This window comes from Otolemur garnettii, unplaced genomic scaffold (genome assembly GCF_000181295.1).
Source record: "Otolemur garnettii isolate 467f Iridium unplaced genomic scaffold, OtoGar3 scaffold00045, whole genome shotgun sequence".
NCBI classification, from domain to species: Eukaryota; Metazoa; Chordata; class Mammalia; order Primates; family Galagidae; genus Otolemur; species Otolemur garnettii.
In genome coordinates this window covers 11,067,659-11,139,747 of record NW_003852440.1, presented here as the reverse complement: position 1 = coordinate 11,139,747, position 72,089 = coordinate 11,067,659, and the positions used below count along the sequence as shown (strand labels likewise).

The window sequence follows — 72,089 nt, the reverse complement described above, 5'->3', positions numbered from 1 at the left end:
GGAAGAGACCAAGGGAACAGCTGGAGTACTGAGATATGGGCAAAAGGGGTTGCATCCCTTATTGCAGAGGAAAATCCTCTGTGGTGGTGATGAACGGGAAAAGCCTCTCTCCCACCAATTCCTCAGAGGAGATTAACACCAGTGGTGTTTTACTCCACAGTGAACTAGCAGAGCTTAACACCTCCCTAGGAATCTGTGTGTATGACTTCAGATAGTAGATTTCCCCATACAAGGTTCAAGTTTCAAATGTCCCAAACCTTTTAAATTCTCAAGGTTAATAATAACAATAGCAGCTGATATGCTCACTCAGAGAAACTGCTGGTGTCTTTGTTCATTCCCTCAGCCTACCACCTGGGCAGATAGGTTTCAATAAAAGCTGTGTGGAACAAAGACTGGAAGCCACTCACTAGAGCCCACAAATAGGTGGTTGTCCCCTGAGCTCCTACCTTTGCAAATTCTGTTCTGTGTCTCGTATTTCTTTCTTTATCATCATTCCTAAATTTATATTTCTTCAGTCAATAGTGTCCGTTCCACAGGTCCTAGTGAACTCTCCCCTGGGGTGGGACCCTAACATTTGGTGCCCAGTGTGGGACCTGACACTTGGAGCCCACTGACAGTTTTATATTTTAAGGACCATTTGGACAGGATGAATAGATGTTAACTATTGAACTCTTCTCATATAGGGTGTTTCCCTTGACCAGTATGAAGTGTCCATCTTTGTCTTTCATTATTTTGGTTGGTTTGAATCCCACTGTGTCTGCATACAAGAATGCAACTCCAACTTTTTTCTGCTTTCCATTTGCCTAGAACACCATTGACCATCCCTTCACCCTGAGTCTTGTTTTATCTTTTGAGGTAAGGTGAGTTTCTTATAGGCAAAATATATCTGGTCTGACTTTTTGTATCCAGTCAGCCAGCCTATTCCTCTTTAAAGGAGAGTTTGAACTATTCACATTAATTGAGAGAACTGATAGATGTGGCAGAGTTTTGCTCATCTTGTTTTTCAGAAGTTCTGGGTTTAATTTTATGCCTCTCACCATTGTGGAAGCTAGGCTTTGTTCTTTAATTTCTGAATAGGCTTACTTTGGTGGTGTACCTTCCTGTTGCTTTTTATGAAGAATGAGTCTGAGTATTTTCTGTAGAGTTGGTCAAGTCATGGACAATTTCCTCTGCATGTGCATGTCAGTGAAGTATTTGATTTCTCCATCACAAATGATACTCAGTTTTGCAGATTATAGGATCCTGGGCTGGAAATTTTTTTTTAGAAGGTTGAAGGTTGATGACCATCCTTTTCTGTCTTGGAAATTTTCAGCTGAGAAATCTGCAGTCATCATTATACTTTTCCATTTGTAAATAATACTTTTATTACTCCTGGCTGCTTATACAAGTTTCTCCTTAATATTAACATTGGAAAAATTAATTACAATGTGTCTAGGAGATGCTTTGTTTGGATTGAGTCCTGCTGGGGTTCTGAAACTATCTACTATCTGAATTTCTGTGTCTCTTGCAATACTTGGGAAATTCTCTGTACAATGTCTTGGAGTAGAGAATTTGTCCCTTTGGGACCATCTTCTTCTTCGTCAGGTATCCCTATAATTCAGATGTTTGATTTTTGTGGAATCATCCCATAACTCTCTCAGGGAATGTTCTTTTTCTTCATTTTTCTGCCTCTTTGAATGCTTGGGATATTTCAAAAGTTTTATCTTCTTTATCTGAGATTCCTTCTTCTCATTGGTCAACTCTATTTCTGAAGTACTCTACTGTATTTTGAAGTTCCTCAAATACCTTTTTCCATTCCTTAACCGCTGCTATATCTTTCCTCATTATGTCTGCATCCTTGGTGACTTTGTCTTTAAATACATTAATTTCTTGAGACAAATTCTGAACTGTTTTTTGGTTCTCTGTTTCCATATTTTCCTCCATCTTATTTGCCATCCATATACTAAATTCTATTTCTGAAATTTCAGCAGTTTCTCTGTGGATAGACTTCTCTGTTACATTTTCTGTGATGTCCTCAGCAAGCAGCAAACGATGCCTGATTTTGATGTTGCCAGAGTTCTTCAGCTGATTCCTCCTCATTAGTATTTTTAGCTTCTTCCTCTTTTCCTTTTTCTTCATATGACAATTATACTTGTTTAGTTGAATTAACAGGTTGTCCTGATGAGTCCACTCCTCACTGTTACAGTGCCACCACTGCACTAACAAAGGCAGAGAAGTGGTCAGTCTACAGCCCCAGACAATGTCTCCAGGGGGACAAGTATCATGAGGCAGTAGTGGCCCTGCGTTCTGCCAGCTCTGGCTCCACCCACCAAATCAAGCTCAAGAGGCTGTCCAGACTACAACTCTGGCTCAGAGTTTAGGAGAGATGCTTATGGGCTGGGCAACATCCAGCCAATCAAGCACTGAGGGCTGCAGCTCTGTATACAGCATAGGCCGTGAGCTAAGTCGAAGTTGCTCAGGCACTGGATACCTCCAGGATGCTGACTGAAATAGAGTGTATGTCTAAAATTCAGATATGCGTCACTCAGGCACCAGGCACAACCCACCCACTTGAGCTCAGAGCGCCTCCACCCAGTGGAGAGTGCTAATCCAAAGTTCAGTCCAAAGTTGCTTAAACCTCAGCCCCGCTCACCTAAATGGGCTCAGGGAGACCCACCTGGTGGAGGCCAGAGATCTAAAGTTCAGTTCAAAGATGCTTAAACTTTGGCCCTGCCCGCCCAATTCAGCTTAGAGAGTCCTGCCTGGTGGAGGCCAGAGGTCCAAAGTTCAGTTCAAAGATGCTTAAACTTTGGCCCTGCCCACCCAATTGAGCTCAGAGAGACTTGCCTGGTGGAGGACAGAAGTTCAAAGTTCAGCCCAAAGTGAGTTAGACACCTGCCTGACCATCCAATCAAGCTAACAGAGCCATGCCTGGTGAAGGGGGTAGGTCCAAACTTCAGTCACAAGTCCAAGTCATTTAAGCACTGGCCCCACCCACACAGTGGAGCTCAACTGCCTGAGAATTCCTGAGGAGGTGGAGATGAGTAGTTTACCCTCTCCCTACAAAAGCTTGGACTATTGCACTACCGTTCTTACACTGCAGTTTGGCAGCTGGCAGACTTCTCCAGCTTCCCAGTGATCTCCTCAAACACTCTGGACAATACAGAGTGTAGTCCCTCCAGCAACTAGGATGGGGGAAGGGTGATCTGAGTGCTCAGGATTGCAGGAAAATATTTGGTCTTTTGTGCCAGACAGAATGGGGCCCAATGCCAGTGGTGGGACCTCAATAATGAAGGAGTACTAGGACTTAGCAATTGCTCTCCTGTGGGATAAGGTCATGAGATTTTTGAACCCAGTTTGCTAGCTGTCTGGTTGCCCACCACGGAGCTCCTGATTGCAGAAAGGGATCTCCCTTCCCCTGGAAACTGGTCTCATACCTGTTGTTTTTCTTCCACTTTCTTGTTTCTGCCACTTGGTTCAACTTAGGTGATGTGTCCCTCATGCAGCCCTCTCAGCGTAGAGCTCCTCTCATTTGGTTTCCATCTACTTCAGTTCAATCTCTCTCTCTTTGGGCATGAACATCTGGCTAAAGCTGCTTCTAGTTAGCCATCTTCCCACAGTTCCCTGATTCTTCTTTTTTATTGAGTTTGCTCCTGAAGCTTTCTATTGAATTTTTCAATTTGGTCATTGTATTCTTCAGCTCTCATTTTTTTATAGCATCTATCTCTTTGTTGAAATTTTCATTTTCCTCATGTATTATATTCTTCATCCAGAGATTCCTAATTGGTGGGTGCTGTATATGAGCTTGCTGAAGGAGTCAATTCTTGGATGGGTTACCCTAGTTTTGGGGTCAAGATGTAGATAGACCTGGCTCCTAAATTCATGAAAGTATGTATGAATCCTGGGTCTAAGAATGAGGGCCTGAATCCTAGGTCCATGAGGGTTTATCTAGTGCTAGAGTCTACTGAGGTATGCATGATACCTGAATCTTTGAGGAAAGTTTTGAAACCTGGATCAGTGGGGGAAAGCCTATAGGGCCAGCCTGAGGCCTATGTCTGTGAGAGTTGACCTGGATCTAGGTAAGTCCCTGAACCTGAATCTAGGGGGCTAGCCTGGTGCTGAGAAGGCCTAAAGCCTAATTTTTCAGGGGTTGTCCTGGTGCTGGGGCTACTCTAGAGCCTGAGTCTATAGGGCCAGACCTGGAACTTGGATCCAGAGTTGCCAGCCTCTTTCCAAGGTTCACTAAGGCAATCCTAATGCTGGGGTTCACAGTGAAGTTGGATGGAGGTTCACTTCATTCTTCTTCCACAATACAGAGGGTTATCTTTGTGCTTCATGGTCTTGAGGAAAAGGTGTGATGTGAAACTGTACTTCCTACCTTCTTGAATGTGCCCTTTCTTATTTTTGTGCTCCTTCCTGGTGCTGTAATCTTTCACCTGGATTCCCTTGATTTTGTGAAGATATTTTCATGCATGGGTGGTTTTTCAAATTGATGTTGCTCTAAAGGGACATGTGCTAGAAATTTCTATTCTACCATTTGTTCATGTCATTCACCATATATTTTCAAATAAACTTGGTTTCTGAGAAGATTTATTTTATTTATTTATTTTTATTTATTTTGATATTTTTTATTTTTTGAGACAGAGTTTCACCATGGCATCCTCAGGAGTGCTTTGGTGTCACAGCTCACAGCAACCTCAAACTCCTAAACTCAAGCGATTCTTTTCTCAGCCTCCCAAGTAACTGGGACCATAGGTGCCCACCACATGCCTAGCCATTTTTTTGTTGCAGTTGACATTATTGTTTAGCTGGCCCAGACCAGGTTTGAACCTGCCACCCTCAGTGTATGTGGCTGGTGCTGTAACCACTGTGCTACAGGCACCAAGTCTCAGAGCAGATTGAGATCTATAAAATTTGCAAAATTAGTACAGAGAATTCCTATAAAAAAAAATATATATTTTGCAATATATAAATTTGCAAAATTAGTACAGAGAATTCCTATAAAAAAAAATATATATATATATATATTTTTGGCAGTTTTCTGCTGGGGCTGGGTTTGAACCTGCCACCTCTGGCATATGGGGGCGGCGCCCTACTCTTTTGAGCCATAGGCACTGCCTGAATTCCTGTATATTCTACACACAGCTTCATCTTTTATTAACATTATATACTAGTATGGTTCTTTCATTACAATTAATAAAAAATGCTGATAAATTATTATAATAAGTAAAGTTTTAACTTTATTCAGTCCTGTTTCTTTTTAATTTTTATTTTTAATTATTATGAGTACATAACAGTTGCATACATTTATACTAATGTCCTGTGTCCTCCTGTATTCCAAGACCTCATCCACTATGCCACAATACATTTCATCATTGTATTTCCTTAGCTTCCTCTCAGTTGTGATAGTTTCTCAGACTTTCTTGTTTTTGATGACCTTGAAAATTTTGAATACTATTGGTCAGATAATTGTAAAGTGTTTATCTAATTTTCTCATGAATAAACTTAGGTTATGCAAATTTTCTTTTTCTTTGATCCTACAGACTCTACTTATTTCTAAATGCTTAGAAATGCATACTTAGGTCAGCACCTTTACTCCATCCTATTCAGTGTGGTTGTTTTAAATGTTTGCAGTAGAGTTAGATTATTTTATTATATTCTGCATTCCACGCTGAGATCACCAAATTCCTAATAGATTCTCTAACTTTTGCATGTACTAATGTTTGACCTATGAATTTTCAAAAATACATTATTTTATAAATCAACCATTATAGTGTCAAACAGAATAGTTTTATCAGCATTAAAACCATGTTCACTCATTTGCTATGTGAACTTATTTAACCCTTTACCCCCTGGAATAGTTGCAATGATTGTCTCATTTACAAGTCATGTAAATGAAATCATAGAAGGCCTTTCAGACTGGCCTTTTTCATTTAGCAATATACATTTAAGATTTGTTCATCTTATTGTATGAACTAATAGTTCATTCTTTTTTCCTGTTTAAGAGTATGACATTGTATGATTGCCACAGTCTATTTCTCCATTCAACTGTTGAAGGATGTCTTAGTTGCTTCCAGCTACTATGAATGAAACCTCTGGTAGCACATTTTGTGTGTTAGTTTTGTGTGGACATACATTTTCAAATAAACTTCATAAATACCTAAAAGCACAATTGCTAGATCATATAGAAAGACAATATGAAGCTGTATTATGAGTCACCAAACTGTTCTCCAAAGAGATCACACCACACTGTATTCCTAAAGGCAATGAGCAAGGATGTTTGTTGCTCTGCACCCTCACCAAAAACTGGTATTGCCAGGTTTTGGATTTTAATCATTCTAATAAGTTTTGTATTATTTCATTATTGTTTTTGTTTGCCTTTCTCAAAAGACAAATGATGCTGAGTATCATTTCACATGCTTATTTGCAATATGTACATACTCTTTGGTGTGAGTATCTGTTCATATCCTTTTCCAAATTTTAATTCAGTTATTTCTTTATTATTGAGATTAAAGAATGTCCTGCATATTCTGAATACAAGTCCTGTATAAACCATGTGTTTTTCAAATATTCTCTCCCAGTGTGCAGTTTGCCTATCCATTCTCTTAACAATGTTTTTCACAAGGCAAATGTTTTCTATTTTAATAAGTCTAACAACTATTTTTATTTTCTTTTATGAATTGTATTTTCTAAAACACAAGGTCACCTTGATTTTCTATTATGTTTTCTTCTAGAATTTTTATAGTTTTGAATTTCATGTTTTTGTCTATCATTCTTTTTGAGATGATTCTTATGAATAGTGTGATGTATCTGTCTAGGTACATTATTTAACATATGGAGATTTGATGGTTAAAGCATTATTTGTTGAAAATGCTATCCTTTCTTCCTTGAATTGTCTTTGTGCCCATGTCTCTCCATGTATTTTTAATCACAGATGTGGAACTATTCTAAGATCTCTTGATGCAAGAATAATAGATTTAGACCAGTTTCATTATTAAGGAAGCAATTATTTTTCTCAGCAATGGTCTAAGCAAAAAGAGCAAAACTATAACCAGCTTCCAGATGTTCTATTTTTTTATTGTGTTATATTCACTATCTCTTCTCAGGAACTTTTTTTTTTTTTTTTACTGGCTGGCACTAAGGAACTGAAGGGAAAATGTTGAGCAAAATAACTCAAATTCTGCACATAACTCATTGTCTTTAATGAAAAACAAAAGATTAATAAGCGATTGCCAAACAATACAAATACAGGCAAGTAGAACCACAGAGTATAGGTATTCCAGTCAAGTAACCAGGGAGGGTTTCGTAAAAGGATAGCCAAGTACATACATACTATCTACTGTATTGATCCAGAGTAATCCAGATGAACACTAGAAATGGAAGAGGTAGGGGTAAAAATGTTATTCAGGAAGAGAAAACATTCTCTGTTCTCACAAAGCACAGTTCTTTACCAGATAAGAAAAAGGAACATAGAATTTAATGTGTCAGTGGCATGAGATGAAGCTAACAAGGTAGGTGGGAGCTTGATCATGAATGACACTGAAAGAGTGGTAATATCTGATTTGTAGTTCTGGAAGATCCTTATTACAGCAGAGTGAAAAAGATGAGGAGGAGAGCAAGAGCAAAGATAGAGAATCATGTTCAAAAGTTATGTGGTAAACGGTAAGAGATTATTGTAACCTGGTGTTGATGATAAGAGTTGGAATTCAAATAGCAATAGCAGGATAAACCTACAGGACTTGTTGACTAACTGCAAATGGGGAAAGAATTTTAAAAAAAAAGGAAGATGACTCAAATAGTCTCAATTGCGGAATTATTTACAATGTAATGCCTTTTCTGAGTTAGCAGACAGCAAAGTAAGTACAGATTTGAGCAGAAGTTTCCAAGATAAGTCCTGGGTATTTCAAGTTTGGTGTGCCTGTCAGATATTAAAGTGAATATTTTCAGTAGTCAGATGGTCCTAGATCTCAGGGAACAAATTTTAGGTTAAAGATATAGACCTAGGACTTATTAATGATGTAACTGAAATTGAAATGGCTGAGATTGTTAAAGCTTGGGCAAAGAATGAAAAAGAAGTAGCATGGGACAGAGTTCCTAATACCAGCACTGAGTAGAGGCAGGAAAAGAGGGCATAGCAAAAATGGTACCAAGGGCAACTGAAGAAATATGAGGTCAATAATCAGGAGAATGCACTGTTCAGAAATCAAGGGAAAAGGCAATTTGAGAATTTGAAGTGACCATCAAAGTTAAATTATGTTGACAGGTCAAATTAGATAGGGCATGAAAAAAAGTCCACTGGTTTTAATTTGCAAAGAATTTCTTAGTCACTTTGGTGAAACTGTTTTTGGTAAATTTTTTTCTCAATACAGATTATACTGGATAAAGTACTGAGTGAAAATGGATTTTTTTGTTGTTGTTATTGAGACAGAGTCTCACTATCTCATCCTTGTTAGACCGTCGTGGCATCACAGTTCACAGCCACCTCAAACTCTTAGGCTCTACCAGTTCTGTTTCCTCAGCCTCCCCAGTAGCTGGGACTACAGGCACCTGCCACAAGGCCCAGCTATTTTTTTGTTGCAGTTGTAATTGCTGTTTAGCTGGCCCAGGCCAGGTTTGAACCCACCACCCTTGGTGTATGTGGCTGGTGCCTTAACCACTGTGCTATTAGTGCCGAGCTGATTTCTGGTGATTTCTGTATGTGCAATAGAGATTGGGCTGAAATGACTAAGTTGGTTGCACTGAAACTGACTGAACTTTATAGAAGTTGTCATGGATAAGATGCATCACAAGTGAGAGAGAACATCTCAGTCTAACTTTGGCCCTGAGGACAGTCTTTAGGAACGATGTCATACCAACAGAGAGAACCAGAGATCAGAGAAGCTGAAAGTAGCCCCAAGGATGTGCATTGCCACCATGAGGCCTCGCTCACCATCACCCTGGTCCTGTGTCCTTTGCTTTCTCCTGATCTGTGGTCTGGAATGTGGATGTGGCCATACTGAACCATCAGAACAAGAACCCCTCTCTGCCTCCCTGAGACTTCAAAGAATAGAATGACAGGTGACCCCTGAATCACTGAGCACCAAATATTGTTTACATGACAGATAAAGTTCAATTTTGCTTAAAGTATTATTGCATAGAGGAGTTAGCACTCTACTAGTAAACCTATTTTATCCAAATAATTAGCTTCAAGCATGCAAGTAAGTCTATTTGGTGACAAAAAGTTGGATGTGCTTTTCCCTTAAAAGCCTCTATTTGGTAGTTGGGATGGCAATAAAGAGGATTGTATATTATGAAACTGAGCTTATAAGGATGAAGTTTTGAGGAAGCTGGAAAAGGTTTGAATTAAGTAACTCAGAGAATACAGAGGGTATTGAGTAAGAAAATAATAGATATATAACTATTACTATGAAAATAATAATCACAAGCACCATGGAGGGCCCATTTGTAGCTTCTGGGTCAAGGAACAGAATATGACTAGTGCCCTTGAGCCTATCCCTCCCCCTATTGCAACATTGATGCCTAGCACTACACACAAGTCAGTTCTGCCTGCTCTTAACATTGTACTGAAGCATCTGTTTGCCTGTCTGCCTCATACTCAATATGTTTATGAAGTTTGTTGTCTATAGCTATATTTTTACATTTTTCTTTAATGTTTGATATTCCATTGTATGGATATACCACAATTTCTTTACTTAATCTACAATAGATAGACATCAGGTTTTATTTCCAGTTAAAAGCTATTAAAGGTAATTATTGTAAATTATTAAAGATAATATTGTGACAGTCTTACACTAGTTTCTTAATATACATATACACAAATTCCTATTGCATACATACCTAGAAATGGAATTAGAGTGTATAGTGCATCTTATACCTAATAGATATGCTAAGCTGTGTTCCAAAGTGCTAGAACTAATTTGGTAGTATTCCCACAGATTGCCTGAACTTTCCTGTATTGCTGCATTCCCAGGCCAACATTGAAAATAATAATCTCTTAATGGGATTAACTGATAACTCCTGTGGTTTACATTTATGTCTAAGCTGCTAGTAAAGATTAAATGTCTTTTTGTGTATTTATTTACATTTTAGATATTCTCTTTTATGAAGTGAATATAAAATCTTTTACTGTGTTTAAAAAATAGTATGCCTTTTCTGATTGACGTACAGACTTTTAAAAAATATTCTGGATAGGAACTTTTTGTGGTTATGAATCCCAATTCTCTCTTCCACTCTGTCTTTCATTTTCCCTCAATTAATGGTGTCTTCTGGTGAACTCCTTAGTTTTAATAGCATACAGTTATCTTTTGCTTTATAGGTAGTGTTTTTTGTACACTATTTAAGAAATTTTTCTTTATACCAAAATCAAGAGAAGTTTATTCTGTATTATCCTGTAGGAACATTAATGTTTTGATGTGCTCATTTAGATCATAGTCAACCTGGATTTTACCTTCTGAATGGAGTAAGTCAGGGATTATATTTTCCTTTGTTTCCATGTCGACATCCAACGGACCAACTATCGTTTATAGAAAAGACTTTCCTTTGTCCATTTACCTCAGATCTCCCTTTTGTCACATGTAAAACTCCATGTGTACATAGAGGGATTTCAAGATTCTCTCTTTAAAACTTTCCATTTGTCTAACCTCATGCTAATATAACAATCTCTTATCAATTTTTTATATTATCTTTATATCTAGTAGACCAAGTCTTCATAGCTGCTATACTCTGAATGTCTGTGCTCCCTGCCCCTGAATTTATATTCTGGAGTCTAATCCCCAACATGAAAGTATTTGTAGGTGGGGTGTTTGGAGGAAGATTACATTGCAAAGGTGGACACCCCATGAATGTGATTGGTGTCCACATAAAACAGATCTGGGGGGAGTTCCCTCACCCTTTCCTGCATGTGAAGACAGTGAGGAGATGGCTGTCCTTGAGCCAGAACATGCACCCTGAGCAGACACTGATCTACCAACTCTGTAATCTTGGATTTTCCAGCCTCCATAACTATGGGAAATAAATATCTGTTGTATATAAGCCATAACACTGTGGTCTTCTGTTGTAACAGCTTAAATGAACCAAGACAATATCTCTTCTTCTTAAAAGAATTTCATTATTCTTTATTCTCAAAAATTTATAAAATAAATTTATAAAATTTATAAAAATTTATTCTCAAAATTTATAAAAATTTATTCTCAAAAATTTATAAAATAAATAAAAATTCTAAAATAAATTTTAGAATTGCTCACCATCACCACAAACAACCTCATGATATTTTGATTGGATTGCCTAAATACATATACTCATCAATCTTACAGTCAGTGAAAATGGGAATATCTTCATTTTGTTTAGATATTCTTTTATTTTTTCCAAAATGTTAATAATTTTATATGGAGAGATCCTATACCTCCTTCTTTAAATTTATTCATGGGTATTTCATAATTTTATTTTCTTGTAAATTATATTTTCAAAATATTTTAATAGTCAACTTTTGTCTCTAGGATATGATACAATTGATTTGATATATTGACCTCATGTCCAATAATTTTTCAAAATTTATTTATAAATTCTGACAATTTAGGATTAAATTTTGGGTTTTCTACATAGATAATTATATCAACTATAAATATTGAAAGTTTTCTTTTAACCTTTTTTATTTTTATAATATTGTAATTCATTAGCTAGTATCTCCATTATCATGTTGAATGGTAGGAAAAGTTGTAAGTATCTTTGTCTAAGCCTCAAACTTAGAGACATACAAGGGCCATCAAGAAAGTAACCAGCCATGTATGTCTGTATTGTTCATAGTACACGGCTAGATACTTTCTGGACAGCCCTCATAACATCAACATTTTGCTGTTAAATGCGACTTTTGAATTTGGTATTTAATTGATGTTTTTTATGATATTAAGGAAGTTCTCTTATAGCCCTGTAGGTGAAGAAATTTTCTATAATAACCATAAATGGATATTTAATTTTGTTACATTTTTATTAATTTCCCAAAGTGGTTCACAAAATGAGATTCATGATTTAATGTGCTAGATTTAGAAGTTAAAAATGACTCTAAGAGTTTACTTGGCTCAGTGACTGAAACTTGGGCTTAAAGATGGCCCACATTCAAGGAAGTCACAATGATGAACTTCCATAGTTTGATGTGAAGGAGGATGTTCAAAAATTCAGGAAGATAAGAATATTGTATATATTTATCACAGGATATACTCAGTTGATACCCCATTTTCTGAAACATTAATGAGCATTATATTTGATCAACAGAAACATGATTTTTGGCTGTTACAAAAAATAAAGTCCTCTCGCCAAATTTCTAAGTCACACATAAGACCTCCATACTTGACAGAGTCATACCAAAGCTCTTTCCCCACCATAACTGAAGTAGAAAGTGGATAAATCAAATATAGAACCCTGAACTATTGTCATGAATACAGTTTCAAGGTGCTAGTGTATTTATCATTCAGTCATATTGTCTTGAACTAATTCCAGTTTATCTCTCATATTGAATTCTTCATTCCTCCTATACCAACAGATACCTAATACACTCGATCTCCCCCCCAAAGAACACTTGATTAGAGGAGTGTTTGGTCCACTTGAAAAAGTTCCCTGACACACCAATCCCTGGGGATCTGAAATACCACCATAATTCACCAGATAGGAGATTTGTGGGTAGTAGGTCATAAATGGAGTCTTGGCCTATGGACCATCCCTGTGGTTATTTTCCTTGCTTCTGTATGAATGTTAACATACACATCCTCATAAATGTGTGGCTTCCTTATTTTGGTTATTTGACATAAGGAATGAGGACAAGACTGCTTGAAGTGATAGCATGCTGAATTTAAGTTTGAGAAGGAAGAAAATTAAGAAAGGGATAAAATTACATACATGTAGAAATGTCAGAAGAAAAACATAAATGGATTTTGTCAAATAGTAGACCAACTAATGTGCTAAACTAGTTGATTACAAAGTAAGAGAATGGAAAGTTTCAGATATTTGGGTAAGATATTTGGGTAAGAGTGTCTAAATTTATTATTTAGTATTTCTAGGAAAGATTTGTGATGAGACAATGGAAGTGTGTAGGAATGAGGAATGAATATTTATATAAAATCATATGTCTGAAATGTCAAAATTTTACAGCATCAGGCAACTGATGGTTGAGGTAACTAAAAGATAAGGGCAGGTTGGAGATTAAGAGATAAAATAACAAATCCTTGATAAATTAAGTCTGTAAATACATAAAAAGAAAGTTATGTTCCAAGTTGAATGGCATGAGTTTTAAATGAACATTTTGAAATTCAAGGTAGAGAAATCAGGTTGGAAAGTTCTGGTCTTGAGTTATTTTAAGGGTGAGACAGAAGTAATCTTCACTGGTGAAGACAGTTCTTGGGGATGTGGTGCCATCTGGATACCCTCTCCACTTAATATTTCTCTCACTGTACATACACACACATGCACACCCTCTACTCTCACATGGAGTAGCAAACACAGCTTTCATAATTAATAATCAAGCCCTCCAAATATAGAAGAAATCCCAGGAAATTCTGAAGATCTCTTTTATTTTTTTCTTTTCTCCTTCTTAAATTGCAATGCAGTTTTCCAATATATAGTTCCCAGTACTCATATTTCCTTAAATCTAAAGCATCATTGCTCCCCCTTAGCAATTACCAAGACTAACTGGTGATTCAGCCCAGCCATCAGGACTGCTCCCACAAGGCTTCAGTTCTTTCCAAAGAGACCATGAGCTGGCTCTGACAGTCTGAATTTAGAAGACTCTTAGGTTGAAAATTTTCTTTCACCCAACCTCAAATAACCTCACAACTAAATTCTGACCTTTTACAGCAGTGTTAAGTGACTTCTCATCTTGTACCTTCCTAGTTTCCCAGGCATGATCGTTAAAATGATATTGGATCTAAGGGCCTCACAGTCCCCTTTAACTAGGGTGGTTTATCATTTATCATCCATAGAGGGCTGCTTTTGAAACCAAAAGTGTATGTTCCTAATAATCATGGTGGGACCGTTGACATGAACTAGGATCATTTCAATGGGGTCACCAATTTTTAACCAACCTAGGATTTCCAAGATACTCCCTTCAGTCTCAGGATTCCAAGAGTTCAGAGAGTTCAGGGAAGGTCTGTGAAGACTAGAAGACTAGGACCCTTTATCTAAGTCTGAGCCTTTCCTACTATGGCCTGACTAGCTCCAACTAGGTTTATTAGCATACAGAATCACTTAGTAGCCATTTTATGACATACTTCAGGATGGGTGGAAATTCCACTCCATATATACTGGAACTATACCAAAGCCTTTTTCCCAAAGTAACTCTGCTGGAATATGGCTAAATCAAATACAGAACTCACTCCAGACGGTTGCCTTAGCCCTCTTCACAGGCACATCTCATAAATACTGTCTCAAGAGTAATTTTTATTTAGTCCATCTGTTTTGACCTAATTCCAGTTTTTTTCTTCTTCAAATATTAGTTCTTGTTTCCAGAACCAACAGAGAACAATTACCACAGTTTGCCTCAGGAGAAGCTCAGAATATTCCCATACATTCCTCCTAAAAAGATTGTCGTTAAGGTTTCACGAGACTTCCCTTTTCATGCTGTCTGATTTTACAAAACCTCGGTTTGATGAGTCAAAGATAGGGTGGATGAAAATAAAGATAAGTTACCTTTTGTTGACTGCTTACTGTATACATGACACTGTAATGAAGCATTTGTATTCTTTACCTCACTGTGTCTGCACAAAGTACGAAACAGGAACTGTACAGGGACAATAGGGAACTCTAGCAAAAGTGAGTAGTTTGTCTTGAACATATAGACAACAAATTCAGAGAGGAAACTTGAACCCATGTCACTCATACTCAGAAATCACTTTTAACTAGGAAACATATACTTAAAAGTACAAAGCGAGTTAAATGTTTACATGTTGCTTCATTTCTTGAAATATTTTCTAAAACATTATTGTAAGTTATCATGTACTTTCATTCAAACTGTAAATATAGTCATAGAACCATGGACTAGCTTGGAAATTATAGACTATATCAAAAATTACTGCTCTTCTTTTATTTTCATTTTTTCTACATAATTATTACACAAAAATAGATATAGAAGGAAGTCAAAACCACAAGATTTTTAATGAGAAAAGCATATTGAAATTAATAAATATTACAAATTCCAAGCTTTAACTGAAGCATAATTTTAAAGCAGAAAGAAGTATTCATGAGATATCAGGTAGATTCAGCCACAGCATCCTCAGCTGTGCTCATTTGGTGGCATCTAGCTGAAGATTTTCAATTTTACTAGGAGGTGAACATATAACATTCACTTTAACTTTTTTTGTTAATTAAGAAATTAAGAGACACAACTTATATTTTGATTGTGAGCCCATTTTAGTTTCTCCTAAGGGGAAAGCAAAATGAATACAAGGGTCTATGAGTTTTACAGAGGGCATCTAAGCATATTGTGACACTAACTTTCACAGGAAATTTGAAGCTTCCCTTTGCCTTTTCTAGAGGTTTCCTTTAGACCAGACATTACAATTACCTCACAGATAATTTGAGGTCTAACTTCATGAACTTCAATTACAAAATTACATAGAGTTCCACAGCATAAAAGCCAGATCTAGGTAGTTTACATTTTAGTCTTGGATTTAAAAAAAAGATAAGAGGATGAATACCTTCTGAACGAATAAAATGAACAGTAGGCATGTAATGGGCACTTGGTATCCACATAGGCCACTGATCTATTTAAAATGTTCAATCTCTTCCAATGACCAACAGCTACACTCTCTCTAAAGATTATTTTCTTTAAGAAACACAAGGTGTGAGACAATAAGAGTTGAGTTGAGATGATCTGAGGACTATTTTAGGGTTTGAAATTTCAAAGGACTTGTTTACCAGTGTCTTGGAAAGAACTTGGTTGGTGCAATTAATTTTGTTTTGTATAGTCATTGTCTCAAGTATCATTTGTAGAACCAAAGGCAGGAAAAAAAACGTTTGTTTGCTTGCCTAAGAATACTTAATCTGTTGATCTTCCCTTCATGCATTTTAAGTCTTAGGATCTTGAGAAAATAAAGTATCGATTTGTTTTTGTGACACCAGTTCCTCATATGAAGAATGAGCGATTTGGACTGAACTCCATTCCAGCTCTAAAATTCACTTGTGTTTGAAGACGCTGTGTACATGTATGGAAAGGAATACTATTCGTGTTGTTCCTACCACCATTATGTGTTGATGACTCCCTTGTATCTTTGAAACTGTAGCAAGCAGAGACTGAGAACTTCAGTAGACAAAGACATTGGCTTGTATCATCAGTAGAAAACAAATATGAAAAGCACATCTTTGGTTAATATGAGTCAATGGCTTTCTCCTAGACTCTTATTTTCTTCAGCTAAAATAGAATTTCTCTGTGGATTTTTTAATATTGCTTCAACATTTAAAGACTCCATAATATTTCCTTTTATTTCCCCAAGTGAGAAAAAAATTTAATCCAGGCATGAGATCATGAGTGAAAATTTTTCTCAATACCCTGAAATAGTCTGTCTTAGACAGTTTTGGTCATCACCAAAGAAAATGTTCAAGGACACATTTGGATGCCCCTCCAGGGCATGGATGGAAAAGCACACACAGCTCACCTCACCCAGTGAGATGCTTGCAAGAAAGGCAGAGAAATGAAGTTTGTCTTACTGGATCCACAAGGATCATTCTCCAAATCTTTAGATGGCTATTTTAAATATGTTAAAGACTATTTCTAAAGAAAGCATCTAATTTTTTTCTTTTCAGTTATTCAGAAAAAAATGTTTAAAGTTTATATTTGACAATTAAGCCTCAATTTAGGACAAATTTTGAAAGTGTGATATAGAAAAACCATTTTATTTTTAGGTTATGGAAGTGAAATATATATATTACCCTCAAGTTCAAGATGAAAAAATGCCCCCAAATTCCTCTTAGGAGAAAGGGATGATATAGTCCCTAGCCATAAAGCTTGAAGACCTCCCCCTTCTAGTTTCTTTCTTGGATAGGTCAATAGCTCTGAAAGCTTCTATAAAAACCCACAGACACCACAAAGAAGTAGCATCTGGAAGAAAAAGTTAAGTAAGAAAAAAATAAAAAAAAGAATAAATGCAATTTAAATAAGACACCAGAGGAGCACAATAGAATTTTTAGGCCTTTAGTTAGGAGCAACTCTCCTGGGGAAGGAGGACAAGGGCAGAGGCTCCAAGCGCTGGGTGCTGCCTGCCTTAATCCTGTCTCAAGTGATTGCTCACATCTGGGGAGGAGGGAACACCCTGCCAATCTATCAGTCAGAATTTAGCACCAACTGCAAAAGGATGCAGAGGACACTTGACTAACAACAGGTGCAAGAGAGTCTGGAAGGTGATCCAGAACAGTCTTAGGATTAATTATCTTGTGGTCTGCTACCCCTAGATTCCCAGAGAGGCTTGTGGAAGGTCCACCTGCCCAAAAGACTCGGCTTCAGAGGTGACCTCTGAATAGGGAGGTAGGATGACCCCGGTGTTATAAAAGGGAACCACTCAAGGCCTCTTTCCCAATTTGCCTACTTGCCCTGGCAGTGGAGGCTGGTTCACTGTCTATTTTTTTTCCTCAATAAACTTTGTTTCATGCTTGCCTTACTTGAGGGTGTCTGGTCATTTTTTGACCAAGAGCACTCCAAGAACTGAGGACCCTGGCAGCCGCCTGAAACCCTGACATTTTAGAACATAGGCAGCTGCTTTGAAAACCAACAGAATGGAATCAGACAGTTAGAATTATGTCTGAGGAAGGAGCATATTCAGATAAATATTCCTATTACAAATTTTAGGGAGAAATTTTTAAATTTCTAACAAAGCAAAGTAGGAACTAAAACCTAATTCAGAAGGCAAGACGATGACAAAGTGAGATGGTAGAGTTTTATTTTCAGAATACTAGTTTATAAATAGGTCTGTTTTTAAAAAGAGTTTTGCAATTATTTTCATGGGATAAGGTATCAGCAATCATTTGGGGGAAGGAGAAATGGGCACGAAATATTTTGCTTATATCTAGATGCAGACAAGATGTCTTTCCTGATAATGTGCCTCCAATCTTGCAAGAGAATACATTGTTTTACAAGGACTTATAAAAATAATTAGACTTAACCTCAGGCCTGTTTCATATGATATACTGACTATGTTTACTTTTTAATTAAATTTTCTTATTTCAAGATGTTAATATGGAGACATTTTTTTCTTTAACGAGGCAAATAGTCTATGAAAGATAAAACACACATGTTTACTAACACTATTTATAGTCCCTGATATGATATAACAGATATTTAAGAAAAAATGTTGGTCTGCAGTGGCAAAAGAAAAAATATTTGTCAAGCACTTTTCATAAGAACAAAATGCTTTTCTCATTGTATACTTCTTCCTTCCCTTTTTCCTTTCTTTTTTTCATAGCTTAAATGTTCATAACTTTCTGTTTAAAGTAATCTGATGGTCATTTCTCCCATAAAAGCTCTTCTCACACTTTTGTTTTTCACATTTCTTAACTTACTTTTATCATACTTTTACAGTTACAGTGATCAAGTTTCCCTTAAAAGCACTTGAAGTGCTTTGCTGAATTCATTCAGTACTCCTCTTGCTTAAAATGGATGCCTTTTCCTTATGTTGAAATCTATTTTAGCAACAGATAACCTTGAAGACAGGTCATTTTGATGACATATTAAACTCATGCTTATACTTAATGTTGAAATAAAGCTAAAATCTTATTATCCCATTGCACATATCCTGTTTGGCAGAACAGTTAAAGCATATGCAATGTTTCATTGTTTATTTCCCACATCGTGTTTAGAATGGGGTAGATGTGTTAATTTGGATTGTGTTTCATCGTTCTGAACACATTCTCCACAAAAGAATGTTCGAGCATAAAAAGACTTCTTTTTCTTAGAATGACAAACTTCAAAATGCTTTGCTGGATACAAAGAGGATACAGAGGCTAGTTGGCCTAAATGTGAACAGATACAAAATATCTCCAGTGACTGTCTCGAAATCTCATATTCAGCTCCTACCCAAAGTGAAAAATAAATATCTTTTCCGAAAATAATAATTGTTATAAAGTTATTGTATCCTAGTTTTCTGATCGTTCAAGTTATTGCTACATTCAGCAATACATGATAAGTGGTTTAGAAATCCAACAGCTATGTTAAGGTTTATTTTTTTCTGGCCAGTAAAGGTATTTACCAATTATAAAATCTTTATCTGTAAAAAGACCATATATATACTGCATGGGTTTCCTGATAGTGTTGTTCAGGCCAACTCATATTTCCAATGAATACTGAAGATTTGTATTACAATTGCAGAGAAATAATGGAATAAAACAAAATGGTACTCTGTTTAGATGGCAAACGATTTTAATTTTGTAAAAAAAAGACTTAAATCCACTGAATAATGGTTAGGTTTCACAAAAGCAAATACAGTTTTTAATGTGATGTATGTTGCTATTTAGTTCTGAATAAAAAGTACAACGTAGATTTCAAACCTTCACCAAGTAGATTTGTTCCACATTCTAAAACTTACTGTGAATTTTTTGTGCCTAAAATAATATTCCTTACTCATAAAATCCTAAGAAACATTACATAATTATTGTGTTATTCTAAGGAAAAGCAAATCTACTAAACAAAAACATCATGTAATGAAGACCTTAATGATATTTAAAACCCCTCCTCTTCTCCAAAATACACGTCAGATGAAGGAAAGGAAGGCAGGAGATTATATAATTTTAAAATAATCATAAAAGTAAACATAGTATGGTGGGCTTTTATTTCCAGAAAATTCTCAGTATGCGACTTTCTGTACTTTCCGTCTTCCCAGGTTGCCAGCTGGAGGGAGATGGTGAGCGAGCAGCTTCTCTTCCTCTGGCCGCCGTGCAGCGATAAATTCTTGTGAAATAATAGCATGTGATCCTTCTAGTTAGAACAGCTAATAGCTGGTTAGGCAGCCTTTCCCTCAGACGCCTTCCAGTGAGCCGCCAGGCGTCTCTCCGCGCGTCGGGTCCTCCCCTCGCCGTCCGTGATGCGGGGGTCGCCCCTGCCTTCTCCCTCCCGGCCCCCAGCGAGCGCCGCAGTCGCCTGACTGTATCGTCCTCCTAAGCAGAGAGCGATTTGATCCACTGAGGCCAGAAAGACCCAACCCATGGGGGAAAAAAGCAAACTGGGAAAGCATAGCTGTCACTGCTCTCCGGAAAAGAAAGCTAGACGGAGCCGCCGAGCCCCGCGCCTCCCGCGGGCCGCCCGGCCCGAGCTCGCAGCAGGTGCGCAGCTGCCTGGCGCGCACAGGGTTAAAGGCATCATCGCAGCCATTAGAGGGAAAAGTTGCGGCGCGGCAGCGGCAAAGTCCCGGCGCCCGCCCCTTGCCCACTCCCCACTTCCCCAGCGGCTCGGCGTTCGGGTAGGGCAGTGATCACGCAAGCCGGAGCGGAGGGCTGACGCTGGACGAGCTGCCAGGTAGCTGCGAGCAGGCGGCCCGGCGGAGACGCGGCGTCGTAGGGATCCTGGGTCTGGACTGGAAGCCGCGCTGAACCTGAGCCAGCTGGTCTAACCTCCGCGAATCGCAACCCCTCTCCCTACAGCCAGTCCTTGCCCGGCCAGCAGCAGGATGTGTGCAGTGTCGGTGTCGGTGTCGTGTCCAAGGCACTGAGACAGAGCCTTCTGATACGCTTGCATTCTTTTCTTTTAGGGGTTTTTGGCTGTTGGATACATTGATGTGACCCCCTCCCTTTACTGGAATGATGGGGATCTTTTTGGCATATGTCGGATTTGTTTTCTTTTCCGCGTTATATGTACAACAAGGGCTTTCTTCTCAAGGTAAGTCTGTGTTCAACGGCAAGCATGCATTTGCTCGCGGGGTATGCGTGTGTGCGTGTGTGTGATCCCTACATTCAAAGAATGGACAGTCAGATGTAATAAGGTTCCTAGCAAGTACTAGTGGGTTTAGATTGTTGAACGGTGCTCTGTTTGGCATTTTTCTTTAAAGTTTATTGAACTGTTAGCATGCTAGGTTTGAGAGAAAATCTAGTTGGTGCCTGACAATGAGGTGGGCTCCTCGGTGAGCACAGACACAGGGGGGTGTGTGTGTGCGCTTTCTATCTGCGTGCACGCACCGGGTGACCACTCATGCATACATAATCATCACAAACAAACAGAACTGGATGTGGGGGCCTTTTCCTTGCCAGTTCTCTTCCCTCCTGTGGACAGACTGGGTGTAGTTTCTCTTTTCTGGGTCCGTGTATGACTTCATTTGTATGTGTGCTTATCAAAGGACAGACTCCTCTGAGGACCCATAAAAAGGCACGACTTGCATTACAAGCAGCAGCAGCCTGCCGAATCCAATTGTTCAGGGTTCGCAGGCTGCAGTGGTCGTTTCAGCACCATGAACAGATCACATCTCTGCTGCCAAAAGACTGCATCACTTTTGCAAGCAGAAATGCCCTCCTCTTCCTTCCAGCATGAACAGAAAATTCCTTCTCCTTCTCAGACCCCAATGCTTTCTGCATAGCTTCACTTTCCTTTAAATATTAATGCCAATTCATTTCACTAGAGATCATTTTGGGATTTCATAAAATTTTGAAAAGAGACATTGATGAAGCCCCTCTTTTAAAAGGGGGGGGGCAGTGCACCCACCCTAAATCAGTCGTGCAGTCTCCACAATCTTCCTTTCTTTAAGTATGCATTGTGATTGGGCACTCTCATCAGCCACAGATTTTTCCAGGACTACTTTTACAGGGCTATCAGCTGTTTGCAAAGTGCCCATTAGACAAGATCAGGACAACCATGTTGTTGACAAGATAAGAGCACTCCACATTCAAGAAATGCCACGCGAAGAAAAGAAACATTTCAGTTTTCTGAGTTTTGCCATGGCCCCATGAATCTTGCAAACTAGCATTTGCAAGGTTGGTGATGAAAATTGGTAGGGGGAATTTCAATTGATACTTAAAAATAATTTTCCGTCTGAACAAGCCTGGATCATTACATCTCAAGCTGTAGGGCAATTTACAATACAATGACTTGATGAGAACAAATAAAGGTTAATTTGGAGAGAAAGAAATATACACAGCTTACAAAGTGTGCAACTTGTTTCACTGTTGTAGGCTTGTGTCCCTGCTGTTGCCAATAACTATTGTGATCTATCAGGAATGTGCATTGTGGCAGATAATCATGATCCATTCGGTTATATGAAACATCTAGTTAGTCACAGATTGTTCAGAAACTTAGAGGCAAGATGCTCTCCTCATGTATCAACTTGACAGATTCTCTAAATTGTACCTCCCTGCATTTCTCGGTAAGTTTTGTAGAATACTGCAGTCTGACGAAAGGTATTTAGCTCCAACTGTCGGCAGCTTGGCTAACAGGGAGAGTTATTGGCAGGCTTGTTAACCTTTCCATGATCCGGACTTGATCAACAACAGCGTGATTTAGGAAAGATACCAAAACAAAGGAGAGAGGCAAAAAGGGGACTTGGGGATCAAGCCAAAGTCAGGAATGTCACTGACGGAGGAGTTTGGGTGCTGGGTTTTTATTTTGTTTGTTTGTTTTTTTAAGTCCAAGAAAAATTTAGTAAGCTCTCAAGGAAAGAGATGGTGGAAGGAGCCATGGAGTGTGTTTTCCAAAAGAATGCGTTTCTGTTTTGCAGCAAAATTTACCGAGTTTCCACGGAACGTGACAGCGACTGAAGGGCAGAATGTGGAGATGTCCTGCGCTTTCCAGAGTGGCTCCGCCTCGGTATATCTGGAAATCCAGTGGTGGTTCCTGCGAGCACCAGAGGACGTTGAGCCGGGGACCGAAGTGGCCGGCGCGCAGGTAGCTAAGCCGCAGAGCCCGCAAGGTTCCCTGCATCTCTGCCCTTCTCTCGCCTAGTCCTCTGAGTGTCCAGCCAGGGCCTAGGGCCAGGGATGGCGCCTGAGCTCCTTGGGGGCGTGCGCACCTCCTCTGGGGTGAGCGACCCCCAGGGATACTGGAATTTGTCCAGGTGATGCTAAGTTAAACCCAAAGAGGAAATCACGATGTTACGTCTTTTCCGGTTAAAATTGAGAATAACCTCCTCCTCTGAATATTGCTTTTTTTATTAAGATGTCCTTGGTGGCACTACAGTGTTGACATATCCCAGGACAGTCGCTGTCCCCTTTCCCGGGTCCTGGAGTGCGGAGGAGGGACCGCTTGGAACCCTGTGGGAGGTCTCCAGGTCCCACCCCGCCACCGCCCCACGTCCCAGTTCGGATCTAAGCCTTTAACAGAAGGGGGAAGGGGACGAAGTATGGAAGAGAGGAGGGAAGGAAGGAGAAGAGGAAAGGGAAAGGAAGACAGGAGGGAAGGACAGAGAGGTGGAAGGGAAGGGAAGAGAGCGGAGAGAAGGCAGCAGGTACTCGGCCAAGGAGATTGAGAAGGCTAAAGGGAGGAAGGGGAGAAAAGAGGGAAGAGGGAAGCAGAGTAACGGAGAAGGGAGAGAGCTTAGCAAAGGGGTGGCGAGCGAGGCTGAGAGCAGAGGAAAGTCTGCAGACTCGACCCCGAGGCCACGCAGTGACTGCCCGGGAAAACTGTCCCCACGTTCGCGTCGGCGTCCACACCCGCTTTAGTCCTGCTAGCCGAGGCACGCGGGTCACGCGGGTGCAGCCTGAGCGGGGCGAAGGGGGAGGGGCTACGGGGCAGAGGTGGGGCGGGTTTTGCCCGCGCGCCCCCTTCCCTCGGCTGGGCCGCGCGCAGGCGCGGGCACGCGGAACGCGCGGTTGAGCGAGTGCGTCCTTGTCCCGCAGGTGGAGCTCTTACCCGACCGCGACAGGGACCCGGACAGCGACGGCACCAAGATCAGCGTGAGTGTCCCCGCGCGGGCGGGGGTCGCGCAGGCCCAACAGAGCCCCGCTATTCCCTGTCTCGGGAAAAGTCGACTTTGCAAAGGCAGGATGAGCGCCAGTTGATTCTTACCTCATTCGGTACATAAAAATTGAAGCAAATTTAGAGTCCATAAGTAAAATTACACATTTTAACCACGTCAACATCTAAACAATTAACTAGAGAATCATTTTGTTCTAAAAAGAGTTTGTGTGACACTTTTCATTCATGCACTTTTAGCAGTTACATGAAGCTCTGCAATGTTAATATAAATTATGGAAATAGTTCTCCATTACTAGGAAGTAAAACGCTAATGTAGGAAAAATATTCAGCATCCAACAAGATGTTGAAATTGTAAAGAAATAAAAACTCAGTTTTGCATGTCATTTATAATGTTCACAATGTCCAATATTTCCAATTCTGGTGTTCAAAATCATATAAATATAAAACCAAAAACTTATATAAAATATAAAACCATTATTGGAGGAGGTTGACCTATTGAAAAAACAAACTTGTACTTCTCTATTACTTTTAATAATTGTATAGAAAATGAAAATATTTTTTGCTCTATCTTAAATGAAGCCACAAGCCTTGTAAAATCACCAAATATTAATAATATTGCTTGACTTGATAAATAAAAAACAAGTTTTTCATTACTGAAATGAAATAGTTATATGATTAAAAAGAAGGAAATTGTCTTAATATAAATTTATTATTATTATTTGTTTCTAGAAATATAAAAACCCAATGACATTTTAAAAGGAAATTAATTTGAGGGTTTGCACAACCATAAAACAGTACAAAATTAAGGTTACATCATAATTAAAAGTATCAGTACATTGAATACAGAATCAAATCTGTGACCTAAATGTGTGATCTCAACATGGAAGAAATAGAAAATGAAGAAAATATATAAACATGAGACTCCAATTTATAACTCATAAAGTACACTGACTTTTTATGAATATTTAATTTCAATTATTCTTGTATCACAGAAACTTGTGTCCAGACAATGTTAGAAAAGACTTCTTGATAAAATTGATGAATAGTGCTTTCCTCTAGTATTTCATTTCCACATACACACGCTGGTTGACCCTTCATCTGTCACTATTTCCCATCCTCGTGTTATCTAAAGACCAGCAACAACAGCCCTGCACATCCTGACCTAGAAATTCACAACTGTTACCAGTACTGTCTATTACCTGTACCTAACAGTCATAAAATCTAGTGAGTTGAAAAGAGTTTTAATACCTACAGATGCAAAGGGAAGTTGGTCCCCAGTTTAGCCAAAGTGTGGCCTCGAACATACATTCTAAACCAGTAATTATTAACTTAAATTTTCTAGAACAGCTTTTTTTTTTTAGAGACAGAGTCTCACTTTGTTGCCCTCGATAGAGTGCAATGGCATCACAGCTCACAGCAACCTCCAGCTCTTGGGCTTAGGTGATTCTCTTACCTCAGCCTCCCAAGTAGCTGGGACCACAGGCACCCGCCACAATGCCTGGTTATTTTTTTGTTGCAATTTGGCCAGGGACAGATTTGAACCTGCCACCCTTAGTATGTGGGGCCGGTGCCCTACTCACTGAGCCACAGGCACTGCCCTCCAGAACAGCTTTTATAAAATACTGACATAAGCTCAACCCACTGGATGCAGACTTAATGTTTCTGCATTAATCAGGGTGAGAGTGTAATTTTTACTAGCTCCCCAGATGATTCTAATGTACAGTGTTGATAATCACTGACCCAAACTCCCCCAAACCTCAGTTTACTCAACCATAAAATGAGATAATAATTATAAATAATAATAATAACAAATGTTCTGACTACCTCAAACTTTATTAGGAGATTTAACCTAAAATATATGTGAAACTATTGATTTCCATTATTTTGTAGTATCAATATATTTATACATAATTTTGCATATAGATAAAAACATACTATAATGGTTCAAATGTTGGGAGTCTTTGGTATATATAGCAGTCACTATATATAAAACACAGATGGATACTTCTCAGGTTTTCTTAATTAGTTATGGCTATTTTAAAGTGCAATGGCCACTAGCAGAGCAGAATAAGTAAATTTCTGCCTCCTTTATTTTTCTTTCTCTTTCGAAGTCAGTCAAATCCTAAATCCCAAATGTCTTATGCAAACATTCATTCTGTCCATCATGCTATTAACCTGGCATAAAAATTAATTAAACAAAAATAAGAAAACCAATATCAGTTTTGAAAATCAAACCTGTGTTTTCTTGTTAGCATCCCAAGTTCCTGTAGCATGAAATCCCTCTCCTGTCTGGGAGTATACTCACTCCTGTCTGGGAGTGAGACTTCAGGGACCAATCTGTACCCCGAGTTGGGCCACCCTACAACTGTGGGGTAGACTGCCTCAAAAAATTGAGCAGAAAAATATTTAATATACAGCTATTTTAACAGTGTCTTCAGTAGTCATCCCACCATGAGGATAAAAGTGCACTCAACACTCAAACTGTTGGGATCAACAAAATGTCTTTGTGATTTCTCAGAAAGTTGGGGAAATGTGTGTATAGCCCAGAGAGAAGATGCCATGCTGGAAGCCCCTAGAGGTGGCCTCCTTGGCTGGTGCTGTGTTCAGCTAGGTTAACCAGACGGAGATCAATCCCATGATGAGAGATGGGAGCTGCTACTAGAACGCAGGGCTGCATGGAATTGTCCCCTGAGTCCGTGAGTCCAGTCGATAGGAAAACAAGAGAAGTCAGACCTTCAGATTCGACATCAAGGAAACAAAAGCTCCTTGGCTGTGGCTATGCGGCCATTCAGACCCTTTAATTTCCCAGCACTAGTGGGCTCAGGGTAAAGAATGGGAGCAAAATCATTTGATGCAGCTCTTTGTTTTTTTACCCGCAATTTTTCAGACAGTGAAAGTCCAAGGAAATGACATCTCCCACAAGCTTCAGATTTCCAAAGTGAGGAAAAAGGATGAAGGCCTATATGAGTGCAGGGTGACCGATGCCAATTACGGGGAGCTTCAGGAACACAAGGCCCAGGCCTACCTGAAGGTCAACGCCCACAGCCACGCCCGCAGGATGCAGGCCTTTGAGGCCTCACCCATGTGGCTGCAAGATGCAAAACCTCGCAGGAACGTGTCTGCTGCGGCCCCTGGCAGCATCCACAGCCCCGCCAACCACCGCGCGCACTCCACCTCCAGTCCGCACGCCATAGCCAAAATCCCCAAACAAAGTCCGCAATCAGGTATGAAACCCGTTTTGAGCCTTTCATTTTACTACTCAGAAACCCTCCACAGAAAGGTCAAAAACTGTAGGCAGATTTATACATGCTGGTTTTTACTACTGGAGAGCAGTTCGCTGGTAACAGTTGTGAGACGTGTGGCACCGGGAGTTGAGCTGACTAGCTCAAAAGGACGTGAGTCCGGCCGGCTGGGCACCGGAGGGGCTTCCTGTCCAGGGACTTTCTTTTTTTTTTTTCTAAGAACAACAAATCATGTACTTTCGGTTACATTACAAATGGATGTTCATTTTCTCTATAGATTTATGTACTGATAATGACCCCAAATTAAGAGGCTTTCACTTAATCAAAATGTAAATAAAAGAGACACGCCATGCCCTATACAGTCAGTGGCCTATAGCTGGAAGGAAGCAGGGCTATTCGCTGAGGGCTGTGGTCCTTAGGAGGAACCTCAGCTTCCTGTGTGACAGTGATGATAATGGGACAGGCTCGGCGAGGCAAGGAGAGAAACAGGCTGCTCCCCACAGCGGACTCCATGCCAGTCCAGACGCTTAGGTGCGTGCTTGGTAAGGCAGCTGTGCAAGTTAAAGCTGTTTTGTTTTTTTTTCACTTAATTTTTATTAAATCATAACTGAATACATTTATGGGGTACAATGTGATGATTTGACATACAATGTTATCAAATGCTTAAACTAACTAACAAACCATCACCTCACTCATTTTTTGTGGAGAGGAGGGTGAGCGGAGGGAGGATATTTGGTGGGATCTCACCTAATGTGCACAACGCAAAGGTACACTTCAAAACTACAAGAGTGTATTATAAAAGTCTTAAAGCTGTTTTAACGGCATTGTTTATGCAATCATTCAGTCAGGGAAGCTTATGTAAGTTCTAACCTTGATTGGGTGTAGAGACTTCTTGGAATGAGCAGTACCCTACGCACACCCCCGCAGCTGCCTGGATTTTCTCAAATACTTGACATGATACTATAAGATGAAGGGAGCACAAAAATATTTAATTTAACCTTCTTTAAGTTTTTCCCTTTACATTTTATCATTGAAGAATTATTCATTGATAATTTTCTATGGGTAATAGAGGGTAATTTTCTGAGTAATAGAAAATTATACTGTTAATATAAAAGGTCTCTTTAGCCATTAAATAAAAAAAATGATCCCTTTATCAGGATGATTTCTGAGATCTCCTCTGATATTCTGATCAAAGACATATATTTAATACATACAAGAGCTATCTGGAAGTATCCCACCATGTATGTCTCTATTTTTCATATGATATGGTGGGATACTTTCTGGACAGCCCTCATATACCAAAAATGAAATGTGTATCAATATACATATGTGTGTGCATATATATATATATATATATATATGTACACACATACATACATATCTTTAAGTCCTTGCTTGTGAATAATGCTTTTGCAATAATATATGCAAACACAGGTTTCCCCCTAATGCTTTACGTCCTCATGTATGTGATTTGTAGATTTGTAGGGTCCTTGGCTCAGGGTCTCTGTGACTTTGAATGCAGATGTGCAACTATCCCAGCGTGACATTTATATCAGTCTGATGCATAGATGGCTTAGCTTTCTTTTATCATCTCCTTCATTTCCCAAATTAAAAGATTAAATCAAGTTAGCTAAAATATGCATATGTGTGTCCATACGCATATATACACCTTAGCCACAGTTTTGTAACCATTATTTAACAAAGATTTAACCTCTTTAGAGACACTGCCCCCTCTTCCTTCACATTATCAAAAGAAGAATCCAGACACTACATGTAAAATTACAGAGTAGCCTCAGCAGACAATTTACAACCTAATTAAGGAGAACGCCAAATTTATTAGCCTACATAGACTATTCCAAATTAGATATCATAAATCTGTTCTGTGGAATAGAATCAAACAGATTACCTATTCTAAATGAAAGAGTCTAAGAATAAAGTACAATATTTTATCTATTTCTAGAATATTCTAATTACTTTTGGGGTTAAATAACACACTCTAGAATATATCTTTATTTTAATATCTCTTTCTTAGCACTATGATTGGAGATTAAGTGGTAAACTCTAGATATCTTTTATAGCAATTTTTAAAAAATGACTACTCATTTTCCATCTCATCACCAGCCTTGTTCTTAAATACAAAATTTTTCTATAGTTAAGGGTGAAAGGAGAGAAGAAATGCTGATTCATGAAAGCCAGTATTTACTGAAAGTGCTTTTCACTAAAATTATCTGCTTATAGCAAACAATCCGAAATATCTTGAAATATTTAATTTCTATCTTTTTCCCAGTAAATTTTGGAAAATACATTACATACTTTTATCTACATTTTCTAACTTCTATTTCCAAGGCTGGGGTGGCCTAGCCACCCATTCTATCTTTGTGTAAGTTCCTAAACTTGCACAAGTATTGTATGTAATATAATATCTGGTGTGGATATTTATATATTATCACTATAATACCCACATTCTGATTTATAACTTTGCTTGATAATTTTCAGATTATATTCAAATAAAGCTTATTCCAATACCCATGCTTCATTCATTCATTCATTCATTCACCTTCCACATTCTTTCAAGGAACTCATATCCAGGCATAGGGACACAAAAGTGGGAGGAACACTTCTTCCCTTCTCCTTTTAGTTTGTGAGAAAACAAAATATTTATAAATCCCATTTATTATGTATCTTTTTTTATTGTCATTCTTGAAAGCAAAACATGGTCAAGGCATAAAAATTAAGATCTTGCTTTTATGGGCCAAGAGTTAAATTGTACCAGCCTTATGTCTTTTATCCTTTGATGCAAAGAAGCTTTACCCATTGTATATATGACACCATAATATCAATCCCTGTCCCAAAAGCTGGTTAGTCTTCACTTTTATTTTCATCATAATCTTTGACTTCGCTGACTAAATTATTTAGCCTGAAACACTTAACTCTTAATTTGTACTATTTTTCTGTCAAAGAATTTCTGTCTCTATGAAAGGAAAATATTAGCTGAATATAGCTTTATATAAAATCTTAAAATTGTTGTACAATTAACCAGTTTTCCTAAAGCAGAAATTTACATGAAAAAAGAAAACAGACAGGATTGTCTCTTGCTATCTATATGTCACAAGAATAACATAGAGTCTAGTGTTTAGTATGGCTAGTCCTATATCTTTACCAGATATTTTGCCAAAAGTTAGTGAACATATGATTGTCCCTTCCTGCCTGAACATGTTTTTCCATGTGTATAAATTTTTTCATAATTATAAATTAAAATTTTAACTTTAAAAATTATGTTAATTCTACCTCCACTTTTTAATCAACAGGTAAAAGTAAATAATGAAGAAAAATGCTTAACCAAACAGACTAAAGTTGGCTTTGCTATCCCTTCAGAGGGTCTCAACTCCAGCTCCTTGGAACCCTCTCCAGTTTCGTTGCCATGTCCAGAGTTGCTCAGGTCACACCCTCCCCTTGTGTCTCCAACTACAAGAAGCTCAGAAAGAGAGAAAATGCCTTTAAAAACAATGTCTGAGAAAACCAATACCTGAAATTAAAAGTTAAAGGCATGTCCTATGGGTGATCCACAAAGGGAGAATTCCTCCTCCTAGCTGGTGATGTCAGGGAGGTCACCCAGGGGAGGGACGAGATGATCTGATCTGAAGAGTTGTGCCCAATAGAGGCTCGGAGAGAGCAGCCACAAGGTCTCCTCAAAATGAAACCTTTGGCTTCTTTGCACAGAGAACAGAGATTTCCTTTAGCTCCCTACTCCACACCCCAGTGTGCTAAGCCACTCTCTGCTTCTCTCTCCCTGTCGCACTCAGTGTCTCCAATCCTTTCAGAAGCCAGGCACTTCCTCCCTGGTGAACCTCAGCTGTCCTTGCTTTGCTCTCTCAGCCTTCCTTCTTGTCTACTAATCCCTCCTCACCACCCTTACAAGCAGGCAAGCAGAGCTGTGAACACCACGCTGCTGGGTGCCCACAGGTTCCTGCCACCCTCGGGGCCCTGTGTGCTGAGCTCCTACTCCCCATGCCCAAGTCTCTCTCTCCACCCTCTTGGCTTGTCACATTCCAAATGCTGTCTTATAAGCCCCTAGTGTCTCTTCTTTCTGTCCCCACAGCCCTCCATCTCCTCCTCCCCAGCTCCTGGGCAGTCTCTGTCCTTCTTGCTGCCCGGCCACACACTTCCTACCTTCACAGGCTGCTTCCTGTGCACTGGCTCTGAGCACATGCTTCTCTTTGGCTTCCTTACTCAAATTCCTCTCTTAAATGTAGTTCTTTTCCCATTCTCCACTCCCTGGTCTTCCCTTTTCCATTCCCATGGTCTTGAACCCTGACTTTACCTTGGAAAACTGTCCATTAACCTTTCTGTTTCTGATTTCTTTCTGTGGATCCCAACTTGAGTTCACTCTTGTCCCCAAAACCACACAGAGGTCCCACAAGCACTATGGAGGATTAAGATGACTGGACTCTGGTCCACATTTCACTCACTGAGATGCAGGGCCTATGTCCCTTCCCTTTTAGCTTGAGTTGGCCTGTGAGCATTTTGACCAAAAAAGTATGAAGAAGCGATGCTTTGTCAACTCCAGATACAGCTTTTAAAGGGACTGGAAGACTCTGCTCTTAAAAGCCAACCACTCTATAAGCTATATATAGACCTTTATACCACTTTATGAATAAAGCCCTACCCAAGGCCCTAGACATGTGAGCAAGGACCTCCAGTACCCTACCTTCATTGCACCAAGCTCCAGCTGCCATCTCATCACAGCTTGAAGGAGCCTGAGCCAATGTGCCCAGCTGCATGCAGAGAACAGCTGGGTAAGAGATAATAATCTACTGTAGTTTTAAGACACTGGGTTGCCCGGAGGTTTGGTCCACAACAAAAGATACCCCCATTGGGCACCTAATGTTCAACAATTCAAAACCAAATTTATTATCTTAGCTTTCTGACCAAAAAGAAATGTTTTGCTCCTGTATTCCCAAATTCTTTTAATAACTGCATCACAATCACAGGTCTTGAGGAAAACTTGAAATGTTCATACCTCCTTCTCTGTCGGGTGCTTCATAGACCTGTCCTAATAATTGTCTCCCTAAAACACCCAGGAAAACTGCATTTTTTTCTGCTCCACCAATCCTAGTTTCATTCTCAACATAAACTCTCTTCACTTGCCTCATCTATTCCAGTAGTTTCTAATAATTCCTCTGTTTCAATTCTAATACAAGGAACATATCACAGTAGATCATGAATCATGGAGTCATCATGATTTCTGGAGCACCACCACTGAATTTTGCAGGCTTATTTCCAGCCTTGTGTCTCACATGCAGTCTTCCTACTTGGGATCCTGAATGTTTTCAGATACTTTCTTACCTCTGTAACTTTGCAAATGATGTTTTGTTTGTCTGGGTCTCTCCCAGGTTGCTAAATTCCTACTCAACACAAGTTCCTTAATGCTCTTTCCTAATCTCTTCCTCAGAACTGGCTGTTTTCCCATCCATTCTCGCCAGCCATTTACTCACACCTACTTTGGACCCCTTACTACACCTTGTCCCTTCCTCATTTCCTTCTCGGCTACATTCTGGGATTGAATAGTCTCAGTCTCAGGCGAATCAGATTGGCTGACACCCACCTAGGGTTTTGTGGTTACAAATACTATAACTTGCATCTGCATTCCTCAAAGTATTTTCTTGAACAAAGAGAGCTCATGTTTTCATTTTCTTGTTTATAATTATGTTATCATTAATAGATAATTTTGCTACTATTTCAGAGCTGATCAAGACTTTCGAAGGGAGTTTCTGAAACTGACTAGTACAGCCAATCTATATCAGACTCACTAGAGGCTTCCTAAAGGTTCAGATTCCAAGACTCCACCCCATACCCACTGAGTCAGCATCTCCCTAGCACCTGAAATAAGCATTTTTTCAGAAATTGTAAGAATCCTTAGCTTTAAAAACTTTATTTCTGGGTGAGAAAAACAAATTTGTTTCATTTCCTATGATGCACAGATGTGTGTCTGTGTGGGCCACGCTAGTAAACACTTTGTTAGAGACTCTGTTCTTCTGCTGTTAGATTTTGTAGGATGGAGATGGACTTTTTAGAAGCTCTTCACCTTACTTCTGAGCTCAGCAGCTGGTATTTGTAAGAAAACTGGGCATGGTTAAAGGTGTTTCCATGTGCGGAGTCCGTATCCACTCAGCAGGAGTGCTGACTGTCTGAATTCCCAAGTGTGGTGATTGCATTTTCACCCTGAGGTGAACCTGAATGCTTATAGGCCATGGTTGTCAGAAGCCAACATGCCAAGGAAGTCACTCAGCTGTGATGGCCGTGGCAGCTCTGCAACAGTGGCCTCATCCAGCAGGAGTGATCTTGAAACAGAATTTCATAGCTGATAGGAGGAGGGAGATGAGGAGCTGAGGGTGTAGGAGCTTGTTTGCCTGATTTAATATATGAGGAAATGGTTTCAGCTAGTCAGTGATATAATTCAGACCTTAATGTTGATTTTGGTATAAATGATCCAAGTTGGCTGCTTACACAGGTTAAATTAATTTGATCATTGTAATTCTATCACTTAAATGGCTACTATGTAAATCAAGTGTGAATAATATGAAAAATAGATTTGAGGCAATGATTTGGATCATCAGGCCAAGGAATCTGCTGGAGCAATGTTTAAACCAGAATTATGTAGATTAAGAGTCTATAATGATTAAATTCTCCTATAAACTGCATTTAACTTTACTCATGAAAATTCAGTAACAATTTGGGCCTATAATAACAAGGCCCAATTGTGGGCTAGGTAGCTTCTTAAGTCACCACTGGCCGTGTGACAGGTCCACTTGGGACTATCAGGTCCTCTGTAATGGAGGAAACATGAAGCAGAATTTGCCAGTGTTCTAAACTTTTGTCTCTGGTGATTCCTTGGTGCTTGTGATTTCAGGAAGTTGCCATAGGAGCAGCTTCCTGGACAGATGGCCACAGGGTTGGGACATGCTGGAAAGACCTCCCTCTGTCGGTCAAAGTAACACAGATCCTAAAAGAGAAGCCTCCTTTTTCCAAGGACCACCTCCACCACTGACAGCCTGACAAAGGATTGTGGAGGGCATGAACAGACCTGCCTCTGGCTCTGCCTAGTCCCCACCAGAGGTAACAGTGCTTGGCACAAGTGGGGGACAACAGGTACACATCTCAGTTCTGTTGCTGGTGGCTGTGTGCCTCTGTTCTCATTCCTGAAACATAAAGCACAGTAGACTCTTCACAAGATTTGGAGGATTAAATAAAATTATATACATATAATTTTGGGGCTTCATAAGAACTCAATACATGGTAATTAGTTATTGTAATAATAAAACTATGATGGCTTGGGCTTGTATATGATTATTATTGTCAGCAATGAAGTGATGAGAGCAAATGGAACATACGTGTGGTCCCCAAGCCCAGAGCTGTTTGAAATGCAGTCACACAGCAGGAGGTAAGACCAAGCAAACACAAGAAAGGCTTCATCTATATTTATAGCCAATGCCCATAGCTGGCATCATCACCAGGGCCTGGTCTCCTGCAACATCAGCAGAAGCATTCGATTCTCATAGGAGCATGAACCCTGCTATAAACTGACCATGGGAGGGGTCTAGGTTACACTCCTTCCTGGAATCTAATGGCTCTGCCATTCCCCACCCCTCATCTGTGGTCTGGTCCCTGGTGCAAAACTGTTTGGAGACCTCTGATCTACACCACCTGGTTCTCCTAGGCAAGTATTTTCCTTGTTGGGTGTGTGGAAGTGATGAATTAAAGAAGGGAGACAGGGTCTTTATTCCTGGCTTAGTCTTAGGATTTACCAGAGCTTTCTTTTCTTCTTCTATGACAATGTCATTTATTGATGATAAGTTGCTCTCCACGTAACCATAACATATAAGCTACCAGTTGTCATACCCCAGGTTGTTACTAGATCTGTATTATAAAACACAATAAAATTCCAAAGGCTTTTCAAGAATTTAAACTGTGACCTTAATAAAGAACATGTATTTACAAGCCACAATTCTATAATGTGGCTGTTATCTAATTAAATTCAAGCTTTTAAAAATTATTTTCTGAATTTTTAAAGTCATGAAGTAATTAACAATACATCTGAAAACAAACAAGTGAGAATATTTTTTAAAAGTCTTCAAAAGAGAGAAAAATAAAATTGGAATGGAAACTAATGATGAAAATGTCCTAGTGTGTGGTGCTGGATAAACACAGATTTGATTCCTAGACTCACCATGTAGCTTGTTATTTGAATGAGGGGCTCACAAAATCTCTCTGAACCTCAATGTCCTTATTTATAAAACTCGTATGGTAATACTTACCATTTTCAGCATTCAGTGAGCTAATGAATTTTAAACATCCTGTAAAGTAAACTCAGCACGTGAGTAAGCTCAGCAATGGCTAATTTTCATCCTCTTTACCTACCAAATGTAAAAATACGTTGTTAAGTAACCGTGATTTAAGAGGATAATAAAGAAACACAAATATGAATAAAAATTAAAGAAAATGAAATAAGCCTGGAAAGTTTTAAAATTATATAAAATAGTATATTGTCTAATGAATTTAAAAAAGAATATTAACCAAGAATTTCTTTGCCAAAAGAAACATAGTACCATGAATATACAAATAAACTCTGATCAAAGAGCTAAACAGAAAGAAAAGTTAAATATGAGGAAATTAGCACAAAATCAGAGACATGAGACTTTGAAGGTTTAAAGTTACAGGTGGCATCCATAGCTCAGTGTGTAGGGTGCCAGCCACGTACACCAATGCTGGTGGGTTCAAACATGGCCCAGGCTAGCTAAAGCAACAATGACAACTGCAACAAAACATATCAGGGCATTGTGGCAGGTGCCTGTAGTCCGAGCTACGTGGGAGGCTAAAGCAAGAGAATTGCTTAAGCCTAAGAGTTTGAGGTTGCTGTGAGCTGTGATGCCACAGCACTCTACCCATGGTGACAGCTTGAGACTCTGTCTCAAAAATCAATCAATCAATGAATAAATAAATAAAATTACAAAATAATTTACAAATGAAAGGGTATGTTAACCAGTTCGTTGCAAGTATTTCAAATTGTATATAAAACCAGCATATTGTACCCCATAAATGCATTATTATACACAGCTATGATTTAATTTTTAAAAATGCTAACATATGGCTCGGCACCTGTGGCTCCAGTGGCTAAGGCGCCAGCCACATATACCTAAGGTGGCAGGTTCGAATCCAGCCCAGGCCTGCCAAACAACAATGCCGGCTGCAACCAAAAAAATAGCCAGGCATTGTGATGGGTGCCTGTGGTCCGAGCTACTTGGGAGGCTGAGGCAGCAGACTTGCTTGAGCCCAGGAGTTGGAGGTTGCTGTGAGCTGTGATGCCAAAGCACTCTACCCAGGGGGACAGCTTGAGGCTCTATTTAAAAAAAAAAAAAAAAAATTGCTAAAAGTAAAAAAAGGAAAATAACATTTTACTGTGAAGTTATAAACATTTGTTTAATTTGAATGAATGTAACTAAATAGTGAAGCAACAGACAAGGATATATTTGTGTTTCATATTTAGGAAAATAAAAAGTCAGTAGTTACAGATGCTATGATTATGTAACCTGTTACAGATCACTTAGAGATATCAAAAGTGATTATGTAGTATGAATAAAGGCAAGATACAGGTATTAACTTACGTCAATCTTCTAGGTAACTACAATATAAAAGTAAAATATATTGGAGGCATAAAATAGAATCATCAATAGTAGCAACAAGAAAAAGATCTAAAATATATAGTTTTAAAAAATAACAAATAAGTACCAAGATATAAAGACTACTAACTACTAGAACACTTTATTGAAAGCCTGCAGGTTTGAATAAATGTATTAACATGCTATATTTTTGGATGGCCAGCGTCAGAACTATAAATATGTCAAGGTTTTTAGAGGTATTTATAAACTTGATGCAGTCCCAATCAAAATCACTTGGCACTTGTTAGGTATAATGTTGTCAAAGTTTTTTTAAATCAACAAGTATCACCAAGGTTACAGTGAATCAGAAATTCTGCTGCATTGTCACTCACACAGTGAATTAGTAGTTGACTTCTGAAAGAAAATTTTTCAGAAAATATTAGTCATAGGGCTTTAGATAGTACTACAGGCGTGGCTCTGAAAGTATATTTCTGGGAGGAAATTCCAAAGAGATCGGTAGTGAGTCATAAACAGGAATGTTTATCACAGAATGTTTCTTATCACTGGAAATACTCAAAGGATCAAGAATAGGGATGTTCCCCAATGAATGTGTTAACACTTACAGTGACTATTAAGCAGCTTCTAGAAAGAATTTTCAATGACATTAGAAATGGCTTGATGTGTAATCTTTAGTGAAAATACATAGCATACAAAACTAAATCTTTGGTGAGTCAGATCAGAGAGGAAAATGATTGCAAAGTATTTAAAGTTTTATATACACCGCATATAAAACATTAAATCAGTCTGAGCTATGTGCATAGAAAAATAACAAGAACAAATGTATGAAAATGTACAGCAGAAGTCAGGATAAGGCATGATATTTGATTATTTATTTATTTATTATTTTATTTTTTATGAGAGAGTCTCACTCTGTGACCACTGGGTAGAGTGCCATGGTGTCATCATAGCTTACAGCAACCTCAAACTCCTAGGTTCAAGTGATCCTCTTACCTCAGCCTCTGAGTAGCTGGAACCTACAGGTGCCTACAACAATGCCCAGCTACTTTTAGAGACAGAGTCTCACTCTTGCTCAGGCTGATCTCAAGCTCCTGAGCTCAAGCAACCTGGGCCTCCCAGAGTACTGGGATTACAGATATGAGCCACACCATACCTGGCCTAATTTTTTATTTATTTTGATTAGATTTATAAAAATTATTACAAGGAAAAGAGGAAAATTTTAAATTTTCTGGATTAAAAAATGATAAAGCTCAAGCAGCCTGGGCCTCCCAGAGTGCTGGGATTACAGATATGAGCCACACCATGCCTGGCCTAATTTTTTATTTATTTTGATTAGATTTACAAAAATTGTTACAAGGAAAAAAGGAAAATTTTAAATTTTCTGGATTAAAAAATGATAAAGGCATAAGAGAGAAAGTAAATTAGCAAACATAAAAATGTTTGAAAATAAAATAAAATAATACTGTGTACTTATGGAGCTTATGACAAAATTTTAAAAATATATACACATGGGGTTGTGCCTGTGGCTCAAAGTAGGGCCCCACATACTGGAAGTGGCAGATTGCAGCCCAAAACTGCAAAACATATTTGTGTGTGTGTATATGTGTATAATGTTAAGAAAGCCATAATTGATAATAGCATTAAAATTAAGAACATTGTATCTTATTTCCTGGGACTGGGTGGAAAATCTGACCATCCATTATTCTTTTTGTTTTTCTAAGCAAATAGATGTGATCTTCATGAAAGTATATTGATTAGATAAATCAAACACTTATAAAGCCCACAAGTGAAAATACTATGCAATCATTTTCCTTTCTGTGATCTGACTCACACAGCCTCAATACCTAGGGAGATCAAGTGATGAGTAACACCTTATTATTGGGGTCTGGAGACATCAACACACAGGAAGATTTACAAATAAGAACCACATTTTACTTTATATGACTGCTTCAAAACAGACTCAAAGAGAGCATTTTCACATGAATTCAGAATCCTATAGATATAAAACAGCCTCAGTACAGTTAACATTCTTTGTGAAATGAAGCAAATACTAAAAGCTATAAGTTAGGATTTCTCATTCCATGAAGCTGAAAACTATGGAGCTATTGAGAAAAGAAAAAATTAAAAAGATGAAATTAAATTAAGCAGTTGCATTATCTTCACAGACACCAACATTTTAGTGAAGATTAAATAATACAGTCAAATATTTCAAATTTTGAAATATAAACCATTGTGAAGTGAGGGTGTCTGTTATGAGGTTAACTTTTTTTTTTTTTGCTTTATTTGGAGGTCTTAAGTTGTGGATATACCCTGAGCAACATCTTCTTTAGCCATTTATAAAATATTTTATTTTTATTTGTCTCATTAAATGAATGTGTATGCTATGAAGGCATCCCTGTCACTTCTACATCATAAATAGTTAATTTGAAAAATACTATGTTTAGAAATCAAGCAGGAGAATCATACCGACTAAATACAAAAAAAAAAAATTTAAAAGTCATTATTTCAAACCATCTGAAAATATGATAAGGGTTTTGAAGATATGAATTTTGTCTTGATACTTTTGTATCAGGTGTTATAGCAACACCTAGCACTGTGCATATAATTAGAGTTAAATAAATGATTAGGGATAGAAAATTATGTTTTGGTTTATGTGTAGTGCAAAACATTTATTAGGATAATGTCACTACTAAGAATATAAGTAAGTTTTTATGTAATTTGGTCAATACAACCTCAGAACACCTAAGTCAGAGATTAGAAGATATCACTTGTACCTGAGAGGTTTGGGGATAGAGTCCAGCCAGAGTCTGCAAGGAGAGGAAGCCTTTCCACAGATTAAGGATAGGCTTTATTTTAAAGGAGCAGAATGGAGTCTGACCAAAAGTCGACCCCACTCACACAGTTTCAAGGAACTTTTATTAGTGTAGTTGGAATGTGGGAGGGGTTCACGAGAGGCGAGGGAAGTCATCTTTCCTGCAGAGTGAACGATGCTGTATCAGAGACTGATTTTAGAATTACCACCGTCTGCAAAAGTGTTAATCTTGGAAAAAGGCCGTACCTCTAGTGTCAGCCCAGACCAGGGTAGGAAATCCCGACCCTTCCCAGGAACACCAGCCCTAAAGCATTTCAGGAGGGTGGAAGGGGTTGCTGTGACAGCACCATTTGGTATCTGACCTGCTCTCCATCCCTAACTGTCCCTAGCCCAGGATGGCTATACTCTTGTCAGGGTCATGAGGATTTATAGGGGTGTGGGAAGGGGGTGGCTGTAATCATGCAATTTGGTTTCTGGCCTGCTTTCTTTCTCTGCCTGTCTCCCAAAGAGCTGTACTTTCGTCAGGATCCTGAGGGTTTCTTCCTCACAGTACCATCCTTCACTGCAAATTCATGACAGCAATGATATTAATTTCTTTAAAATGATATTTAATGGTAAATTGTGTGTAGGAAGTTTAGTGAACAGTCCTTGGCCATGGCTTACTCCTATACTTTTATTCTTGTGTCTTGATAAATAAAATATGAATTTAAAAAATCTTTCCTCAAACATTTCTAATTATTTCTGATAGTTAAGAAGGAATTTCTATTATGAAGATAATTTATATACCATCCTATTCAGAAAATTTTTAAATAGTTAGATTAAGAAAAAAGTAACACCATTGCCACAAAGTCTGAAATATATGGGTAAAAATCTTAAGGATTTTTTTGTGTTAAAACAAGTATGTTTTCTGAGGCCATATAATTGATGTCTTTGTACATTCTATTGGCATTAGGTCCTGAAATAATTTTCTTCTCAAAATCAAATGTGGTTGAATAATAAAAATTATTTTTTAATCTAGGCAAATTACTATACTTATAAATTATGATGATCTCTTTACTTTTAATTTATATAGAAGATATCTAGAAACTAAAATCACATATTTGCAGCTGTGTTTCCCTCCTTCCCTTTCTTTTCCTTCTATTTTTTCCTCAGTTGGCATTTCTTTAAAAAAAAGATTTTTTCCTTTTTGGATGTGAAACTTTTCTCTGATGTCACTGCCCTTGTGGATATGTGATGAGTGGGTGACAAGAGATACTCTGTTTGACCAGTTGGTAAGCAATTGCTCAAATACTCAGTCAAGCAGTCTCCTACTTTCTCAATTCAGAAGTAATTAAAATACATTTCTCTGGGCTCTTCACTTAGCAGTGAATAACACCAGGTGGGGTGTTATTTCCCCAATTCAGAGCAATCTGTCCTGGATGTTCTAGGCCAAGGGCTGGAGGTGTGTCCCTGAAAGGAAGCCATCCCACATCTGTGCTAGTTGTCCTCCAAATTTCCTCTTTGCATTTCCCAACTTGAAAGCATTTCTGGAAGCCCTTAGTAAAGTTCACCTTTCCTCACATTACCCATGCAACAGAACCTTGTGTGGAATTCCTAATATGGAATTTTTGATCATTCAAATAAAGTCTGGATTGATGTATACTATACCTACTTATGAAAAAGGAGTTTGCTAATTAATAATGAAAGCATCCGGGCAGGAAACACATTTAAACTCTATGAGTAAATACTTTCAAACACTTTAGCATCATTTATATATACATATTATAACCAGTAAACAGAGCACTAATTATCCATTATTCCCACGTATGCATTGAAATGGCTATTAAATGTAGGTGATATTAAAACATCATTCTTGAAAATATTCTATTTGTTTTTCTACCATGTTTCATTGTTCTCAAAATCTCTCTTAATTCTATATATTTTTAATAGGTGGCATTCGGACTTTTCAGTTATAAAGAATGGCCAGATGAAATTATGATGCAAATTCATTTGTAACAACTTAGTTCTAGAGTCAAACAGAACTTGGACTGCACACTTACTGGTTACCTCAACTTGAACAAGTTACAAAACTGCTCTCCCCTTTAGTTCCCTATCAATAATATGGTTATTGTAACCCAGGGGATTGTGGTCAAAGGTAAAGAAATAATGAGTTAAAAAAATGTGTTTCAGTCATAATCATCACCACATGTATACAAGACCAGTTCTTACCAGGATAGGCAAGTTACAATGAAAAGTGCTGTTTTAAGATGTACCATGGCCTTTTCAGGAGGGAGACGACATTATCTGGTGTCCATTCTTCAGTAGCTGCACAGGTAGAAATCCCTGAAGGCTGCAGCGATCAGTTATGAGAGGGAGGAGAGCCTGGAACATTGGTGAATGGGGCAACACACCAGTGCCTTGTCACGTAGACCTCATTCATAGCAACTGCATTTTCCCCCTAGCTATAGTAAGAGGCCTCATAACTAGAATAGAGCTATAAATTTGCTGACTAAAGGAAAGCAAGAAAGGAAATTTAAACAGCTCCTGCCAGCATGCTAGGGTGCATGAAATAGGTAATTTATGTATTAGGTCAAAATGAGACACATTTCTTTTAAAAAATGTATTTCTGGAAGAAATTGGCACTGGACCTATAAGAATTATAATGAAAAGATATTGGTCTCAAAAAATTATAGGATAAAATCGTTCTATTATCTGGCTTTTCCTTTAAATAGTGATTTAGTATGTGCAAACTTGAATAAAATTGCATTAAAAGCTAGCTGAGATTTTCCCATACAGTGATTTTCAGCTCTGAAAGCAGGCATCTGTAATAAAAGAGAGTTATGTGGATGTCTGGTTGAAGAGCTGTAATGGACACTCAATTCTTAATAAACTAGACTTCTTCACAGGCAAAGAGTTACCTGACTCTTGCAACTTTTACAGTTAGAGAATATCCAGTTTTAGTTTTGTTCTTGCACTGAGCCTCACTACCATTCACTTTAACCATGTAAAAATTATGAAATCTTTCATCAGAGAGCCACAGTGGGAAAGAAATTGTTTTCTTTCTTTCTTCTTGCTCCTTTCCACTAGAAACTCAAACAAGAAGACAAAGAGAAAAAGCCCACCAAGAGTCAAGATTATCTCTATGAGGCTGAGTGCTGCTTGTACCTGTATTTGAACCCACTAAAAGTTGAATTCACATAGGAAACTAATCCATAAGAAATTACTCAAAACCAAGAGAAGGTGAATATTTGAAGAACTGGTAAAATTTATGTTGGAGAAATTAGGTAGTTTTCTCAACTCTCCACTTAGTACTTTGAAGTAAATAGCGGCACCTCCTCTTTGGGTGACCTTTCCTCATAGCCAAGAGCTCTAATTTCACTCCCTCCCTGTTACCTACTAAAGATGGAACTTTGACCAATCAGCTTAAGCCTTCTGGGTCTCTCACCCTCAAATCGGAATCAAAAAGGTTGGAAAGGGTAGTATTGACAAAAAGAGAGAGATGTCTACAGAACGGTGGAGTGGAGTCACGTCTAGAGTTCAGAGGAATCTTTAAACTCTAAAAGTTTATAATATGAAAAGTTCAAAATATTGTTACATCATAAGACAAGTGAGCAAACTTATTAATGTTTAGGAAAACCAAGAGACTGACAATGTTTTTATATTCAATATTTATCGATTCAGAGTTGAGGAAAAGTTAAGTTTTATATCAAACTAGTTTTGCTCTTTTCACTGAAATACGTTATATCTGGTGCATTTTCTCTGGAAAGATAAGCAGATATCTCACATTCTGATTTAACACATGGGGGAATTTCAGAAAGCCCCAGGTCTGTGCTCTGTGGCGACTGTACTGCTGTTTCTTCATTTCCGTGGCCTCGCTTTACCGCATTACCCGTGTAATCTAGGAGTCGTTTCGAGTGGGTGTTACATCTTCCTAATCTACACGTTGGAGGTGCAGGTTGTGCGGAGTCTCTAAGACCCTGCGCACCGGCCTTCCGCGAGCGGCCTGGCCCCTCACTGCGCAGCCGCAGCCGCAAGGGGACTAGGGTGGGCGGGACGGCTGTCGCGTTGCCAGGGACGCATGGCCACTTCCCACAGGCTGATCCTGCGCTCAGGCAGAAATAGCCCCGCAGATGCTGCCGCAGGTGCTACCCCAAGCCTGGAGCTTCTCACCTGATTGCTGAGACTGCCGAGGACAGTCTCTGGACGACAGTTTCTGGACGACAGTGCTTTGATTGTTTTTAATCTTACTTTAAAAAAAAAATCATGGTATTTCTGTTATATTCTGAAATAATAACGATAGTGAAGATAATATCTTCTCTTTGGTCAGACTTTCATATGTCACACTCTCTTGAGAAACACTGGCTTGTCATGTCCCGCCGGCGACACTGGCCATTGCCGGGACAGGGAGTTGAGACGTGGAAGGTCCATTCGCGTGCTGTGTAGACTTCAGGGAAGACTTCTTAGAGTCTACCATTTACAAAATGGAGAATATGCCTCCTCTGCCACCAAGACGTGGGGAACTACACTAGACAGAGCATTAGGAAAAGCTTTAAGCATAAAATCCAATTAAAGGCATCAGCGTGCAAGTGGCAGACGTCTCCAAACCGCCCCTGGAATCTGAGAGAAAGCGCCCGCCCTAGTAGGCGCACGGCCTGTACATTTTCTAAACATAATGTAGACAATAGCCTCTCGCTTTCTTCTTCACGGGGCTTTTTATGTTGGGGCCAACGTTTTAAAAGTCTCAAGGCCTTGTTTTTGACACTGAAAGTACTTAAAAAAAAAAAAGTTGCAACAGCATATGGCATATCTGATGGCAGTTCAAAATGTCAGTTAAAAATGTCAGTCCTTGCTCTCAATGAGTGAAGAGGGTAATCAGCGAGATGGAATGTGAATATAGCGAATGTGGGGCAAGGCAGGCCAGGAAAGGCCGTGTAGAAGCAAAAAGAAAGTGCTGCTGAAGTTGAGAGCAAGGGAGCTGACCACCAAGCAGTGGGAGCAGATGGACAGACAGCAGGTATCCCAGGACAGGAGAGAGTTCTGTTAGGGGATGACAGTTTGTCCTGCTTGGTCTCAACATAGAGCAAAAGAAAGCAGATAAAACAAAGCAGGCAATCCTATTACAACACCATCCCTGGAATACTAATATGGGAAAAAACGGTAATTCACATACATGAGCAGTTATGATGCTCGTTTTAGAAGAGAGAAGTAATAAGTGTCTTTTCTGAATCTCAGAAGTGAAAGGCAGACAAGGAAATTAGAACTCAGGGAATCCTGACAGCAATCCTAACTCTGTGTGTGACACAAAAGTAAATTGTTTCTATGTGTGAAAACCAACACAGAGTATGATGAGGGGCCAAAGTTTGTCACAAGAAAGATTTTTTTCTTAATTTGTCAATAGAATAAATCATAGCAGGTTTGATAATGATATTGTGAAAGTAGTATACATCAGAATGGGAATGGCTAGAAGATTATTCATTAAAATTACACAGGACAAATTACAGCATTTTAGATTCTCAGATTTCACTGTATAAAAGTCTATGGAGTGTCAGAGATGAAAGACTGAATCTTTCTTCATTCATGACATCAATAAAAAACAGAAAGAGAAAATCAATGACCTGATGGCAACATAGATGTGCTTCAGAACTTAATATATAGAATACAAATTATAATTGTCCAAATAGAAATAGCTTCCATTTAATTAAAAATATGCTTGTGAATACACACACCTAGAGTGAATGGATGATTATAATCTGAAGGGAAATTGTACTGTGTTGCAACAGCATATGGCATATCTGATGGCAGTTCAAAATTTGAGTAGCTTCAAAGTGTCTTTTGAACTATTATTGGGTATCTTTTTAGTTATAGTACCCATGTAAATTATGCTTTAACTTGCACATGCTGGAATATTATGATAGGAAACATTCCTAGCATCAAAAGCAGCGGTTACTCCGTTAACATCTTACAGGAATGAAGATCGGTCAGGTGTTTCCCATGAAGGAACTGTCTAACTGGGAAGGAGCCATTTAAGACATGGCACAGTTGCAGCAAATCTGAGCTAATCTGCAATGCCCATGCTGAAAAGAAAACCATTATTTCACAAAATACATTTTAGAGAGCAAATCATTTTACGAAGTTTTATTGCTTTGAGCATTACTAAAAGTTTATCCAATACCAGACATATTTTGTGTCAAATCAGGCATCACTGTCTATTTAGGGAGCCATTTAATAATTTCTTTTTCTTTCTTTCTCCCTCCCCCCATCGAATGAATCCCTGTCAAAGATTTTCTTTTCAAAAGATAATAAGAATACATGTTTAATTTTGGAAATCTCTGATGCTAGTTGTTCTAAACAGATTGTATATATTTTCCTTGCTCCTCTGTACTTAGAGCTACACATGGATTGAACTATCACTCTTGTATTTTTTAAAACTTGTCACCCTGCTTGAATAAAGGAACACTCTCCAGATAGCCACCACTAACCTCTGCTCCGCAGTGATTAGGTTTCTATGAGGAGATGTTATAGTACATACACTGTCTACTTACTCAGAAGGCAAATCAGTGACAACATTAAAGTGACCTAAGAGAAAAATAGCAATATGTGTCTACTAATAGAAGCCCTGAATATTTGTGCTATATGTACACTGGCTTTTTGAGAACAAGGGGTTCAGACATGATTTTTATCTTTGCTAATGTGGGCCTGAACATGACATAGCTGAAATATCCGAAACATAGAATGTCCCCACTCAGCCCCTCCAAACTCTTTTAGCCTTTCTCCAATTAACAAAAAAGAAGGTGCTTTGAGCCTCATCACAATTTTTATTTTTTACTAATATAAAAGTGTTTACTATGTCATCTGTAGCCAGAAGCTTACTGCATAAAACATATGAAGAAAATAATGCAAAGATACAATTTAATTTCTTCCCTGAGAAAATGTTGGTGCTCTTTCAAGAATTTCCAATTCTTTTTTTTTTATTAAGTCATAGCTGTGTACATTAATGCAATCATGGAGTACAATGTGCTGGTTTTATATATAGTTTGAAATGTTTTCATCAAACTGGTTAACATATAGCACCAACTTTTTCTAGATTCAAGGATAAAACAATAAGAAAGGTCTTACTTTTTTTTTAAATCTACCCAAGATAGTACTTCAAGAAAGAGCTCACTTTAAAAGTAAATGTCCAAATGCATCCACCTACAGCACATTTTTCCTATTTTTGAGAAGCCTGCTACTCTCAGTTTTTTGTGGGGGGGGTTGTTTGTTTGTTTAAGCTCCTGTGATTTTATGCTTATACAGCAGTAAAACAGGGGGTGTGTTTTTACGTACCAGTACGGGAACACCAAATGAGATAGGCAATGATCCTCAAGGAATCACTTGAGGCTAAGTATTTGGATTTGTTCTCTCAGTGTTCCCAGCCATGGGATGGCATTGTTTGAAAACAGACAAAACCTTCCTGGGACTGAAATCCTTTGTATGTGTTGTTATTTGCAGTGCATGCCAAGACATTCATGAGCATCAGAGCAAAGCTGGCGAGCTAATTAAATATATATATGTATGTGTTTAAAACAGCCTAATAAGGAGCATTGGAAATCTTCAAGATGAGCGAATATCTTATAACTTCTTCCGCAGGTGCGAGGATAGCTACAAGCCATGGACTTTCTGTCCTGCTTCTTGTTTGTGGCTTTGTGAAGGGTGCTTTGCTTTAATCTAAAGTGCTGACTTTTTTCCAATATCACTTTCTCTTCTTAAAGCAAAGAGCAAATGGCCTGTAAAATCTACGGAGCGGACAGCAAAGTTGACCCTAAACTCCAAGCACCACCCTGCACCCACTGTACTCTAATTACCTACATAGGAGCGCCTGCTTCTGGACGCATACAAGAAGAGGCTATCAAACGCTTTGTTGATAATATTTTCTTTGGCAAATCACTGGTCTTTTATTTCAAGAGAATTAGCGTGCAGTGATAGGACACTTTCTAACAGCAAGCTCTATTTTTTTTTTTCCTTTCCTTTCATTGGCGACTAAAACTATCATCTCATCGACTGCTCAGGGGTTGGCCTGGACGTCATCGGTATAGTAAATACTTACTGTGGATACCACTGATTTCCCACAAAGGACCCATTATCTGCAGGCAGTGAACAGAGATCAAAAAGCTCCAGAACATAAACTATCATCAAACAAAACCCCCTTTTGGTAGCAAGAACAAAAGCATCAACACTGCAGGTCAACAAGGAAGACATTATTTTAAATAAGGAATAACAAAGAATTTTTTTATTTTCTCCTTTTTCTTGGATTTTTCTTCTTTTTTCTTGATTACAGTTCTTGTTCGCTGGTGGCAAGTGCTGATTATGGCCAATCCCTGTCAATCCTGGGAGGTTTATAGTCATACATTATGAGTGTTCTATATTTCAGTGTATTTTAATTCATTTTGCAATTCCTGTATATGCAATCATGACAAATTCTGTAAATTGCTTATAGTATGTGTGCTATAACTTCAAAGTAAATGTACTATGACCCTCATGCAAGCTGATTTTTATCATTATATATATAAATATATACTTATGGATATCTATATGTTGGGCCACCAATCTAACTTTTTTTGATGAAGCATTTGTTTTTCATTTATAACTCAAATATCGTGTAAATTTCGCCATGCATTGTTTCATTTCCACAGTTTGTCAGATCCAGATGGTATCTGCTGTCCTCTGCTTCCTTCTGGAAAATGCATATTGTATCAGTCTCTGATAAATGGATTGATTTTGCTGTGTCTGTGCCATGTTGGAATTGTGAGGTTCTTTTATACATGATGTTTGCTAAGGTTTGAGGGTCTTTTGATTATGAAAAGTGCACACTCCCTGGTCTTCGCAGCTGTCCCTGCATTATTGCCATTATTACTATTGATAAAAATGAACATTGAGTCTCAAAAATTTGCCTTGGAGGTGAATGTGGGGAAGGCGTGGCAGTCACCGTGACTCCCTCAATTTATGGAAGAACACTTCTTACTGTGGCAAAAAAAAGGCTGCTTCCTTTTACCTTTATGAATTTTCGTAGTTTTGCCATCCTGTTATTTGCTGCTAGTCATATTTTAATATTTCCTAATTAATAACTAAATTCTGGTTGTTAGCTAAATATAATATGCAAACGATGACTGCAGATCCCTGACTAAAGAAGATTAATGGGTTCAGTTTTCACTAAAGTGAATTATATTTTTAAATATTCCATTATTGTTTTTAGCTTTATGATAATGCAGATTATTTTATTTAGAACCTGTTTTCTACTCTGGCCAAGAAAGACAGGCAGAACTATTGATGTGTTCCATGTACACTTGGACTAGATACGGCTGAAAGAGAAGTGACCTGAGTTTTCCTTCCAGAGAGAGTCTTCCATTTTCTTTCATTACAAATCCAGAAGATGATCTGTGTGGGACCAACAGCTCCCAGCCTCAGGTTCTAAAGTGAAGCTCGAAGGCTCTGAGTACCTCTGCTTTTCAAAGGTAAACACAGTGATTTTCCACAATTCAGTTACAAGCAATGTGCATATGTTCATGATATTCTTGGCATTATCTTATGTAAAGTAATGTTTCATGCTAAATCTTTTATTGCATTTTCTTGCTCATTTGGTTTATTATTTCAGTCTAATGAGAAAAATAAATAAAGGTTTTGATTGCACTATTTTATTAACATAGAAATGTATTTTCTTTCAGCATTTAGTACTTAAAAATGCATAAAATAATGCTAGATAAATGCCATCTATTAAATCTATCTGAGCCTTATAGATGACATACATGAAAGCATAATTGAGTATACTATTTCACATTCTGTCAAGTTGAGAAAATCTACCATGTAATGTGCTTTTAGCCAAAGTTCAGGTCATCAAATTTGTCAGTCTTAAAGCAGGGCAGACTTGGACCTGTATCAAGGATGTCTATCATGCTCATAATAAAATCTTTCATACTGGTTTTGGAAGAACTCTCACTAGTCAGTGTCCAAAATAAGATTTATTTGTCACTGTGCCACCAAATTTCCAACTTTCTGGCTACTTTGAGAAAAAATATGGCACATTATTTGCTCCAAACTCAAAAAGCGAATATGGAAACTTTCAATATTTGAACAAAAACTGTGACACATTAAGGAAACCTTTTAGTGGTTTCCCCCTTATATTGTCTCTCCCTGGGATGATAACTTTGTAAGTAATCCTGATTATGAAAATGAATAAATATTGAAAAATATGTTATCTGATGTTCTCAGTCTTCCTTGTTAACAAGTTTATATAATGTCTATCACAAAAGAGAATAGTGAAAAGGTGAAATTCCTTACTTGAATTCAAATACAATACTTTTGCTCTTTCTTAAAGACTTACAGACAGATTAAAAATGAAACACTTGAAGATAAAATAACAAAATTATCTAAAACGGAAACTATGAATGGTTAGAGAATAAACATGGTGGAGTCCATTAACTTAAATCACATGTATTTTTTGCATATGTGTATGGTCATTTATATTCATTGATTCTGAAAAAGATTCAGTATAAATATTTATGGGCCTAAAAGAAGAATGCTCAGATAATTTTGAGCAACTGAGAGGACCTGATTATTATGATTATGAATTGGTTAGCCTTAAAGTTCTTCAACACAAGATATGTTTAGACACACATGCATATATATAATATAAAGGATATGATGAACATTTGGCAAAACCCATTTTTAAGTTCAGAAATTTTTTTTGGAATTTTTTATCAACATCATGGAATAATAGATATGGGATGATGTTCAATGACTTTTTCAGAATAGTTACAAATGTAATTTTGCAATGAGCATACATAGATACCATTCATATAAGTGGTCCTGGTATTAATCCTACATAAAAAACAAAACATTAATATTTAAAAATAATTGCAGGAAGCAAATGTATTCTGTCCAAGATAACACATAAACTCTGGGGATTATATCTTGAAATAAAGATTGTAAAGCTAAAAAATGTATATGTGCACATAATTTTAAATATTTAGCCAAAATAACATTATTTTTTGAACTGCTCATTAATTCAGGGAGCATTCATTCAGGAAGTGTTAAGAGTTCAGGGTTTCAGCAATGAAGTAGATAAGGCTCCTCCCTTTATCTAGGGAGAGATAGTAAACTTTCAACAGCAAAAAAATATAAGACATAGATGAGTTCTAGAGGAAAACCCAATAGAATGATATAAAAGGGTATGACAAGGAGGTCAGAGGAGGCTGCTATGAGGAAGTGACATTTAAGCAAATCTTAATGACTAGAAGCCCACTATGAAAGGATCTGAGAGCAGAGCCTTCCAGACAGACGCCTTCAAGGGGACAGTTTGTGCAAAACTCCTGAAGTAACGTCCATCAAGAAAGAGTATGCAGGCACACAAGGAGCGGAGAGCAGTGAGAGAAAGATGAACCTCTGATGAGCCTCTGCCAAGAAGAGAGAACAGGACAGAAAGAGAGTGTGAAAATCCCACTGTGAACTCTTTTTTTTTTTAAATGATATGACTTAGTAGTATTAAAATTTCGGCTCTTTCCAAATTCATCCATAGATCTGATGCAATCCCAAATAATATTCCAGTGGATGCATTTGTGGAAATTGACTAATTCTAAAATCTGTATGGAAATGTAGAGATCCTTAAAAAGTAAAAAAAAAAAAAAAAATGCCAAATAAGAACAACAAATACCAAACTTTACGAGAAAGATACAGTAATTAAGATAATGATGCATGGATAGAAAAAATAGACCAGTAGAACAGAGTTAAGGAACAAACTCTTGCATAAACAATCACCAAATTTCAAAAAAGGCATAAATAAATAAAAGGCACTACTGTAATTCATTGGAGGAAAGAATAGTCTTTGAAATAAGTGGTGCTGTATCCACTGGACCTCTGTATGGGGAAAAATGAACCAGATCTCTGCATCTCACTATACATAAAAAGTAATTCAAAAGGGAACATGGACCTAAACAGTAAAGGTAAAGCAATAGAAGTTCTGGAAGAAAATGTAAGAGAAAGTCTTCATGAATTTAGGGGTAAATAAAAGTTTGTTAAACATAACATAAAAAGTAAAACTGTAAAACATTTTTACTTCAAGATTAGGACCCGGGCTCTTTCCAGAACCTGATCTCTTATGATGTAGCTTAACTAACTTGTTAGTAAGATTCATTTGGGAACAACAGTCAGTCTTCCCAGTAGTTACTTCATAAGACAGGAGCCACGAACAACTTTAACTCAGCCTGTTAATGCTAATTTACAATTAATGATATTGGAGAGCAAAAGGAAAAGATGGGAAGATAATCAGGACTGCTTTGAATGTAGCACTGAACACATCACAGTAATTACAAATGTAATTTAAATTAAAAGCATGAATATATAAATTGAAAGAACAGGAAGATGGAAAGTAAAGAGACTCACTCCTAGATACTTGTTGGCAAAGCACTGCAATTAAAAATGTATAGAAAGTGAGAGGGTGGGGGATCTACAGTGTGTGAACACATACACAAACACACATTCACACATGTACACACACACACACACATTCATGCAAGCACATACAGTTACCATAAAAATCAGAATGATCTTAGAGTTCTCCACTATACAAAATATTAGAAGACAAAGGATTAAAGAGTACAGTGTTCGCTTGGCCCCTGCAGCTCAGTGATTAGAGCGCCGGCCACGTACACTGGGGCTGGTGGGTTCAAACCCCGCCTGAGTCTGCTAAACAACAATGATAACTACAACAACAACAAAAAAAATAGCGGGGCACTGTCTCAGGTACCTATAGTCCCAGCTACTTGGGAGGCTGAGGCAAGAGAATTGCTTAAGCCCAAGAGTTTGAGGTTGCTGTGAGCTGTGACACCACACCACTCTACCTACGGCAACATAGTAAGACTTTGTCTCAAAAAAAAAAAAAAAAAGAGCACAGTGTTTTCCCCCTGAAAACACTGTGATAAGATCATTTTATATATAGTTATGCTTTCATTATTAAAATTAAATCATTTTGAGGTAGATAAGGTTCAGAGAAAAATAGCGTTTGCACTCTTTGAAAACTGTGCTTGTCTAGATGCCCCAATTGAGGACTCAAAGGTGAGGTTAAAAATGAATAGGCATAGCATTAATGTACACAGCAGTGATTTAATAAATAAATAAATAGGTATACTACAGTCTAAAAGATTGAGTTAAATCTAAAGAATGGTTGAGTATTTCCATGTATTTCACTGTATATGAAAAGAAACAAAAGTATACAAAATAATATTGCCCTTATTATGTGCATGTAATTCATTCTAATGTTTTCTATTTTGTTCCATTTCTTTATTTTTGTTCTTGCTTGTCACAAAACATTAAATTGATTCTGCAACCCACAATTTTGAAATAAAAATCATAAGTACATTTACTCCAAACTACAAAACAAATGGCAAACATAATTAAATGAGACTATATAATATAAAGCAGTAACTTGACTGCTAAACTTTATGTTATTAAAAACTATGAAGTCAGAGATGATCTGGAGAAGAACAAAAAAAAAAAAAAAAAGAAGAAGAACTACAAGATTTGTCCTCTCCTAAAAGTGGCTGCAACTCCTGTGGGAACTGTGGCCATCTTTTATGTCTATAATCTTGTTTTGTTTTAGGTTTGTGTTTTTCTTTTCCAGCTTATTACCACCTGAACTCCCTTCCTGTTTTGAGGTCTCCCCAGTCCCTAGTGAATGATGAGGTCCCCTGGCAGACACATCCCTCCTGAAAACTCTGAGGAGTTCCCTGGAGCCCTGGCAGGCCAGCCGTTATGGTTCCCCAGGACCCAGAGAAGAAGAGGAAGATCCTGAAACAGTGGTGTTGAATTACTGATCTGGCCCAGTTTGAGTGGCTGACTATAGAAAGGAAACAGAGGGACAAACTTCTTAAAGACACAACTTGATTTATATAACCACTGAAGAAAATTCCTCCATTTCCTGAAAGTAGAGTTTTGAGCCATCACAATAAAGTCACACTCCCCAGCCAAACCCACTGCCAGAGTTGATTCTTGGATCTAGAATATCTTCACTAAAAATACCACTGGTCCCAAAAATCATATTTCATCTGTATTCTGGGAATATTACTCCCAGAATATCAAAAGGGAGGAAATTGGGAGAGTACGGGAGAAAGAAAAATAGTCACACGTATTGTCAGACTGGCTCAGACCTAATATTATATCCCAGGGTCCCTGGGTGCCCTAGTCAGACTTAGGGGGTAGGTGACTTATCAGAGTCCAAAGACCCAGTGAGACCACTATGCCCACCTATAATTATTTCTCCAGATCCAAGAAACATAGTCAAAAGGTATACATTTAGAGATGGAAGAAATTCCACATTGGTTCTCTGCCCTGTAAGGCAGCAGCTATAATACAAAGTCTTGGAGTTTCTCCCCTATAGCAAAATAGTAAGAAGTAAGGGTTTGTACCTGGAGGAAAGGCAGCGATAGTGAGGTACTCAGAACCACCGAGGGCCATTCAGCTCTTCTTTGGACAGCATAGAGGCAGCTGAGTCTTCAGTTTAGATAATCATAACTATAATTATGTGGCTACTGGTCCAGATATGAGTTACTTACTGGGGCAAATTAGCAGAGATCCCAGCACCTGTCCTGTAGTTAATAATTTGGTCATTTTTCTACTTTATTGCAATTAGAATTTTAAAAAGATGTTTTAGGGGTTTTCCACCTTAAAGGGATGAAAATATTCTTTTATCATCTCACTTCCAAGTTTCATTTCTCCAGGTCTGAGCCACAATTTAGTTGGCCCCACCAGCCATTAGGATGTCCTATTGGTAAGATCTGGAGATAAGGAGGAAACAGCACCTTGGGGGCCTTAATGAGATAGGTGTGTGTGCATACTCCACAGGACCGAAAATAAACTCTAAAACATATGAGGCCACCTATAGCTTCAAACATTATCTTTAAACATTTAAGGTAATAATAATTTCAGTTTTTTGTAAACTATTACAGTGAATAGAAAAATATGGCACACTCTCCAATTCATTTTATGAGGCAAGAATTACCTTGCTAGAAAGTCTGACAATGACAGTGTGAAAGAAAGGACAATTACAGGTTAATTTAGCTCAGGTATATAAGTGCAAATCATCTGAAGAATCACAGAAAAGCAAGCCCAGTGATATATAACATGTTATATGGAATAAATATGGTTTATTCCCAGAATGCAAAGTTGAAAAAACCAACAATGAAATTCACAGCAGTTTTAGACTGGATTTCCCTGGAAGTAGGAAAAAAACAAGAATATGAGTCTAATTAATTTATTTGGGAGGTTCAAGAACCACAGTAGAAAATGGAAAGTAAGACACAAGAAAATAAGACAGAATGTTACCAAACTAACTACCACTGTAAGTAACTGGGCATTTCTTTCCAGGTGGGAGCTCTGTAAATAGTGTAAAACGTGCTTTGAAGCTCTCCTCAGTCAAAGGAGAAGTTGAATATTTAAAACCAGCTCCTTTTGGTCATTGGTTGAGGCTTGTTGACCCTAGAGGGGAAGAGGGAAGACTAAGGACTGATTCCCCAGTGCCTCAAGTCTGCCCTGCACTGGCACTGACTTTCTCAGCTTCCAAAACAGCCTGCTGGAGGACAGTTGCAGATGGCGGCAGCTAGAAGTGTGTGTGGATGTACTCAGTGCTGAGGCAGGTGAGGCCACAGCATTCCTGCCAGAGAATATAGAAGAATAAAAGAGAATACATATGTGGCTCTCATTAGGTGAAAGAAAGGCATTTGATAAAATTCAATACCCATTCATGATTAGTGAACTGGGGGAAGAAGGAATTAGAAAAATAGGAATATCTGTCTTTACCTCAGTAAAGGCTATTTTTTTTTATTATTAAGTCTTTTGTACATAACGGTGAGCATCGTCACACAGCTATCTTCCATACAGAAATGTTCTTATGAGCATTTTGATAATCAGTGACTAGAAAGAACATAACTGATCGTTAATAGTGGAGCAAATAAACAAATGGCATATTCACAAAAGCCAAGATTGGATAGCAAAGAAAATAAATAGACTAGGGCTATCCACAATATTATGGATAAATCTTAAAGCCATAATGTCAATTAAAGGAATAAGGAAATACTTAAAAGAAGCACATACTTTATTTTCTAAAAAATTGAGAATGAGCAAAATTACAACAGTGTCTGAAACTTGCCACAGAATCCTTTCTATAGGAGAGGAATGAGCCATACTTTATTTTCTCAGAAGTAGAGGCTCATGTTTAGTGGATCTGCTTAGATTCTGGAAACCACACTGGCCACCATCAGCTGTGCTGCTCTGGTTCTGGCCCTGAGCACCCTGGGTTTGTCAGGGTTTCCTGCACCAGAGGAAAGAAGGTGTTGCTCCAGCTGGGCCCTGTGGGAAGCAGCTCTGCCCACTGACCCAAAGGAGGTCAAAGAACCTTGTTAATTTCAGGATTTTCTATGAAGCCTGTTAGAAATCTTACAGGAGAAAAAAAAACTTTGAGGTCCCTGGATATGTGTGGGAAAGGCCTGCCTTCTATGGAAAGTAACTCACCCATGTGGGTGAGGTGGCAGATTGCTGGACTTGGAGTGTAATCCAGAGCTGTGGAGACCACCAGCAAAGGTTCAGCATCCACCAGCAAAAGATGCAGCAGCTATGGGGAGCAGTGGCAGCAACCAGCCCCACCATGGAGGATTGCAGCTCCCAGTTTGTGGGGAAACTAGGTATTGTGTGGAAAGATTGGTGAAGTATGGACTCCTGGAATTAGGTGGCCAGAGTGGGGTGCCATCTGGTGTGGCACCACCATGGTTAGGTGGTGGGAGAGACACTCAGACTGCGGAGGGAGATACTGGATAGGAAAGAGGCCATTGTTTTGAAATTTGGGAGATGGCAGTCACCCTAGGAACCTTTCTACGTGGACCAGGCACAGTGATTTGAGTCTCACCCACAGACAGTCATCCTACACTCGGAACTGGCCCAGAATATCCTGCACTTCACAGGAACTGTTGCAGGGAGAATTTGAGAAACCTGCTTATGAAGATTTTTTGAAATGGGTGGAATCAGCAGTTCAGCAGGGTCTAGATGCCAAGAGAGTAATCAGACAACACCAAGAACAATTTAAGCGGGGAGACAGAGATAAGCCTGGAAACCACTCACAACACCACCTGGCATCCAGAAAGTATACAGCAACATAAATATATTCCTATTAAAGTCGATCCCTTCATTGTATGTATAGTCATATATATATAATTTTGTTATCTTTTTTCTCTCTTCATTCTTTTTGCTTTTTTCCTTTTTTCTTTCTTGTAGGAGTTATTGTTAATTTTTTTTTCATTAGACAGTCTCACTATGTTGCCCTGGGTGGAATGCTTTGGTGTCGCAGCTCCTGGGAACCTCTAACTCTCTTGGACTGAATGGTTCTCTTCCCTCAGCCTTCCAGGTGGCTGGGGCTACAGAAGCCCACAAGAGTACCCAGCTGTGGTTGTGGTTGTGGTTGTCATTGTTGTTTGGCAGGCCCTGGGCTAGGTTGGGACCTGCCAGTTCTGGTGTTTGTGACTGGTACCCTGGCCACTAGGCTACAGGTGCAGAGCCCTCCCCTTCCTCTTATGATTGCTGAGATTGCTTACATCAGGATATTCAAGTTTTTTTCTGTTTTTGTTTTTATTTTTGTCTTTGATTGTTTGTGTGTCTGTGTGTTTGTGTGTCTGATTGTTTATTTTGTTTGTTTGTTTTGTTTCAATGTGCCTTGTGTACCGCTAAAACCTTGGGTTGGCTATTTTCCCTAACTCCAATTTTTACATTCAGCAAGAGCAAACAGGAGTGGGGCATGTTAGCCAACTGAAGCCAACTTTCAACAGAAGCTCCCATCCAGAGGGTGAGATGACAGCCAGAAAGAACACAACAAAGCTGAAAGGTGGGAGCCAAGCTGAGAGAAGAGATTGATAGTTGTACGTCTTTTCTCCTGAGGCAAGCTGTAACTCCAAGGAAACAAATTTCAGGTACAGAAGCCACCCCAAAGAGGATGGTGTCTGTCCCCTCCCCCAAAAGAGTTGCTTGCTTACTTGCTGTGCAATCTCTACTAGTGAGCAGTGAACTGAGGTTCTCTTCTCTCACCCCACGGGAGTGAGTTGCTGGAAGCTGGGACTCCTCCACAGAGTCCCTGCTGTGAGCCTGGGCATTCTCTCATCTAGAATGAAGGTTGAAAAAGTATTTTCCCTGCCACTTTGAACTCCCAGTCCACCCTTCCCCCTGGCCTGGTTGTCTAGAAGCCCAACCCCTGCAGAGAATGTTCACAGTTTTTTGTTAAGACTGGGCGTTGCATGGTCTAAGGTAGTGCAGCTACACTGTAACTGTGAATCTGGCAACAGGGCAGAAAGGCACAGGGGGAAGGTGGCTGGCATGGCTCCATGAAAGAGCAACACAGCAACAGGCAGAGGCTTGGGTCTCTGTAAAACAGGTGGAAGCTCAGGAACTGCTGAGGCATGGGAATCCAAGTGGAGACTTCTCCCACCTATCCTAGCAACAACATTAATAGAGTGATCTCAGCAGGGTCAAATTTCAGAGAGACACCTACCGAATTCTGTGGACTGCCAAAGGGAGCTCGATCTCACATTGCAGAGATTAGAGGAGCAGAATGACTGGGGCAGAGGCACAGTCTCTGAGGGCAAAAAACATTTGCTGCATTGTTAACTCTGGTTTGGAACGAGCTCATGTGGAACACTCCCCAGTTTCCCTTGAGCACCCAAGATAATCAGACTTCAACGCCCCCAGGCAACTGATGGCAGAGTGTGGTCACTTGGCTGAGGCATTGACTTCCCTCTGAATATAGCAGGCCAAAATCCCTGATGCATTTGCTCTTTGGAGGGAACTGGGCCACAGACCCATGGTGCTACCAGTGCCTGGGTGTGACGGAGGTGCAAGGTGGGGAATGAGGCACCAGCCCCCTGGACTATTTTGCTGGGCAGGCCTTTCTGACTCCAGAGAGCACTGGAGTGAGTTACACTTGAGCTGCCAGTGGACCCCTGCTGCCTAGATGCTGAAGACCTTTTAAACTCTCCCACCTGATTGGTGTCTGTGTTGACGAGGACAATTGGTTTGGTACTCTTGACCTGGGCTGATCACCCAGGGACCCACCAATGTTGTATTCTGGTTGTATTATTGTGGAAGTGTGGGATTCTCTCCTTCCAGTTATCACCTGTGGGTGGAGGCAGGGTATTTTAGTTGCTTATATATCGCCACAGCTGAGATTTCAGCCCAAAGACACTGATTCACTAGGATTGGACAGACACTAGCTGAATACTGGTCAGAGCCATCTAGCCCCACCACACAAAGCAAGTACCCAGACTTTCAGTCAGTAGTACTGAATGGGACCTTTGTAAAGCTCTCGGAAAAGCCACAGTCACCAATCCCAGTTCTTTGGTAAAGGGTTGGTTAATTACAATGCCAGGAGCCCTCAATTCAATTTCACCTTACCAGCTTCTCTAACCAAACAGTGAAAAATAATCATGGGGTGGAATCAGCAGAAAAACTCTGGCAACATGTATAATCAGAGTAAATCAACTCCCCCAAGGAATGACAAGGAGACACAACAGAAGATCCCATTCATAAACAAATGGATGAGATGTCAGAAATTGAATTCAGAATTTGGATTGCAAATAAGATTTTTTAAATGGTGGTAAACATGGAATTAGAAATTCAAGGAGCAATTTAAAAGTTGTCTCAAGAATTCAATGAATTCAAAGACAAAAATCACCAAAGATTTTGACACATTGAGGCAAGACTTGCAGCCCTCAAAGATCTGAGAAATACAGTAGAATCCTTCAGTATCAAAATGGAGCAAGCAGAAGAAAGGATCTCTGACATTAAAGTCAAAGCTTTTGAAAGTTCCCAAACTCTCAAAGAGGAAGAGAAGTGGAGAACAAAAGTGGATCATTCCCTGGGAGAATTGTGGGACCACTCCAAAAAAGCAAACATCACCTCATAGGAATCCCTGAAGGAGAAGAGAATGTTCTGAAAGGCACAGATACTCTACTTCAAGAGAAATTGAGTAGAACTTCCCAAGCATGGCAAGAGATCATGACATTCAGATAGCAGAGAGTTTCAGAACCCTAGCATGACTCAACCCAAATAAAGTTTCTTCTAGATACATTGTAATTAATTTTGCCAAAGTAAATATGAAGGAGAAAGTCCTGCGAGCAGCCAGACATAAGGAAATCATAACCTACAAGGGGAAGAATATTAGAATGACTACAGATCTCTCTGCTGAAACTTTTCAAGCCAGAAGAGGATGGTCATCCACCTTCAGTCTCCTAAAACAAAACAATATTCAGCTCAAGATCCTGTATACTGCTAAATTGAGCTTCATTTATGACAGAGATTTTAAATACTTTAATGACATACACATGTTAAAGAAATTTGCCATAACCAAACCAGCTCTTCAGGATATCCTCAGACCCATCCTCCCTAATGACCAGCAGCACAATGCTCTACCACTGAAGTAAACTCGCTCTGAAATTCTTGACCAAAACCCAACTTCCACAGTGGTGAAAAGATTCAAAATGTCCACTGGACTTTCAAAAAACTTGACACCCAAAATATTACCAAGCTTATCAATACTCTCAATTAATGGGAATGGCTTAAACTGTCCTCTTAAGGGGCACAGGTTGGTTGACTGGATACAAAAACTCAGACTAGATATCTGTTGCATACAAGAATTTCATCTTACCTTAAAGGATAAATATAGACTCGGGGTGAAGGGATGTACATCTGTAATTCAGGCAAATGGAAATCAGAAAAAAGCAAGAGTGGCAATTTTATTTGCAGATACACTGGGCTTTAAACCAACTAAAGAAAGGAAAGACAAGGATGGTCACTTCATATTTGTTAAGGGAAACACTCAACATGATGATATGTCAATTATTAACATTTATGTGTCCAAGCAAAAAGCTCCTCAATTTATAAGGGAGACCCTAACAGACATGAGCGATTTAATATCTTCCAGCACCATAATAGTTGGAGATTTTAACACCCTTTAGGCAGTGTTGGATAGATCCTTCAATAAGAAACTAAGCAAAGAAATTTTGGGCTTAAACTTCACCATACAACAATTGAATTCAACAGACATCTATAGAACATTTCATGCTAACAAAACTGAATACACATTCTTCTCATCAGCCCATGGTGCATCCTCCAAAACTGATCACATCTTAGATCACAGCTCTAATCTCAATTTAAAAGTATAATAATTATTCCCTGTATTTTCTCAGATCATCATGCAATAAAAGTTGAACTAACCAATAACAGGTATCTGCATACTCATACAAAGACATGGAAGCTAAATAACCTTATGATGAATGATAACTGGGTAATAGATGAGATTAAGAAAGAAAATGCCAAATTTTGGAACAAAACAATAGTGAAGACATGAATTATCAGAACCTGTGGGATGCTGCAAAGGCAGTCCTAAGAGGAAAATTTTTAGTGTTGCAAGCCTTCCTCAAGAGAACAGAAAGAGACAAAGTCAATAATATAATGGGACATCTTAAGCAACTGGAAAAGGAAGAACATTCCAGACCCAAACCAACAGAAGAAAAGAAATAACTAAAATTAGAGCAGAATTAAATTAAATTGAAAACAAAAGAATAATTCAAAAGATCAATGAATCAAAACGTTGGCTTTTGAAAAATTCAACAAAATTGATAAACCTTTAGCCAACCTAACCAAAAATAGAAAATTAAAGTCCCTAATATCATTAATCAGAAATGACAAAGGTGAAATAACAACAGACACCTCAGAAATTCAAAGAATCCTTAATGAATATGACAAAAAACTTTATTCTCAGAAATATCAACATCTGAAGGAAATTGACCAATACTTGGAAGCTTGCCAACTTCCTAGACTTAATCAAAAAGAACTGAAAATGCTGAACAGACCTATATAAGTACTGAAATAGAATCAACTATATGAAATCTCCCAAAAAAAGAAGAGTCCAGGACCAGATGGCTTCACATCAGAATTCTACCAAACCTTTAATGAGGAACTAGTACCTATATTACTGAAATTTTTCCAAAATACTAAAAAAGAAGGACTACTTCCCCACACATTCTAGGAAGCAAATATCACCCTGATCCCCAAACCAGAAAAGACCCGACAAGAAAAGAAAACTATAGGCCAGTATCTTTAATGAACATAGATGCAAAAATATTCAATAAGATCCTAGTAAATATAATCCAGCAACACATTAAGTGAATTATACATTATGAACAAGTGGGCTTTATCCCAGGGTCTCAAGGCTGGTTCACTATATGTAAATCTATAACTATAATACATCACATAAACAAAATAAAAAACAAAGACCATATGATTCTCTCAATAGATGCAGAAGAAGCTTTTGGTAACATCCAGCACCCTTTCATGATCAGAACACTTAAGAAAACAGGTAAACAAGGGACATTTCTTAAACTGATAGAGGGCATCTACAGCAAACCCACAGCCAATATCATATTGAATGGAGTTAAATTGAAAACATTTCCACTTAGATCAGGAACCAGGTAAGGTTGCCCATTGTCTCCACTGCTTTTTAACATTGTAATGGAAGTCTCAGACATCACAATCAGGCAAGAGAAGGTGATCAAGGGTATACAAATAAGGTCAGAAGAGATCAAACTTTCACTCTTCACAGATGATATCATTTTATACCTGGAAAACCCCGGACTCAACCACAAAACTCTTAGAAGTGATCAAGGAATATAGTATCATCTCAGGATACAAAATCAATACTCACAAATTAGTAGCTTTTATATATACCAATAATAGTCAAGCCAAAAAAACAGTCAAGGACTCTATTCCCTTTACAGTTGTGCCAAAGAAGATGAAATATTTGGGAATTTACCTAAGAAAAGATGTGAAAGATCTCTATAAAGAGAATTATGAAACTGTGAGAAAAGAAATAGCTGAAGATATTATTCATGGAAAAACATACCATGTTCATGGCTAGGAAGAATCAACATTGTTAAAATGTCCATATTACCCAAAGCAATTTACAAATTTAATGCAATCCATATCAAAGCACCACTGTCATACTTGAAAGATCTGGAAAAAAATAGTACATTTTATGTGGAACCAGAGAAAACCTCGAATAGCCAAGACATTACACAGAAATAAAAACAAATCAGGAGGAATCACGCTACCAGACTTCCAACTATACTATAAATCTATAGTGATGAAAACAACATGGTACTGGCATAAAAAATAGAGAGTTAGATGTATGGAACAGAATTGAGAACCAATGACTTACGAGCATTTCATCTTTGATAATCCCATCAAAAATATAAATTGGGAGAAAGATTCCCTATTTAACAAATGGTGCTGGGAGAACTGGCAGGTGACCTGTAGAAGACTAAAACTGGATCACACTTTTCACCATTAACAGAAATTGACTCACTGGATATAAGATTTAAACTTAAGACATGAAACTATAAAGATTCTTGGAGAGAGTACAGGAGAAACACTTGAAGAAATTGGCCCGGGAGAATACTTTATGAGAAGGACCCCCAGGGCAATTGAAGCAACACCGAAAATACATTACTGGGATCTGATCAAACTAAAAAGCTTCTGCACAGCCAAAAACACAGTAAGTAAAGCAAGCAGACAGTCCTCAGAATGGGAGAGGATATTTTAAGTTATGCTTCTGACAAAGATTTGAATACCAGAACCCTTAATACATATTGCTTAGTGAAATAAGTCAATGCTGAATATGTAGGATTCCAACTCTATGACTTTCTGGAAAAGCAAAACTAGAGATGATGAAAGGATTAATGGTTTCCAGGGATTCATGAGGAGGTGGAAAGATGAAGGGGTGAGGCTCAGGGGAGGTGTAGTGCAGTGAAACTATTCTGTATGACACTACAGTGGTGGCTACATGGCATAATACAGTTGTAAAAATCCATAGAATGGTACGGGACAAAGAGTGAAGCCTAATATAAACTATGGACTTTAGTTAATAATAATGTAGCAAATATCAGTCCAATAATTTTGACAAATTTACACTAGGGCAAGATATTAATAATAGCAAGAGGAGGAAAGAAAAGGTATACTATGACTCAGAGTCTCTACACTATCTGTCAAATTTTCTGTAAACCTCAAACTGCTTTAAAAATAAAATATACTCTATCTTTAAAAGGTGACCTCAATGCTTTAAAAGATGTCAACACACTTTATTGTGTTTCAAGAAAAATATTGAGGCACTCTAATGTCTCAGAACGATTGAGGTCAAGGATTTTGATAGGGTTGTAACAGTCACTTGGCTATTATTCTTATGTCTTTAATGTCAAATGCCAATGTAACTAAATAGTCATGAAATCACTATCTTCAACTAAAAAATCAAGCCAAACAATAATTAAATCTTCACACATCAAGATGCAAAATACACACTAAACTTTACACTACTGAAAATGTTATGATTATGTTGATTATGCAAAGAAAACTATAATAGAAGCAATGAGCCCTTAAAACACAACATTGCACTTATTTTCTACATCTTGGCAAGTTAGGAATTCATTCCGCTTGCATCTCAAACTCAAAAATTTGAAAATGTTACTCAGGTCTATGGGCAGAGGGCAGTGATGTATTTCAAGAATACCTACTTCTCTAGCACCAGTGTAGGCTCTTGCCCAGAACAGAAATACAAGGTGTGCATATAACTAAATAAACAGGAAAAGGGAGGGAGGAATAAAAATAAAAAGGAAAGAAAAGAATGAAGATTCATTAAGTTGTGGGTGAAACTGCTTAGATTCATTGTCTATGTGTGAACTTGAGAGAATTTTTGAGCATTTTAGCTTGTTGCCTGCATCTCCAGCCACTTGGTACAGCACAGAATTCAGGAATAACAAAGGTAGTCAAATTATTCTGTATCTGACTTATGTTTCAAATTTCTGAGGATAGGGCAGCACCCATGGCTCAGAGGAGTAGGACGCCAGCCCCATATGCTGGAGGTGGTGGGTTCAAACCCAGCCTCAGCCAAAAACTGAAAAAAAAAATTTCTGAGGATAACTGAAAGTGTTAGATGCACCATTATTGCTTTGAAACTAAGTTTGTTTTCCTCTGTACCTTGTTCAAGTTTTTCTTAAAGAATCTATTTTGTGTACGCATTTGACTCAAAAACAATTATGGATAAGGCTGACACACCTAAAATATTTGCATGCTTGCAGACAAGCATGCCCAGTTTGTTTAATAAGAATCCTGTCTCATTTTTCAACCAGCAGCATTAGTACACAGGCCTCATATTCCTTGGCACTAACACACTTGCTCACTTTGTTCGAACAATACATGGTTGGAACGGACAGTGGTGTCCTCCTCCCATCTTAGATGTTTACTGTGGTGCATACTTGTGCTATATTATCTGCGGTGTTGGGTAGTGAATTAAAGTGATTCGTACAACTTCTAAAATCATACCTAACTGTAGAGACACTGACTGGCTTTTAGATGACAGCAACACAACATTTTGTTAAATATTAACATGATAATCTTTTTTTTAATCTTTCATCCCTTTTAAATTCTATTTTGGGAGTATGAGTAAAGAAAAGAAAAACTTATACATTTGACAAGAGTGTGGGTATGGGCATAGGGAAAAAGGCGATAAAAGGCCAGGATAGCCTCTTGGCACTGAACAGCAACAGATATAGCCCTGGAAAACCAGTCTGAAAGCATTATAGGAAAGGATTAAACAAAATATCTAAAAACAAATTACTAATTATATTGATAGTAGGAGAACTAGAAGAGATGAGATTACTGATATCACCATTAAACTGTAAGTAAAATCAGAATCTGAAGTTAGTACTGATGGCCTCCCATTCTCTTAGTCCAGTATTGCCACATATTCGCCTATGTATTCTTTATAGTATCTACATACTTCTCATAAATATCTACGATATTGAGAGATATGCAGACAATTACAATAATATGCAAACCCTACAATGTAAAATGTTAGCTTATTAAATCCAATTGCAAGGCAATGAACGCACCCACGCATGCGTGACATGACTCTCCTCAAAGATTTTCGCTGTCTCCCAATTGTTCCACAGAAAATAAACCGTGTAAACAGGCAGTCAGAAGTCTCCCAGCCTCGCTTGGCACTGATCCTCCCCAGACACCCTCCAAGCAAACCCAAATCCTCGTCATCACACCCCAGTGCCCTGCAAGTGGAAACTCAGTGCTCGAGCCTCAGGCCTGCACGTCTCGAACTATTTTTAAATTCACAGAGAACACCTACCTGTTCATCCAATACTTTTCAAGAAGTGGCAGATACTATGGGAAAAGGTTATAATGTCCTGGACAGTAAGGTCCACATGCTCTTCAGCACTAAAAAAAGGTGTCTTTGGTCAGTTTTATATACAGGTAAGTTTTTCAACCAAGGAAATAACTACAAATACAGCCACACATTGCAACAAAAGGGAGACTTGAGAAATAAATAGCTAGGCAATCTTGCTGTGTACACTCTCACAGATCTGGGTGGGATAGCTGTCTACACACCGAGGCTGCACTTCATGGCCTGCAGCCTGTTTCTTTCCTGAACACTGCAGGTAATTGTAGCCCAGAAAACTGGTAAGAGGATGTGAGGCCCCGGGCGTCACCGCACACTACTGCAGGTGTTATAAACCCTGTACACTTGAGCTACACTAAATTACTTAAAAGATTTTCTTTTTTCAATAATAAGTTAAGCTTCGTTTACTTTAAGTCCTTTACTTTGTAAACTTTTAGTGTTTTTCTAACTTTTTGACTCCATTGTAATTACATTTAACTTAAAACAAATACATCATGCATCTGTCCAAACATATTTTCTTCCCTTCCAGCTTTATTCTACAATTTTTTTATTTTGAATTTTTTCAACTTTTTAAACTACTTTCTCAAAAAGTAAAACACACACACACAACTAGCTGCACAGGGTCAGGACCATCCCTATCATGATACATCGAGTCTGTCCTGTGCACAGTTACATGTGTAACTCTGTCACAGCACAGCAGCCCACAGACATGACAGTAATGCGCTGCTCTCAGGTGTCCCCAGGTCATGAGAATCTTTCAGCTCCATTATCACTTTGTGAGACCACCATCACTGAGCGATTTGCCATTGTTGACCATAATATTACAGCGCCTTGTGCGGCGGTAATACCAGAGGAAATTGCCTTTCCTCTTCCGTGCAGCATTCGCCTTTTCTTGGCGTTGGCCTGGTCCAGCCCTTGCCTGTCTTAGCTCATCACATCGGTTATCCTAAACTTCAAGTCACCCTGACGGGTCATAGTTAAGGTGCTACTGGGACTGGGTGTGTTTCCCTTTAAGCGTCCCGTGAAACCCACAGACCCCAGGGGGGTTAAACGGCAAGGCTATGTCAGTACAGAAGAGAGGAAGAGACAGGATTATGAGATGGTCTGTTTCCTTAGCCAATGTCTTCCTCCATTTTATGCTCCTTTCAAAAACCTATCCCTTCACCAGGGAAGTTGCATGGCCCAGATGAGACCCTTCACCTCCCTGACCCCATTTCCTCACGCCAGTGGAATTATGACTTCTGCCTGCCTCCCTCTCGCATGTGGCGCCAGCTAGAAGCAAATAAGATAGAGTATGTGAAGAAGTTTCTTAAGTGCTAATAAAAAATTAAAAGTGCCATTTTATTATAATATCATCATATGGAAGACAGCTGAAGAACACTGGGACTAAAAGTACCAGATTTAACTTCTACTACCTGTGTTTCCATGGCAAATAATGAAAGTTGTCTGGGCTTAATATTTTTCAAAACTATGAAACACAAATGCTAAACAAGATACCCAGTCTGTACTGAGGGCTGAACCAAGTTTTGTATAAAGGGATGCTGACTCATGTCTTCCCAACTCCCAATAAAAATAGCCTTTAAGACAAAAAAAAAAAAAAAAAAATTACAAAATCCCCAAACTGCAGATGTTAGCATGAATGCATGGATGTGAAGAGAAGGGAACACTTCTACACTGCCTGCAGGTAGGACTGCAAACTAATACAACCTTTTTGGAAAGAAGTATGGAGAATTGTCAAGGAACTAAAAGTTGACCTACCATTTGATCCTGCAATATCATTACTAGGCATCTACCCAGATGAACAAAAACCATTTTACAACAAAGACATTTGCACCAAAATGTTTATTGCAGCCCAATTCACAATAGCCAAGTTGTGGAAGCAGCCTAAATGCCCATCTACCCATGAATAAACAAATTGTGGTATATCATGGAATACTATTTAGCCATAAAAAAGAAGGGAGACTTTACATCTTTTGTGTTTACCTGGATGGAGTTGGAACATATTCTTCTTAGTAAAGTATCTCAAGAATGGAAAAAGACAGCAGCACCTGTGGCTCAAAAGGGTAGGGCACTGGCCCCATATGCCAGAGGTGGTGGGTTCAAACCTAGCCCCAGCCAAAAAAAAGAATGGAAAAAGAAGTATCCAATATATTCAATACCATTATGAAACCAATATATAAGCACTTACACATTCATACAAATGATAAAACACAAAGTCCAAAGTGAAAGAGGGGAGTGGAAGGGTGAGGGGAGTGGAGGGAGGGTATTTGGCAGGTCTCACCTAATGTGTACAATGTAAGGGTACACTTCAAAATAGCTAAGAGTACATTACAAATGTCTTAGGTGGTGGTTATGTTAATTAGTTTGATTTAAGCATTCCACATTGTATATCAAATCATCACATTGTACCCCATAAATGTATACAGTTATGATTTAGTGAAAATTAAGTTAAAGAAAAACCCATCCAAAAAAAGTAGGAAGCTTGTTAAATATTAAGATTGTTTAAGAAATTATCAGAAACATTTTTCCTAAAAGCACAATGCCTTGGAGTTTTGAGTAAGAAAACCTAGATTAAGCAGCAGTCTCATTAGAAAATTCCGAAGTAAGACCTGAGAACTCTAAGGTAGACATTTCCAAAAGCTAAGCTGGATAGCAAGTGTATTCCAGAATCTGCAAGGATTTTATAATAATTACAGCATCAGGGAGCTGGATTTAGAATTGTCCTCTGGAGTATACCCAACTCAGGGCCAGGTTGCCAGGGAGGAGAGCACCTGTGGGCACAAAGAGCCAGGTCCCAGGAAGACAGGAGGAGGTGTGATGTCCAGGCACCAGACTTCCGGGGAATTGAGGTTTTTCATCTATGCCACCATCACTTTGGTGACAATAAACAAGCCATATGGCACTGAAGAGTGATGCATTTTAATCCAGCAGGACCTGTGGGTTGAATCATGCGCACCCACCAGAGGTTGCGCTTGCTCTGCAGCCACAGACTGACCTGGGAACTCTTGAAGGGGCGAGACCAATCCACACACCCTGACAGCAAACCAAGGGGTCTTGATAGTGCTCTATTAGTTCATATTTTGCAAAATAAGAACACTCATACATAAATAAATTGAAAAATAAATGAACAAAAAACAGTGGAGTTTAATGAAGAAGGTTCACATTGATCACAAACACCAATCAGACATGGGGGTTACTGGAATTTTTTATATAGAAGGAGTCTAGCTGTATTGCCCAGGCTGATCTCAAACTCTAGCCACAAGAAATCCTCCCACCTCAGCCTCCCAAAGTGCTAGGATTACAGTCGTGAGTGACCATGCCAGGCATAGTATCTTTAAAATAAACACAGTAATACGTAAAGCTTTAAATTATTCGTAACTCTTTCTTAAGATATAATCCCAATAAATGACACCAAACATGGAAAAAATAATTTACGTGTTAGTTCAATGGTAATTAGTTCAATGTATAATCAAAGCATCACTTTTTTTTATTAAATCATAGCTGTGTGCATTAATGCAGTCATGGGGTACAGTGTGCTGGGTTTATACACAATCTAAAATATTTTCACCAAATTGGTCAACATAGCCTTCATGGCATTTTCTTAGTTACTGTGTTAAGACATTTATATTCTACATTTAGAAGGATTCACAAGTACCCTTGCAAGATGAACCATAGGTGTGGTCCCACCAATCACTCTGTCTCCACCCACCCTACCACCCCTCCCATCTCCACTTTCCCCATATGCTTGGGCTGTAATTGGGTTATAGCTTTCATATGAAAGCTATAAATTAGTTTCATAGTAGGGCTGAGTAGATTGGATACTTTTTCTTCCATTCTTGAGATACTTTGCTAAGAAGAATGTTTTCCATCCATGTAAACATAAAGGAGGTAAAGTCTCCATCTTTAAGACTGCATAATATTCCATGGTGTACATATACCACAATTTATTGATCCATCTGTGGATCCATGGGCATTTGGGCTTCTTCCATGATTTAGCAATTATGAACTGGGCTACAATAAACATTCTGGTACAAAAATCTTTGTTGTAGTATGATTTTTGGTCTTCTGGATATATACCTAGTAGAGGAATTGCAGGGTCAAATGGCAGGTCTATGTTTAGTTCTCTAAGTGTTCTCCAAACATCTTTCCAAAAGGAACGTATTAGTTTGCATTCCCACCAGCAATGCAGAAATGTTCCCTTTTCTCCACATCCACGCCAGCATCTCTGGTTTTGGGATTTTGTGATATGGGCTAATCTTACTGGAGTTAGTTGATATCTCAAAGTAGTTTTGATTTGCATTTCTCTGATAATTAAGGATGATGAGCATTTTTTTATATGTCTGTAGGCCATGAGCCTGTCTTCTTCAGAGAAGTTTCTCTTCAAGTCCCTTGCCCATCCTGAGATGGGATCACTTGTTCTTTTCTTGCTAATACACTTGAGTTCTCTGTGGATTCTGGTTATTAAATCTTTGTTGGAGACATAACCTGCAAATATCTTCTAAAGCATCACATTGATGTGTAAAGGGACATTTAAGTGTTTGTAACATCATAAAATTTTTTTTATAAAATATCAAAACATGAAATTTTATACAAACTATGGTGAAGCTAATATATAAACTACTCACCATGTTCTAAGATATTTACATGTATTAACTTATTTCATTCTCATAAACATATGAAATAGACATTGCTATTTCCCATTTCTTGAATGAAGAAACTTAGATTCAAAGAAGTAACTTGTAAATATTCAGTGTCACAAAATGAGTCCATGACAGTCAAAATTTACAGTAAATTACTATCTTCAGTTTCCTACTTACAGTGAAAACACTATATTAACAACAGCAATGACATATACATTCTGTATGTGTACACAACACACATGCACACATAGTTAATACTATAATGGTGTACGCAGAAATATTAATAATTGGGTATTTACAGTTTCTTACAACTTAATTTTTTATCATGAAAAGCACTTGCTACTTCTAAAATGTTTAAATCTTTTATCTAAAAAATTTTTTTTTACTCTCCTTCTTTACAGATTTAAGTGGTACAGTAAATGTAACAGCATGAATGAAAGGCATGTCTAACACAAATATGCAGCCAGACTGAGGTGGGCTTTAGTCTCTGTACCAGAGTATGCGTGCTGGTTCCTTGACAGGTTGTTTCCAAGCTGACTCAACTTAGGCAGCTCAAGTTTCTTTTCTTCTTATTTGGGGCTCTTTTATTCCTTTGGTTGTATTTTTTTAATTGTCTAAAATAAATATATAGGTACACATTTTTTTAAATATCAGGGAAATAAAGTTACAGTCAGATCGCTTGTAGTACGCAACCAGCATGGGCCCAGCCAGAGCACTCTGGGATCAGCCCAGGCCCCACACTGACCCCCAGGCAGGAAAGTTTCCTAATCCCTGTGTCTCAATATCCTCCTTCATTGACTGGGGATAATAAGACCTGCACCATAAGGATGTTGAGAAGATTAAATAAAACGTAATGTTGACATGAGGTTTAATTTGAATAATACTTGGTCTATGGTGAGATTCTCAGAAGATACTAACTACTGTTCTTATTGAGGAAACAAAGTAATAGGCATTTAAAATGGACAGCAATGCACCTTTCCAGCAATGTTCTTTTATACTAGGATAATACAGAGGTCTTGGATGAAAATGAAATGAACAGACTAATTGCCTCCTACTCAGATATGTTCCTTGGATTAGTATTGTGTCTATCTCCTGCAAATTTGTTAGAGATGCAGAATTTGGTTGCTTCCTCCCCCACCCCCACACACAACAAAATTAAAATCTGTTGTTTTTTCTTAATACAGTCTTTATTTTTTTTCCTTTTATTAACTCATATACACATAGATCATGAATACATTTATGTATTTGTGGGGTACAATGTGTTGATTTTTTTATACAATTTGGAATGCTTACATCAAACTAATATAGTTTTCACCTCATTTACTTAATTATTGCATTAAGACATTTATGTTCTATACTTGATAGATTTGACTTGTACCCTTGCAATATGCTTCATAGATGTGGTCCCACCATGGGGGGAGGTTTGATAGAGGGAGAGTAAATGGTGGAAAACCTGGAGCTCTTTAATAGGACCTCCTGGAGATTTGAATACCGTTTCCTCTGGGGAGCAGTGCTCAGAGATTCAGGTGGCTTCTTTACTTTATAACTGTCCTAAACACCTGAGGTCAGAGCCTTGGACCACAGGCCTTGTCCTGAAGTCT

The 72,089-nt window shown here is 38.4% G+C and overlaps 1 protein-coding gene across 2 annotated transcripts; it reads left to right on the top strand.

Moving 5' to 3' along the window:
* The first annotated feature begins 20,572 nt into the window (after positions 1-20,572).
* VSTM2A (V-set and transmembrane domain containing 2A) lies at positions 20,573-48,112 on the top strand. Of its 2 annotated transcripts, none has more exons than XM_012805898.1 (5): positions 20,573-20,821; positions 22,647-22,813; positions 23,764-23,820; positions 26,730-27,066; positions 47,298-48,112. In XM_012805898.1, exons 1-5 carry the CDS (start codon positions 20,743-20,745, stop codon positions 47,384-47,386), a joined length of 729 nt encoding a protein of 242 aa, XP_012661352.1. In that variant the 5' UTR covers positions 20,573-20,742; the 3' UTR covers positions 47,387-48,112. The 2 variants fall into 2 exon arrangements, with proteins under 2 accessions (XP_012661352.1, XP_003791045.1); XM_003790997.2 differs by having other exon boundaries at positions 47,176-48,112.
* The last annotated feature ends 23,977 nt before the right edge of the window (positions 48,113-72,089 follow it).

Coding starts and splice junctions, on each gene's coding strand:
- VSTM2A (XM_012805898.1), top strand. CDS start 20,743: ATGATGGGGATCTTTTTGGCATATGTCGGATTTGTTTTCTTTTCCGCG. Junction 22,814..23,763: donor CCGAAGTGGCCGGCGCGCAG/GTAGCTAAGCCG, acceptor CTTGTCCCGCAG/GTGGAGCTCTTACCCGACCG. Junction 23,821..26,729: donor GCGACGGCACCAAGATCAGC/GTGAGTGTCCCC, acceptor GCAATTTTTCAG/ACAGTGAAAGTCCAAGGAAA.